The sequence below is a fragment of the Amblyomma americanum genome, chromosome 2 (genome assembly GCF_052857255.1).
Source record: "Amblyomma americanum isolate KBUSLIRL-KWMA chromosome 2, ASM5285725v1, whole genome shotgun sequence".
NCBI lineage: Eukaryota > Metazoa > Arthropoda > Arachnida > Ixodida > Ixodidae > Amblyomma > Amblyomma americanum.
In genome coordinates, this window is record NC_135498.1 from 90,638,251 (window position 1) to 90,710,339 (window position 72,089).

A 72,089-nucleotide genomic window follows, 5' to 3' on the forward strand; every position below is an offset into this window, starting at 1 on the left:
GTTGCAGACAGACCGCTTGAAAAATATTATCTGTGGTAATTAGACAAAATGTCGCACTAATAAATTTCCGCCTTGAAAAATTGATAACAGCCGATATTTCTATTGGTGTTAAGTCAGGGAAGCAAGCCGTAAAGACAACATTGCGCAGTTTCCGCGCGATCACACCAATCAGATATATCCGTTTAAGTGAATGAATAGCGACTAATCAGGAGAGCCGTCGAAGACGTTTTATGCGGCCCCTAAGAGTGCTTCAACGAAGCGCCAATTCGCAACTTCTGCAAAAGTTACGTGTCTGGCAACACTGGGTCACAGCATAAATAGGAATGGTCGTCCTATCCGGGTCCGCGTGGCCCTTTCGCTTGGAGTTTTGCTTTTATTTCTATTTGTGATGTGGAATCACGGTGTTTTGTCGAAGTGAGCGGCTTATACCTACCTGCCCCTTCTTTGAAATCGGATTGGAGAACCACGCTTATGAACATGCCTAAGTCGCCTTCCTTTGCTACCGTTTTGGGCGTACAGACGTCAAGATCGCTGCGTGAGCTCCACCAGTTCGTTCTCCAGAAAAAATGCCTCGTCAGAGAGTCCGGCGTGTTGGAAGGAGCACAAGGCATTGGCTCAATATTGGGAATGTGTTCGCAAACACCGGTCCTACAAAGGACCAGCGTTTTCCAACAAATTTCCAATATGGGGCCGATGCCCTACGCTGCTAGTCCAGACCACATGCAATACCGGCTTTGCTAATAATTATTTGTGCGCCATTAATTAACTGCGACAAGCAAGTCGGTCCACTGTTTTCGCGGAATTGCGCGTGCAGGGTGTTTCCCCTAAGAGTTTACAAAATTTTGAAAATAGGTTTTTGGTGTTAGAAGAGCGCTTTTTTTGGCATAGCATTGTCAGCGGTATAGCACATTTGAGGTGGAAGCCTTTCTCGGTTCAAGAGTGGTGTGGACGGAAGTAGTAGACAGAGGCTGTCGACAGAAGTGTCCGCACTTCTATGGTAAATAAAATAATAAGAAAAAATTGAGGACCTAGCCAAGATACTAACCAGGACTACCGTCGTGGGAGACTGGGACGGTGCAACTCCGCAACGCTACCTCGAAGTTTTCCGCTGAATAAAGGCGCGTATAGTGAATACACAGTTCTTAAAAACGTATCTTTGAGGTCTCTACTCAGGCTTAAATGAGCAATTATGAGTATGTTAATTACAGATGTAATCAAGCGAGTAACAAATTTCCTCCGTCCTTGGCGTGCAGTCATAGCGTCATCATGCGGCACCCACTGAATGCCCCCCCCCCCCCCCCCCCTCGCAATGCACGGCGCTGGCCAGTGTATGGCGCAGGTAATCGGATTGGCACAGCTTTCGCATTTTCGCACGTAAGGAGAGTTAAGTGCACATCATTATTTTCTTAGAGTAAAACTACTTCCATGCGTGTTACGGCAAAATAAAACAAACGGTTGTTTTTCGGGGAAACCATACAGAGAAGTCTTTTTTCCCCCGTGCTGATTTACTAAGAGCAGTCTGCCTCCGCAGACTGATTCGCTGTGCGTGTGAAATCACTGACAGTTCCGTTTTGTGTGTGTGCTGTGAGCTCGAGGAAGACAGGTAGCATCATAGGCACGAATTCAAGGCACCCCGCCCCGAAATCAAAGTTAACCCTCGCCTTCCTTCTTGTTCTTTTGGCAGCGCTCAGCCCAGTTCCAGCAACCCCCCACCCCGCCGACCAGAAGTTACCTTGGGCCCCTCCCAAAAAAATTCCTGACTAGGTGCATGCAGCATCGCATCATATGATGCGTGGGCAGGGTGCAAATTTCTCTCGCAGGTACGAAACAAGAGCGGATTGAAAGGGAAGTTAGCGGAGGAGGGGCACAGTGGACGGTTGGATGTCGAGAAAACAAGAGAAAGATAATTCCTGAAAATGTCCCTTAGGAATGCGCTATTACCTCAACCCTTCTAATCATTTCATGATGAACTTGTTCTCCATTATGTCGGCCCAGTTCTAAGTGCACCATCGCCTTGATAAACGGCCATGTTGAGCGAGAGACTGTCAACATCGTGGATTACTCGTTGAGAGCAAGCATCAATAATAAAAACTTAAAAACAGTTTTAGAAACCGGCGAAAGCTCTAGGACATGTTCAGTGTTTAATGACGGTGAGCGAAACGAAATTGCGGCCACAGAGCGATTGTGGCACATTAAATGAGTGATGAAAAGTTAACTTGACGATAACCGAGAAGTAATAAGTTGTCCCGAGGGAAATGGTTCGAACAGATGAACATGATCGCGGTCACTTTTTTACACTGCTCAGTCTTTTATTCAATAACGTTCGTGGAGAGCGTCACGTGGTTCCCTCGGGAAACTATGAAATGCCACTATGTGGGCTTTCCAGCGAGAAGGCACACAAAATGGAACGCACCGAAACTCTTTCGACGTTCGCTTTTTTAGCCTTTTTGTCTTTTTGTGACATCGCGACGAGTCGACAAAAGAGATGCCGTTTTAGAGCGCACGAGTGATGAAGCCTCTGAACCCCTTTACTGATATGCTGTGCACCTAGATCGCCGGTTTCTCGCTCAGGCCGCTAGGAGGCGACCAAAGATCTGTAGTTGCGATTAGGATTAGCAAAGCAGTGCTCCACAACATTCAACAGCCTTTGCTAAAACACGTGAAAGCAATTCCCTCAGCCACGGGGAAAAACGTATCAACGTTAAAGTTCACTCAATTTTCCGCATTGGCACTAAAGCTAGTACTCAAATCTCGGCGACCAGGCGGAATTCTCTTGCACCAATTCCGCCTGCTTGTGCTGGCCACAAGAAGAAAATTTGCACCGGGCTTTCGGATTTGTTTGTCATTCCTATTTAGTCCACCACGTCTGTAAGAGTTGTAAGAGTCATGGCAATGCATTTCTGCTATAATCAGTATTATTTAACTCGCTGCGTCGCTAACGGTGCCTTCCTCACCCTTTTAGCACTGATTAACAAATTTTCCTTTCTGTGTCTATGGGAAAAACTGCCGCATACGATGTTTTCCCGTTTGTTTTCTTCTAATACTAAAACACTTTCTATTTCATTCACTTATTTCGAGCCACCAAATGGAGGCTGGCAGTATTGAATAAATAAAAAAATAAATAAAAAAAACTTCGACAGGAACGAACGCTTGCTTTCTTTTCCTTGCCTGAATAACAAGGGTCAATATTTTCTCCCCTCATCTTAAGGAAACATAAAGGCCTAACAAATATTTTATTAAGGACTAGAAAGATCAGTGATTTATCTCCTGTCTGCACTCTTTACAGATGAAAGTACAAAGGAAAGAACAAAAGTGCAGAACAAAGGAAAGTTTTTTTCTGCTCTGACATTCAACAGGGAGGAGCTGCTCGCGTTGGCGTGTGAAAGACGTCAATTATAAGGCAAACATTTTGCAGCGAAGCAAAAAAAAATTCAAACTTTTGAGCGAAGCAAGAAATGTGAAACTATATTCAGTGACACTTTTATAAATCATGAACAACAAGGGTTTATAAGGCCCACTGTAGAGTACTTTTATCCGATTCAGACGTTGTTTCCGCCGCTGTGAGTACTTTCATTTTTCTCTTCCTTCGAGCCCTGTAAAAATAGATTATATGCTGGTAGTTAGGGCTATTATTTTTGAAAGTTCCGTAATTTATTGTATACTTCCTGCGGGTTGTACATGCTAAAAAGTTGAAATTTAGCGCTTTCCTGATTTAGAGCTTTGCGCTTTCTAATACTGCTGAATAACGCACAAAATTCGAAACACATATATTACAGGATATTGTGATACTTTCGACGTTCCTGTACATATATATTTACATGCTTGCACACCTGGCTTCTGTACCCTATATACAGCGTGCGGACAATCGTGTTGAAGAATATATTTGTCAGCCAAAACTGAGTTAAGTAAACGATACACCAGTGGCACTTTATTATGGGAGATACGCTATTTGCAGGCGGGCTCTCTATTATAATTTTCTGGAAATCAGTACAGCTTTGTTGTCAGAAGTGATAAAAGCATCTGAACACCTTAATTGCTAAATTTAGAAACTGTAAAACATTAATTTGCTCGAAAAATTTCAACCTTCAGGTGGTTAATTGATGTTTAAATTTGGTAGTTGAAGTGACTGGAATAATTTACTGCTCTGAGATTTAAATAAAAAGATGCTACCGATTCCGGGCGCGCACATATTCATCATAATCACATACTAATAGAATATTAGGCGCGTAATGTTCCTATTCCGCGTAAAAGGTCAACCTTTGATGTATATTTTTTGAATGGCAGCAAATGCTTGGCAGAAATAGAATGTTCTGTATGCGTGAGCGAATCACAAGCATTAGATTACTGTTCTCGTGGATGGCTCGGCGATCGAGACTAATCGACAGCTTCACAGGAACAGAGCGGCTCCCTGCATTGCCCTTAGGACCATGCGATCGATATTAATTGATTTCGTATAGTACGCACTTTTACTGAGCGTTGAGCTGTGTAGTACTTCACCTGCTGCTGCCGTGGTCGACCGGAAACATAGCGCGAAGCGTAAGCGCAGGAAAGAAAGAAACGGAGACTGACGAATCTAAATCGAAAAGAAACCTTCGGAAAGGATCTACTTTAGACGCCTGCATCAACGGTGCAGTCCATGTGTTGGATTGTTATTTGCGAAACCCATGAAATGAAGGAAGAATTGAGGGAGAAATAACAATATGAACACTAATGTTAAGCATGATGTGGAAACGCCGCTGTCCAATGAGGCAGTTCAATAGAACAGCTGACACTCAACTCTGGTGACCTTGCTCCTACTCATTGCGCTATTCAAGTCACTGCTCCTGAATAATATTTACAGCCACCTCAGACTGCAACAGATGATGAGAACGACTTATCCTTTGCACTATAGAACTTACTCTCAGCTGGCTTTTCTCATAGTGGGACTACTAAGGCTTCAGCATTAAAATGGTTGATGCCAACAGTCTTTTGCAACGACAAGGACACCTGCTAGTACCACCAGCGTCTATTTAAATGCGAACAGGGCACATACAAACCGGGCAAAAAAAGTGAGGTATATGAGCCGCTTGAGCGGAAATACAGACGAGTGCCATAAGCAGTTACAAGCAACGGCCTTGCACTTTCGAAGTGAAAATATTCTGCACTAATATTCTGCCTCCATCAACCATGGCCTTTTTATTCTCGCCTCAGAATTCTGGTTCTCGTTTCACTGGGCGCTGATATACATGATATATCCGGGCAGAATGATGACATTGCACGAAGGTCGAAAGAGTCGCCATGGATTAAGTTTTGTGCCTATGTGCTATATGCTGACGTCCGAGAGTACCTCTTTCAAACACTGTGAGAACACATTTATTTTGGGCAGTGATTGCTAACCTAAACATTTCTCGACTCTTCTTCTTTACCCTCTTTTTAAGAATATCCTCCTTACTTTCCTGTAAATACAATATGTAAGAATAGGCTCTAAGGCCTGGAGATTCGCCGTCACCCATGCAGCAAGTGACTTGGCTATCTTTAACGGAGGCAGTAATGCTACACAGTGTTGAGAAACGTCTACCTTCCAATTCTTTGAGGAACCCCAGTATTTAAATATGAATACAGATCTAACAACAATTGTTAAATATATCTTGAAAGGTGATACTTAACTGGCACTGTTCTCCTGCAGGAAGTCACTACACCATGAAAACTTCATTCTGCTTGATTGCAAGTTGCCTCGTGCTCTTTGCGCTTAAAGGTGAGTCCTATATATGGTACAATCCGTGCACTAAGCAACTACATTGGCAGTGTCTCGCGCTTAACCAGTTCATTTAGTTTCCTCTTGAATAAAGGTGCGAAATTATTTTTGGTGCAGAAAAGCATTCTAGGGCATGCAAGCTCTACTTCTGTGGCAACACCTGAGTGTGCACATCACAGAGCTCTCCTATCGTGAATTCCAGTCGCGGATACGGACTGATACACCCGCTCCTCGACACAGTACCCGACTACATCAGGGAGCGTCCACCCTAAATCTGCGTTTGAAACACCTTTGCTTGGGCTGTAGCATGCTGGAGGCGTTCTCGCACTACTAATGAAAAAATTATATATAGCCAGCGTTCTGTGCGCTCTCTCGCGCACGTTCACTACTACAGAACGGGAGCGGGAACAAAACCAAGCAGGCTTCCAGTCGTATCCCCCGATTTCAGCCGCAGTAGTGGATCCGCAGTACGGCTCCGTGAATCCATCTTCGCTCGAAAACTGCTCCTGGTCTGCGCTTGGAAGAAACGGTCCCCAATTCAAATCTGCCAATGCAAATGACCAGTTCCGAAAAGTGCATAAAACAGCCGTCCGGATGTGCTCCGAATCTGCGATTAGAATTAACCACTAGTTCGCTATGCACGTCCGACCTCTCCTGAACAACAATTAAGTCCACACATTACCACGTAGGGAGAAGGATTGGTTATTTATGTTATCCAGGCCTGCTCCGATGGATAGGAATATGAAGAATACAAAGAAAGTGATTGGCTTGGCTTGGTTTAGGGGGGTTTAATGCGCCAAAGCGGCTCAGGCTATGAGGGACGCCGTAGTGAAGGGCTCCGGAAATATCGACCACCTGGAGTTCTTTAACGTGCACTGACATCGCACAGTGGACGAGCCTCTACAATTTTGCCTCCATCGAAACTCGACCGCCACGGCTGGGATCGAACCCGCGTATTTCGGGTCAGCAGCCGAGCGCCATAACCACTGAGCCACCGCGGCGAAGACAACGAAGAAGGAGACAGCCTCGATAGAAGACATATGGTCGTTCGGGAGCGTCTTGAAGAAGGAGAGTAAGGCCAAGGCGCGGTAATAAATCCCAAGTCGGGAGCCCAACCAATGGGAATGCATTTATGCAGCAGAACGCCCCAGTGGTAGGCTGAGCATTTGTTTTTTTAGTATTTTGTCCAGTGCAGTTTAGCAATGAAGCAAAAGCTGCTCATACTTTATTTGTTAGAAACTGATAACCTTGAAATTATAGAACGATCAGAAAACAGAAGGCAGTGTACTGAAGCATTAATTTATAGGTTTTTTTTAATTTTCAGTCTGCTCAGGAAGCTAGCACGCTTCTGCTTTTTTGAGCTGATAAACTTATCCCGTTCATAGCATGTTTTTAATTTCGCTGTTTAGCATGGCACAACGGTGCACTAAGAATTCAAATCGGTAGCAAAAACTGCCAGAGCTAGATCAGCTAGTAGTCGCAACATTTCAGTTCAGTACATTAACCAGCGAAGGTGGTAGTCACTGCACAATAGGAATTTATTATAAGAGAAGAGCACAGGAATGGCGGGATATAGAGAAGACAAGCACTATTTCACTACAATGAATGCATAGAAACTCGCCCAAGTTTCTGCTTTAAAAATAGAAGTCTGCCCTTTGAACGAATCTATCCAGGCAATTGAATTACATGGTACCATGAAAATAATTTAATGCAGTTGGGCGCTACAAGTGGCTGCTGCGATGTCGAATGTTTTCGCGGTGTATAAATTCAGGCAGAAAAGTCCAGATGAGACGCGGCAGTGCTACTCAGAGCAATGGAAAGTACGGTGAAAATGATTGCAAGAAATAAATATAAAAAATAACCAACAAAGTTTCTTTTTGCAACCTGCTATCATTAGATGTTTTTGAAAATAATCAGCAAGAAATAGGGCGTTGTACGTCCTCACACAAACCGAAACTGTAATAATTATTTATTTTTGCATAAAACCAAACCCAAATATTTCAATACACCAAATATTTCGGAATAGCACGATTTGTTCCAGAATCAGTATTATGAAATTATCGGCCAATTTCTAAACTGGAATGCCACAAAAACTCAAACATAACGCGAAGAACATTGAACCCGGTAAAGTGGCATAAATGGCAGAGCCAACGAAAAATTCATGTTTATTGCTGACCTTTCAGTTTTGGAGCCCGGTTTGTTTTGGAATGAACATCCCATCAAAGGCAGCACGCTTTTAAGCAAGCAATTATCAACATAAAATTTACAGATTTTGCAGACGAGTGAAATCAGTGCATGCAGTAGCAATATCAGCTTTTCAGATAGAGTGTAGATTTTCAAATTTAAATGCATACTGCACACGCGAATTTGAAAATATGGAAGCACGAAGTACAACTATTACCGGCACGGGTAGCAACAGTTCGCTTGTTCTTTCTGTCAGGCCAGTAGAAATAGCAGACACCTTTAGCATGCCATGTACTAAGTTACCGTTACCGGAGTTCCGGGAGCCCGCCCATCGTTGGTGAACACGCGCTGATTGGTCCCCATGCTGTAGGCGCGCGCGCAGCTATCCGGTACCTGGCGCCATCTGGCGCCATCAAGGTGATTCGCGCATGCGCACTGGCTACGCACGAGCTTCTGTTACTCCGGTATCGGTAACTATATCACGGTACACGGTGTGCTAAAGGTGTCTAGTATCAGATTTTTACACGTAAATCGCTTCCCCTTTCTTGATGAGGCCGAAAACCTGATTGCAAAATAGTGGCCGCTATTTTATCGCATTCGTGTCTGGGATTCTGATGTGTTGAGATAACGAAAGGTTGACGAGGGAAGCGCAATGATTCTTGTGGTGGTGGAGAGAATTAGTGGTCTTTTTGTTATACGTACATTTATTGCAAAATAGAGCAGTCAGAGCACTTCTGAAGTGTCACATAAAAACTTCGCTTTACTTTTTCTGCCAGTTAGAAGCAGTGGTTTGGCAGTTATATATGCAGTCATGTGGGCGATTTTGCATCTCGGCTTAATGCAACTGTGAAAGCCTTCTAACTGACAATTAAAAATTCTCGCAAGGGGTAAAATTAGCCGTTAGTTTTCTGGCTCTCGATAACCACCTTGGGCGATTGTGGGTTTGCACATTTGACGCACTCACTTTGCCTGACGACGTTTTGATGTCTACACAGAAGGCTGGTGACGACTGGAAATGAAATCGAATGTGTTATGAGTGCTTCAAACAATTGATTCAAACTTAAGCGAAGTTGAGCTTAGAATTTGTTCGAGATGATGGTTGATTTTTATGGCGCAAGTGCATCTGTGGCCAAAGAGCGCCATGACGCAAGGTTTTTAGTCTACTCTAGGTGGGGTCAAAAACATATTTCCCAAGCATTTCACCCGAAATGAACCGAGAAACAGACTAGGGGAAATCTGGTACCCATTGTATCACGGGTGGCTAACCGGCGGCACTGCGGATCTAACCCCGCACCTCCCGTATGTGAAGGATTTGTTGGTAGTGTATTTCAAAGAAATAGCGTATTTGTTGGAAGTGTATTTCTATGCTCATCGCCGAAACGCAGCACAAGGGAAGAAGGAAAGGGCGAGATCTGACAGCTAAAGGTTTTCTTTAAGAAGGTTATTCCACAGGCATACCTGTGGAAAGAAACGCGAAAGAGCAGCCATACACTAAACATAAACGCGGAAAGTTTTGCGTTTCGAAGGTCGGTAAAGAATACCGCAGCATAAAATCACAAATTACATAGAACGTTGAACATGGGTGCTGCCATAATGGTAAAACCATGAAAACTACCTCCTTCCAACATGAATGAATACAACCGGTTTTGCCTAGACTTTTGCTTAGATGGAAAGCAACCGGCGTGTCACTGACCCAGCTGTCCGTTCCCAACTTTTAGATCAGTGAGGCTGATTACTACCCCTAGCCAACTTATCCTCCATGCGCTCTTCCTGCTCTTGTACAGTGGGCGACGTTTATTGTCTTTACCATACAAAGACGTGTACCTACCATCATTAGCATTAAGAAAAGTAGCGCGTTTTCTCAGCTGACCTTTAAAAGGGCTGAGCAACACTATTCAAGAAGTGCGGTACGGGTGGGATTAAAAGGCGGCCGCTTCACGAATATCCTCTTGTAAGAATTATGTTAATTCTTTCTGTAGAAGCCAAGCAATCTGCAGTCAAAATAGACATTTCAGCGTCTTCTAGCTTTTTTTCTTTCCTCCGGTCACTTTTTGCACGCACAAAGGCAGGCGCTGCTCCACTCGCACCACTTAATCCGCTGCACCACTGAGCTGCTGACGCGCGCGGGAATTCCCCGGGAGGCGGAGCTTCATGGCGCGCAGGCGTGACGCAAGCGGCTGGCTGCAGTCAAGGAAGCTGTGTGAAGTCTGAAAGAATGTTACCGACAGCCATTCTTAAGTGTAGACACGTGCACGCGTGACACAGAAGAGGACGCATGTTTATGGCCGCAACAATGCTTCCTATCATTTATCCCTGTCACTCCCCTCTTTCTTTCCCTTTCGCTGTCCTCTCCTCTCATTTTACTCAAGCTAGTCTCGGCTCAGGTGCTTCACGTTCCAATGGCAGATGCCGTGGCTAGCAACACATTTCCCTTCTATTGTTATATTATTAATAAATACCCACTAATAATAATAGTAAAGTTTTCACATTCTCTTTGTGATCCATTTTTATGATATTGAAGCGGGAAGGCGACGACGAGACTGAGCGAGTGAACGGGCGGACGAAGACGAAGACGACAACGAAGTTCTGACTGTGTTCTAAGTGCCACTTGTAGCTGTTCCTTCGCTGGTGTACATAGCCGTAAATATATTCTTTCCCGCAACATATTTGGTGGAGGTGCGGGGTTGCCCATTTTGACCCGTCGTCTCCCACAGAAGTTCGCACCGACGCCTCCGGATATGGGATCAGTGCCGTGCTAGCCCAACGTCAACAGGGACAAGATCGCGTCATCGCTTATGCCAGCCGCCTACTTTTCTCCGCAGAGCAAAATTACCCCATTACTGAGCGCGAGGGTCTCGCCCTTGTCTGCGCTGTAGCTAAGTTCCGCCCGTACCTGTTCGGCTGCTCATTCGCTGTTGTCACTGATCACGCTCTTTGTTGGCTGTCTTCACTAAAATATCCCACCGGTCGCCTTGGTCGTTGGGCTTGGCGCCTCCAAGAATATTCATACTTTGTAGTGTACAAGTCCGGTCGTCGCCGCCAGGACGCTGTTTATCCCGATACCCTGTGGAGCCACCTGACCTAGAAAACGCTGAGACCCTGCCCTGCCTCTTAGCTATCACTGCTCTCACCGATATCGCCAACGAACAGCGCCACTACTCATCTTTACGCCCTATCTTTGATGGCCTACGCTCTGCAAACCGATCTCCGTCTCTGCAACTTTATGTGCTCCAGAATGGCATTTTATATCGCCGCAATCTACGCTCCGATGGTCCTCCATTGCTGCTCGTCATATCGCAACATCTACGCTCTTCTGTCCCTGAAGAATTGCACGATCTGCCGACAGCCGGCCACCTTGGCGTGTCCCGCATGTACGCTCGAGTGCGGCACCGCTTTTTTTGGCCTGGCCTGTATCGTTACGTCAAGCGTTACGTTGCCGCTTGCGACCTGTGTCAACGTCGGAAAAGGCCCTCCACCTTGCCTGCCGGTCTCCTACAACCCATCGACGTCCCTCTGGAACCTTTTCACCGTATTGGCTTCGACCTTCTTGGCCTTTTTCCCACGTCCCTCACCGGCAACAAGTTGATCGCTGTCGCAACTGATTATACGACTCGGTACGCCATCACGAGTGCTTTGCCTACCAGCTGCGCTACCGATGTCGCCGATCTTCTTCTCCAAAACGTCATTCTTCACCATGGCACCCCTCATCAACTGCTCACCGACCGCGGTCGTTATTTTCTGTCCCGAGTGAATTATGACATTCTTCGTTCGTGTGCCACGCAGCACCAGCTCGCCACAGCTTACCATCCACAAGCCAACGGGATTACGGAACGGTTCAACCGCACGCTCACCGGCATGTTAGCAATGTACGTCTCGCCAGACCACCGAGATTGGGACGCTGCCATGCCTTATGTGACTTTTGCGTATAACTCTTCACGGCATGACACAACCGGCTATTCCCCTTTCTACCTTTTGTTTGGTAGGCACCCCATCTTGCCTTTGGACACACTCATGTCGTCTTCTTCAGTCGCCACCACTGCTTACGCTCATGACGCCATCCGTTGCCCAGGCCTCGCTGGCGCGCCAAATAGCCCGTAGTCGGCTCCGTGCCTCACAAGCTTCCCAGAAGTCCGCCTACGACCGCCATCACCGGGCGGTCGAATATGAACCCTGATCACTCGTCCTTCTCTGGACGCCGTCACGCAGCGTCGGTCTCTCCGAGAAGCTTCTTCCTCACTACCGTGGCCCTTGCCGTGTGGTGCGCCGTGTCATCGACGTGAACTATGAAATTGCACCCCTTGCGTGCTCGCCATCGTCCTCCGGCTCCTCCACCGACGTCGTCCATGTCTCCCGCCTAAGACCTTATCACGACGTTCATACGTCGCCACTCTAACGCCGAGACGGCGTCTCGTCAGCCGGGGGTCCTGAAGCGGGAAGACGACGACGAGACTGAGCGAGTTAACGGGTGAACGAAGACGAATACAACAACGAAGTTCTGACTGTGTTCTGAGTGCCGCTCGTAGCTGTTTCTTCGCTGGTGTACATAGCTGTAAATATATTCTTTCCCGCAACAATATGCTTAATTCATGTAGCAATAAGAAAGCTTTCTGTACACACATAGACATACATGTGCATGCACATACATGCATGCACATATTCTTCGCCTTGTGTTTTGCAGTTATATTGCACTTCTGTTTCTCCTTTGGAAAGAAAAGGCGTCTAGGGTTAAAAGACTTCTTTTTATGCAGTTTACCTAAATACCTTCCGCGCATTACTTTTTTACAGGATCAGCGCAACATACTGAAACAGAAGGTGATGAGTGCAACACTCTCAGTACAGAGTATATTTCTCTTGTAGCCTGTCATGCAGCTAAGCCGCAGAATCGTCTACGATCCCTTAAAAGAATACGTCGGCTGTACTAGTTAAGGCCTGAGATTTTGCTAATTTAAAATGATGGATTAGAGAGAAGGAAGCAAATTGCTTTATTTAAATAGAAACCTACTTTAACGTCCCCGAATCAGACTCCCGGGAAACTTCATTATGCTTGAGCGCAAGGCTATTTTTTCAGTCAAACATTTATTGAAGCAAGAGAAAAACCTTTCGCATAATACAAAAGAATGGTGTTAAAAAGGAGCAAGCCACTTAAATTTATCAAAATTTAACTCCATTCGCCACGCACTGCAGCACTTAAATATGCAGTAAAATTGGACAGATATGGATACCGCAGCTTATTTGTTGAAAAAATTAACAGTCGCGTGCGAAACATGAATGTCAGATGAATAGAAGGCTAGCAGAAGGACGGTGAATATTATATGAATTAGGAGCAAGAGTTGTACAAGCACGAATCATTGTGCAACCCCTGGATTAGCACGGCATGAGTTAGTGTAAGCAGCAGAAACGAAATGAGAGCGGTTAAGAAGATAATGAGTCCAGTTGAAGGCAAAGGTACTGGCATTGGGATTAATCACTGAATTCACAATGCATTGCCTGCTTTATGAGATGCTTTCAAGGAGTGTAAAAGTGATGCCTACGTAAGATAACTTCTCAGATATGTACTGTAACTTACGAGCGAGAGAAAATACATGAGTTTCACATGTGTGTGTTTAACAAGAACAGTGTTACTCCAACGAGAGAAACTAATACATTTTGTTTCAGAAAGGTAAGAATGCTCTAAATTATTATACGTCGAAAAAAATTCCAACATATGTTAGTGAGCAAAATATCATACAGATGTAGAGGTTACTGCTTGGTAAGAGACCTGTGACGTGGAGCCACTTTCCTTCCAGTAATTTAATTACGCTAGATGCGTCGAAAAAGGGTCGAGAAGCGTTTTCTTGGCATAAGCTAACTATGAGAGAAAGTATTTTTTTAAGAAATTAGTCATAGTCTAGCAATATTCTAGGGTCAACCTTTCTTGAAATACTGGTAATAAAGCGTTTCCAGGTGTCGATTGTGACAGCTACTGAGGAATCCTCGTGCGGTGTATCAGAATGATGAGTCGAGCTCATCGAAAATTTTGTAGCGAACGTATTTTTCAAGCCAACTGGACAAAATCGATTGAATATATGGGTATGAGGTTACCGGTGCGCTCAGCGGCAACAACGCTACAATCAAATCCACGCAATAAAGCTGTATGAGTGAAGAGATAGGAAGAATCGACTAGGTGGGGGCGGAAAATTTATTTTACGAAGGAGCAGCCAACGCCTTATCGGCACGCGCAGTGAGCTGCAGATGGTATATGTAGCACACACGGCAGCAACGGGCGCAGTTGTCACATATATGACCCCACTTTGATGGTGTTTGTACTATTGGGAAGAAGTTGAGAGAAAAAACTGACACCAACCAATATTTTGACTTTACCCACCGTTTCTGGACCAACTCGGTCCCTTCTGGGTGACTAAAGTGGGCCAGTAGAAGCGGCATGCTGCCTTCGGTCTCCCTTTGTTAGCACGTGGCGCCGTTCACTAACGTACGCGGAGGCGAGCGTTCCTGGAGTCCTATTCATCGCCGCCTTTGCACACTTAACACAAATCAACCCAGATGGTTGTTTTTGGCTTGTCCTCTTGCGCCTCTTTAATCGGGGTTCGAAATACTCCGTTAGATTTCGTGTAGATTTCCTCACCAAAAAATATGGAGCGCTTGCGACTGCCAAAGGGAGCAGAGTTGGTGTAGATTTTTACACCAAAAAATACGAAGCACTTGCGGTTGAGAATAGGAGCAGAATTGGTGTCGATTTTTACACCAAAAAATAGGAAGCACTTCCGGTTAGCAATGGGAGGTTTCAACCGCGGCGATACGCTGAGCGGTGGCTTCGGCGTCGTGTGTATGCAGGCGCAAGATTTCGCAAAGCCGGCATCCAGGAGGAGGAGGTGATGACAGTGGTCCGTTTTTCTATATTGCATTTTTGCTCTTTCTTACAGCGCTATTAGAACTGCTAACGATTTAAGCGGAACGGTGCTAGTTGGCTAATCACACTAATCAGGTTCGAATGCGCTTTGAAATAAAGGACAAAGCCCAATCGAGCCTCAATGCAGAGATATACCAACTAGCCCCGTTCCGTCCATGCCTTTACGAAGTAGTACTGTAAGGAACAGAGTAAACACGCTGGATAGAAAGTTCATCGGACCGCGGTGTTCACCTCCTTCTCCTATATGCCTGCTTTGCACGATCGTGGCTCCATGCATACACACGACGTCACAGTCAAGTCGCAGCGTATTGCCGTACATCGCGGAAACAAATCTAGAGTAGCGGCGGCGGAAAGGAAACGTCTTTAATCTGACTCCGCTGTGTATACGGCAGCTCTGTAAAAAATACAGAAAGCATGGCTCCGGCGCAAGCCGAAAGAATCTTGACGGGGTGGTTCGCAATGGCAAGAAAAGCAGAGTTGGGGAGACGGCAGGCAATGAAAACGAAGACAAGACCGTCGTAACGGATCTACGTACCAAATTCCTGCAACACATTCTTTTTTCTTCTCGCAAAAGTCTACCGTCTCGTCACTGTGTTCCAAAAACCGAATCATTGAACTTAAAGATCCTGAATGGTGCACAAGGAAGCCACTTGCGGGCAGCTCCACGTTATACACATATTGTTTGCTATCTATCTGCCCTTAGAAGTTGTTTAAAAGAACGCTATTGTATATTGTATGCTTAAAATCCGTTCATTACTGTAACTTAATTTCGCAGTTTTTAATGGACTTCTTTAAAGAAAATTTTGAATGCTGTGCTCTCCTAACGCATTGAAAATATTTTTTGAGTACCATTTTCATCTTATCTATGAGTCCTCAAAGTTGCATTTTAAAAGCAGAAGGATTCCATGTAAGGATCACACAGAAACATGGCAAATAGCTTGTGCTCCGCGGTTTTATTTTTGAACAAAAATATAGTTCTTGTATTTTACCTGCATAGTGCAAAGTAGCTGTGTAAGTTTGTTAACCATTTTTTCTCCGAGACTGCAGTTTTAAGCACTTTACAAAAACATTGGTATTAGGACGTCCTAAAAACACTGTTCACCAGTTCACTTGTGCATGTGACATACATTCATTCCATTGAATGCTCGAAAACACTGAATTACACAGACCACTGTTACAAATAGCACTGGATTGCCGCAAATGTCAGTTACTAATCGACACACATAACTGAAATATTAACACCAGTAGCATTAAAAGGCTGATTAACTATGACATGTAAATGTTATGCTATTGAAAGGAAATTTTCACTCCGTCTCATCATTTTCGTCACGATATTCTTACGCGTCTTTTGAAACCTTCATGGCTGACCACAATTCAAGTTCGCACCACTGCACTCAAATAAGTTGTTCTCCGTGTAACCGCTTTCTTAGTGCATACCTGCATGTAAAGCCTAACTCTTATGAGGCCCTAGTAAGACCCATTCTTGAGAACAGCGCCAGAGTCTTGACCCCCCCCGTATTACCTGAGCAAGAAACGTGTACGGATTCACAATCTAGCCGTCCATTTTGTATATTCTCGGTACTCACATTGCGATAGAGTGACGCTTCTGCGTAAAAGGGCGAGCATCTCGACGTTAGAATGAAATTGCTTTTCTGCTGTATTAAATATGACAAACTAAATTCCTCACATCCGAGGCCCAACACGAAATTTAATTATATCCGGGATTAAGCAACGAAAGTCCATTACATTATAGGCGGCAAACTTAGCTTCGCTATATCTGTTGGTTAACGTGCAAATGTATATCCGAGGTGGCATATTAAGGTTCATTACATCTGAAGCATTACACTGAGCTCAAGCATGTAAGATCGTTCGTAGTCTGGTGGACAGGTTGCTCACTTTGACTGGTGGGCCGCCTGCCAGTGTCTACTGACAGACGGCGGTTGCCATTTCCGCCTGCGCAGACCATTCTGAAGCTGACGCATTAAAATTAAACAAAAGTCAAACAAAACACGGAATAATACTACATAAACAATATCAGATAAGCGTAGTCAACTTAGAATGGTCATTATAATGACGGTATTGAAAACCTTAATACCTTGTAAAAATAATGATAACAATATTTTGCAGCGTAACAGAAGTCTGTATCCGTAGCTAAATATCTGGGCAGGATGATGGTCATGACATTACATAGACGTTTGATGGGTCGCAACAGGCTAGCATTTGTGCTGTACGCGATGTGCTCTCTTCTAAACACACAACTCTTTTTCCTCCGTTCGCATAGATTTTCTTTTTCGCAGTCATTACTAGCCTTCAGATTGATGACTATCATTCTTTACACACGGTGCTTCAGGGAAGACTAAGCAATTTTTGAAACCTAAGTTTTTAAAGTAAAAATATAGATTTTGCTCATTGTATTAGAAGCGTTGGTGGACATCGGAAGGCCGGTGAATTGTCTTAAGAAGTAAGCTTATTAACATATTTGCGATAATTACCTTTCTAGCTATAACTATCACAGATACTAAGCCTGTTTCAATTAGAGATTTGTAGCAGGTCGTTCGTAATAGCAATATCAGTATTTAGAATTTCGAAAAACGATTATTCTCGGCAGTGTGGCTCGACCAAATTTAGCTACATCTTGCCAAAATACGTGCACTTTCGAAAACGATGCAGGCGAAACAGCCTTTTAAGTGTGCGTACCTAACGGAAAAAGCTAAATTTTGTTCAGCCACAGCAGGAAGAGTATTCACGTTTTGTAATTTATAAAACTGATGTCATTATTATTAACGACCAGCTAAAAATCTTTCTTTACAATTAGGCACCAAACACTAACAGTAAGAGCTGTAATTATTAAATATTAGTTATCGAGCTTACTATTTAGACGATTCACGGGTTTCCTGTTGTCCGCCAGCACTATCCTAAATAATCATATCTTTACCAGAAAAAAAAATAACTATTTTTGAGAAACCTCTAAAGCCGTCTCAGAAACACCGAGTAGAGTTCTTACTATAAAAAGTAGCGAATGGTCTAATTTCTTTGCCTTCATAATGCGACGAAGAAGATGAAGCTGGCATTGGCGCGGGACAGAACGCTCTCGCTAGGCCAGCGCCCATGAAATAATCTCTTTGCCATCGTTCATCGCGTCCCATGCTTAAGCTGGCCGCCACATAACAGAATACGTGCCATCGAGGACAGAACTGCCCAAGACGCGCCGGAAGTGGCTCAAATGCATCGCCGCGTCAGCATAGTCACCTAGTAATGCGTGAATGGCACGTCCGTTTCGCGCGCCAATGAATGCTCGTCTGGAAGCGTCTGCTTTTGGGCTTGGTGCGAGAATGCGAGAAGCAAGAGGCGTGCGCCGGCGCTGTGATGGGGCGCCTGCAAACTGCTATTTTTGGGGGGTTTTACTAACAGCTCGTTGGCGCGCTCTGCCAAGAGAAGCTTGTTTGATTCGCGTACAGAGCGGTTAGAACAATTAATGTTCCGGTGACATTCTCGGATAACCCTTCTAACAGGAATGAACAAATTAAAAAATATATACACCGCCACCAGTGATAGGTCTCTTGAGAACGCTCATAAGCCCTGGGCGCTTCTGTCCGCGATAACAAATTAGCCAGCAGTTAACTGCAGAGGCTTACGATTCGCTGTGAGCTACGCAGTGACTTTGATACCTTTAAGAAACACCTGTTTCTGTATATCATTGTGGAACGCGTATCATGTAGCACATTAAAAATAGCACGAACTGTGAAATAAGGCCACAAAATTCTGCAATTGGTCAACATATAGGGGAGCATGGGGCTTCAATGAGTGGAGAATAATATTCGCGTGCTGTTTTCTTCCTGGGAGCCGTTATTACATGATGAGAACACTGCTTTGTGTGACAGCGAGTTTCCTAGTGCTCTTTGCACTTAACAGTGAATCCGAGATGGCATGGGAAAAAATATTTGCGCAATAGGTGCCACTTCCATATCATCTTTACCTATATGTCATTGATTGGGTGCTGCGAGCATGATTTTTGATGCAGAAATGCATTCCACGGGTTTTTTTCTGTCGTCAGATTCTGTGTTCCTTGTCGCCGTGTGTCCGCACTGCCAAAGGTCACCTGGACAACAGTTCAGGTCCCAACTGACCTGAAAAATAGCCCAAACAAACACGAGTGATAGAGCGGGAACGATACATACAAGCTCTAACTCGCAACTGGGGTTTATTGCTGAAACACGCAATTTATACAAGTCACTTTGGAAAAACATAAAACAAGCAGCCCCGTCTCCTCGGAAAACCAAGTCAGAAACCCCAGTTGCGAGTTAGCGCTTGTCTGCGTCGTTCCCGTTCAGTCACTCGTATTCGTTTTGCGCTGTTTCTTTTTTTATGATGAACGCTATCCACCTCGCCCAACTTTTAGCTTTACTTTATGGCGCAAGGGAAGTTTAGAGCGCCATTGCACAGGGTAGTTTTCGTTACACAAGGTGGGTTCAAAGAACGACTTCCGAGACATTTCAATCTAAAGAAGCCGAGAACCAGGCCAGGGGAAAGCTTCTACCTATTGTGTCACCGGTGGGTATCCAGCGGCACTGGGGATCGAACCCCGCTCCTGCCGCAAGCGAGGCGGATGATAAAAATAAGGCCTTCACAATGGTACGTGAATGTACTTACATGGCCACGTACTACCGCATACGCTGTACATAAGGGCACGAAGGCAGGATGGTGGTTTTCCATCTCATCCAGGTTAGCTTAGAAAATGAGGGAGGTGAATAAGAGGCAGAGGTAGTAGACGAAGAAGAAGAAAGCCTGAAAGAGTGCATGTGCTTATGTATAAGGTTCCGGTTCTGAAAGACGCAGAAAAGCAGAGCGAAGGTGCGGTACGTATATGGGAAACTGCCAACGGATCGTGGGCCTTGTGCTTCGTAGGAGGTCTGGTGCGCTATTATTCACGGGCGAAGGGGAGGGTATGAGGGGGAGGGGGTCGTTTGGCGCCGCCCGCATGTTTTCTACGGCTACTATTATGCTCTATATTATTGATTGAAATGCACACAAGCGCCCAATCACAGCTACGCTCAAATATCGAAGCTTGTAAAGAGCTGCGAACAAAGAGCTATGAAAGAGTGTACGGATATTCGATCTAAAAATTTTTAAAATAAATAAAAGCTATTTCTCCTAATTAAAATCAGGTGATTGTTGTTGAATAAACTTAAAGTGCTAGTTAATATTTTTTCGTCTTCCCTACTTTAATAAACCTAGAACAAATTTTATTTTTAAATGTAGCTTACAAACGCTCCAGCGACTGTTGACAGCGCATAGCCCTTGGCGCTCTGGGAACTCGCTCCGAAGCGAAGCTCTGTCGTGGACAAAGCAGAACGCGCGAAGCTGATGTTTACCAAATCGCGGACAAGAGCACGGCAACGGCTGCGCATTCAAACGTATTTGGATTGCAAAACATTTATTTCGTCCAAAATAAAAAAAAATGCAGATGAAGCACGCTGTCACGCGGTATTCTTTTGTTCTGCGGTCTTTCATTTTCGCGAAGTAAATGGGATACTCCAAAAATTACCTCGTCGCATGCACCTCAGCCCTATTATCTCGGTGGCGCTCGAGATTTTCCTATTAACACCTGACCAGTTAAGTCCGTGTTTTAAATGTTACTTATTTATGTCGACTAAATATTGGGGAACAAACAGTACCAGCCGTCACTTTACGTAGATACTTCATTTTCGTAGTGGTGAATACCTTTATTGTTGTTTAAAAACGTGGTTGCAATGTTAATTATTGCTAAAAAATTGATAAATGTGTCGGAGGAAGGAACTGCTACTTGACACACTGCTAGCAACTCATAACCCCATTTCAATTCTGACGGACGTTTTTGTTTTTATAGATATTGATTCGGTATAGCTCTGACAAATTACAAGAATACGCGATGTAGCTAACGCTCTTGGTTGTATTTGTTGCGCTCATGGTTTCATTTGGTGCAACAGAAGTGGCGTGCTTTTTTAGCACGACGAAAACTTATGTTGTGCTACAGAGCATTCTATAGCGTGTCTTCACTCTTCTGTCGTAGCTACAGAGCTTATGTAGTCGCAAAACAACGGTCTGTTGTCGAAACAAAACGTTCAGTCGTCGCAACAGATTACTCTGCAGTCACTACAGACCGTTCTGTCGTCGCATCAAAATGTTATGTTACGACGACAAAAATATCTGTGGCGCAACAATTTTTTCTCCCGCAGCAGAAATTTTTATTGTGCAACAAAAATTTCTGTAGTCTTCTTCGGCTTGGCCCCGTTTGCATGAGAAATCGGTGTGAATGTCCGTCTGCAGGAGTAGCACGCGTCGTTTCGAGGGAGTGTCTGCAATTTTTTGTGTGATCTGTTCAGTCAATATATTTTTTAAGTAGTTTTTATATGAGATGCAAGAATGCGGAATGAACTCTGGCCGACGAAACTCTTTTTGCTACGATAAAGCAGGCTGCAAATTAACCTGCGGGTGACAAACATAAATGCGTTGTAGTGTCAGTTCAAAGCTAATGCTTTCAATACTTATTCCGCTTAGGCGGGAAATACTTTTCTGCTTTCTTTTTCTCTGTAATGATTAACATTAGACTTCTTGCCGGAGTGAGAGCAAAGGTAAAGTTTCGCACATCAGCGATGCACTTCAAATTTTGGTGCGTGGGAAAAGAAACTGTCAGAGTTAGTGTAGTTAAATGGCGCAATCTTTAGGTTTAAGAACGAAGTGCATCAAAATGTCAGATTGCCTAAATGCCGCTGTGAGCATGAAGCTCAAAACAAAGAATTACATTGCTTCATCAAGTGGATTCGATTCCGCATGCAGACTGCATCCTTTGCAATGCACTACTGGGGACAAAAGTTTCCGGGACGCGATTTCTAGGCAAAACGTTTATTGTAGCTTCCCTCGCTACCCAGTCGCCTGAGATTGCATGAAGGCAATAAAGGCCTGAATTCTCCTTCTTCTCTTCACAATATCATGTGACTGGGTTAAGGAGGTGGAGCTGCAATAAGCGTTTTTCCTGGAACTCGCATCCCGGAAACTGTTGTTCCTCAGTAGTGCATCTTTAGCAGCACCACGACTTTGCTTTTGCCTTTGGTGCCCAAGGCAACAGAAAACTTGTGGCCTTGTCCTGTACAAAGTAAAAAGTGTTACCCGTATTATTTTCATGCAGGATCAGCGTATCCAACCGAAAACGAAGATGGTAAGTCCTGGCATCCATCGTGGACAATACTTTTCTTTCCTTGCCTATACAGGAGGTGAGCCACAACACTCCAATGTTTACCTCTATGTATATGTCCCCTATACGTGTTCTACGAACAGCTGTGGTCAAGGAAAGGAAAAAAGAAATGTGTTTAATTTTAGTAGAGAGCGTGACTAAACTGCACGAAAGCGGATAGTTAGATGCATTTTACCGCATGTGCTTCTGGGATTATTAAGTAGGGAAGCGAAAATAACGAAAACGCAAAAAAAAACAAAGAGTCAGTGCTACGAGTGAATGCCAAACCTGTCTAGCTGTACTGAACGAACACTTTGTTGGCATTGTGTAAATAACTTTTTTTTTATTTCTGCATTGCGCTCGAAAGCCTATTATTAAAATTGTTCGTCCTGAGGAAAACTGCGTAATGAAAAAAATTGCCATAGTTTTCGTAGTTTTCCATGGACGACCAGTGGCATCCAGATTTATCAAGGCTGTTTCACGTAACTTGATTTAAGGATTAAAAAAGCGGTGAACTCAAGCATGGTGAAACCAATGAAATTTTTTTCGTGATGTAGTGCTCCTCAAACAATCTTTTTATACTTCGCTTAATTAGCTATCTAAAAACGACAAAATATGCGAACTTTTCGTGGTCAGTTTGGGGGAAGTGCGTTTATTTAAAGTTTAAAGGACTTAAGAAACAACTGATCCATTTTTTGAGCATTTAAAGCAGGGCGGCGAAATACGAAAAAAAATCACATGATTGCGCTCTTGCGCTAACGCATTGCAGCGCTGCCATACGTGCCTTGAATAAACGAGGCGCGTGAGCTAACGGTCTCGAAGTGATCGGCCGTCGGTATATTCTCTTAAGTGCGTCATCACATTCTGCGGGAACTTGGAAAGCGCGCAATGTGATTGGCGATAAGTGATGGGCGCAGTCCGCCGACAACCATGTCAGACGCAAGTTTCTGAACTATTACAGAAGCAAAAAAAAAGGGAAGGCAGAGCACTGACGTCACGTGGTTCAAGTTCAAATCAAATCTTTATTCAGAATTCTTCCGCGTGTAACAAAGGAATGCTGGGACAAGAGCAAAAAAGCTGCCACAAGCAGCTTGACAAGGCCCTTGCCCCTGTTTGATTGGCAGCGTGAAGGTTTTTCAGTCATGTTAAATGCAAGTTTTTACACATATATATATATATATATATATATATATATATATATATATATATATATATATATATATATATATATATATGTGTGTGTGTGTGTGTGTGTGTGTGTGTGTGTGTGTGTGTGTGTGTGTGTGTGTGTGTGTGTGTGTGTGTGTGTGTGTGTGTGTGTGTGTGTGTGTGTGTGTGTGTGTGTGTGTGTGTGTGTGTGTGTGTGTGTGTGTGTGTGTGTGTGTGTGTGTGTGTGTGTGTGTGTGTGTGTGTGTGTGTGTTGCATCTCACAGATAACAGCAATAGAAATGTATTCGCGTACAACAGCATCCCACGTGCAGGCCAACATATTTGGATACATATGCAGCAAAAGGGAAAGGAAAAAAAAACGAGTTTCTGGTCTAAGTTAGACCATTTACACTCAGGACGTACAGACAAATAAAAGAATCGTACGAACCTAATACAAAAACAAGCATGCTCGAAAATAAGAGAAAACGTTTACATTACAACATTTTTCTTCTGTACTTTTTTTCTTAAATTTGGATACCGTCGTTCGTCATTAAAAATTTTTTCCATTGTTTTCTAGTCATGGTGTTCGGGTCTATATGTAACTTTTCAAGGCTATTTAGCAGGAATGGTACACGATATTGCAACCTGTTAAAACCGTTATTGGTTCGGGAAAATGGCAAATCCCATGTATCTCTTTGCCTTACACTGTATGGTAGCTGCAAGGATTTTTTAAGGCGGCTCATTCGAAGAAAATGCTCATTTGTGTGTTTTAAGCTGCTCTTGTATTTTAAGAACAGGTTAAATATGTATGCATGCGTGACAGTCAAGACATTAAATGATTGAAATAAATCCCGCGTATGGGAATCGTATGGAGCATTTGCAATATGGCGGATAGGTTTTTTCTGTATTAAAAGTAATTTGTGGATGTGTGTAGCAGATGTTGTCCCCCAAACAAGGTTACAGTAGTTTATATGCGGGAGAAATAAGGCATTATATACAAGAAGCTTGAGTTTCGGTGGAATCACCTGTCGCAATCTACAAATCATTCCGCATGCCCTCACCAACTTTTTAGCTACAAGGCCAACATGAGCGTCCCAAGTTAAATTTTCGCAAAAAATGACTCCTAGTGTTTTAACCTGTTTCGCGAGCTCTATTTTAGAATTGTCAAAACAGATATCCAAGCTACGATTTATTTGCTTTTGCACCAGCGCAAATAAAATACATTTGGTTTTCGCTGCGTTTATTTTTAAGGAATTTACTGTGCTCCATTGAGACAACCTATCGAGGGTGGTATTGGCTAAACTTGCGAGTTCCTTAATCTCCTTGGACTGAAAGAAAATGCTAGTGTCGTCTGCATAGATAACAAAATATGCTTGATCACTAATGCTTATTAAATCATTAATATAAAGATTGAATAAGATCGGTCCCAGTATACTGCCCTGCGGAACCCCGGCTTTCACAGTAAGCAAAGATGAATATTCACCGGTAAGAGCGACGCACTGTTTTCTTTGTTCTAGATATGATTTTAGTAATTTTAGAGTTATTCCCCGAAATCCATAACGTGCTAATTTACATAGTAAAGTAGCATGATTAATCCTGCTGAACGCCTTCGAAAAATCTACAAATATACCAAGGGTTACCTTCCTTTCTTCAAATCCATCAAGTATGTACTCCTTTTGCGTCAGTAGAGCCAGTTCGGTTGACACCTGCTTTCGAAAACCATACTGCTGAGGCGTTATAATAGAAAACTTATTACAAGACGTTGTCACTCTATTACAAATAACTTTTTCCAAACCTTTCGATATTACAGGTAATATTGCTACTGGTCGGTAATTGGATAAGTCATTTCTGTCTCCAGACCTGTACAACACCGAAACCTTTGCTAGCTTTATTTTGTCTGGAAAAACACCTGTAGACAAACAAATATTAAACAGATGGGTGAAAACTGGTACCAGGAGTTCGAGTACAAACTTGATAGGTCCTATCTGAAGTCCATCTATATCACGTGCTTTACTATTTTTCAGTGACAAAATTACTGAGAATATTTCCTCAGGAGATGCCGGCTCAAATAAAGCACTGTTTGTAATCTGCTTGTTCAGGAAGCCTCCGTTTCCTTTACTTGCATCATTGAGCAAATTGCCGAACTGAGCGGCTGCTCATTACTCCTTGGCACGGTCCGGTTGAACGTTTCTTTCGTTCAAAACTCGGTTCGGAGCGCTGCAGTATGCCAGCGCATGAGCGTAACCATGTGAACTTTTTTTTTTCAAATTCGGCTGGCTAAGTTTCAATGCCGGAATAAGTTGCCAAGCAGGAGGCACGTTGTTACGAAAAATGGTATCGGTTTTTTCTGAGCAACCAATAAAAATGTCCGACACGCGTGTCACCCTAAAGTGAATATTAAAATATTGCACAATTTTTCTTACCAAATTAGCTGCATTGGAAAAATACCTTGAGGAGCACCACATGACGTCAGGGATGGTCAAAGAAAGGGAGCATCTACTTTCGTTCTGGGCATCAACCAATTTCATTTTGGGTATAAGACAGGCCGCTGGTCTTGATCGAATCTCGTTTACTAACCTCTTAAAAATCTTTCCAGTCTATAACTACAGATTTTACCGCTTTCAGATTACACTGATTATAGCCCCTTTGGGTGCCCTTTCCCAGTCCTTGCGAACATGACTCACGATGTGGTAAGTAAATAATTTAATAAAAAGCTCAAAAGCAGGCAGTGAGCGTCGCGCATAACCTTCAGTTTCTTTATTATATTTAGCATGTATGATTTTGTGCGTTACTTCTTTAAGTATTCTTCGCGAGACGTAACCCATATACGACTCTCCTATATACGGGACATTGGCAAACCTGAGTGAGGGGCCACAGGTCGAAGCGAGCAAAGGCCTTCTCCGTCTGGAATGGCAAGTGAAATGACAGAACGAGCAGAGAGCATCAACAAAGAAAATCTGTTTTGAAGGTCTTGTCCCCCTTTCAAAGAATAGTTAGATTGTTCTTTTGTAACGAACCACGTTATTTATTGCGACCAAGGTTTCCTGCCATCTAAGCACCTGCTGCACACTGACAACGAACTAAATCAGTTCGACACCTCTCCAATCGAGCCAGCCTAAGTTTTAGTTAGTAAACAGAGCTTAATTTGTTTTTAATCTTTGGCGGCTCGCTCTCCCGGACTTAGCCCGGGCGCCCATTGGCCGCACATCCTGTGGTGCATGAACGCAGTGCGAGGTCTTGCGGGTTCCACGCTTTCTTTTCCGGTGTTGGACACGTCGTGCTGGTTGTTAAGGACCAGGCTCTGTTCTTTGCGGCGGCGGCCGCCAGTCGCTGAGCGAAGCGCGTAAAACCGGCACAGCACTGGCGAAGAGACAGTCGAAAAGGCTCGCGCGTGCCACCGCTTGGTGCCGACCAATGAGCGGAGCTTTGCCTTCCCCTTTCTCCCCACTTACTTCCTCTCGCCACGTGCGTCATCCCTTGGGCTCTCCCGTTCTCCTCAAATGCTGCCAACGACGGGACCACGATCACAGGAGGTGAGGCACTAACAAGAGCCACCATTAAATGGAGAATTTCAAGCAATCTGTGGACGCAGCTTCCTAAGAATTGTGCACCTTTTACGGAATTGCAGCTGAGACACTAGGCGTCAGTCTTTAGCCCACACAGCTTTTCAAAAGGCCCCTTGAGGATATTCCGTGAAGCGGAAACCGTCGTTCTTTCTCTCCGATTCAAATCATAAATGCCAAAGTGTGTTAGTTCTCCAGGAAACCTAAGAGCCAGATCTAGAAAGACTCCGATGCCCGCAGAATATCACTACTAGTAATATCTGCAGATTTAATATTGTTCCATCATAGTAGCACACTGTGATATTCTCATTTTCCTTCACGGGAGAAAAACATCACCTCTACAAAGGTCGCTTTGTTAGTCTGTAGTTGCCATCATATCATTTTAGGGTGTTTGCCCCGCTATTAAAACTTCATAAAAGGATGCTAAAAGTATAGCAAGACGATAACAAGCAACTGAGCGTTACTATGGTCAAGCTTAACCACTGCCAGAAGCAGTACCTTCCAAAAAAACACTTTGAGGCGACGCAGTCGGTTCTTTTTGTTTTTGCGCTCTGCCGGCGGAGTATGACATCTTCTCTACCTATAAAAGTGCTAAAGCCGAGAGAGAGAAGCAGAGATTTTAGCCGGAGTGAGAAAATCGCTGTCCTGTTGCTGAACATGGGGGAGGGAACTGAGAAGAGAGAGACGGAAGGAGAGAGGTGCAGAAAGCGGTAAAGTAAAAGAAATCGAATCACTTACGGTCGAAATCAACGCTGAAGGCATAGCGGCAAAGGCGGCAATACGTGTCATTACTGTCTCAGGTTCCATGTTTTTCGTTACGCACAATCGATTTGACCTCTCACCGGGTAGCCCGAACAACACTTCTGGTCCAGTGTTTTGTGCTCATTGTTCAGCTTAACGCCGTACAGTGAACAGTGTTGATTACCTTGAGGTATCGAGGCATTTCTACTGTTGTGCCGCGCAATAGATTGTTCGTGAAGCAAAAAAAAAATGTGCGTAATTACCTTCCCTCGGGTATACGTCGAAAGAGAAAAGGTGTTTGTTGTGCGTCGAAGACACATTGCTGGCTTTCAGACAGTACAGTATACTTTGCCTGGCAACATTTATTACCGTTGCACGCTGCTAGAGTTAAGACTCAGAACACACAGAAAGCTTAAACAACTTTAATTCTTTCAATATTTTGTGCGAATGCTGAAAAAAAAAATAATGTGCTGCTTTGACTTCGGTATTCCTGATCTCTGGACGGAAATTTAACAGGGCCTTTGGCGTTTTGTGTTGCAATCATTTTTTTTTTTCACAGAAACCTGTTGGATGCAGCATACCATGCAACAACGGTACAGAAAAACTAGATGACAACACACCTTGCTACGTACGTATTCATTTTTGGTGCTACGTTTATTCCTGTCACCGAATCACGTGAGTTTAGAAATAAATATGGAATATGCCGTCCCGCATATAATTCTTTGCTTGAGCACACTGAGAGTGATAATGAAGGCTTGAAATATTTCTTTTTTGACAGATTTTACAACCGAATCACTTCCATCTTATCCTATGTAGTCTAACTTATAAAGATCTTTTCACAGCGAGGTTGCAACCGCTTCATGACGCCTTGCACTTCTTTTTTTGATACGCAGCTTTTAGGGTTGCTCTTAAATTCCCTCCGCACATTTCATCCCGGCCTTATTACTCCTATTTTGTTTTATGGATCGAGCGCGATGTAGCTGACTGAGTATTGGGCAAAAGAGAATGGTTGCCGTATATTCGTGCGGTGGTGACAAAGGAGGACGAAGCGTTGGAGGTATAGGAGGAACTTTATAGAATGAGAGCATGCGGATGGTAGAGGAAAAGTTTAAAATCGAGTTTGTTTAGATCTGTTTACATTGGATGTTCTTGAACAAAGCGAGCAGGCGCAGACATTTCAAACTTCGCAAGTTTCTCTGTACATGAGCTCGTTTCCATCGATTAAATCAAATAAATTGAAAACCGTTCAATATTGTGTTTGTGACTGTCACTTCAGGTTGTCTATACTCGTCAAGAAAATGAGAAATTTAATAGTATGTTTCTTACGTTTTGTGTAATGGGACACACACAAAAACCATTATCCAGTAGAAAGCCTGTAAATAATTATTTTGTGTAAATAGCCGTTTTGCGTATTGTACCTCTCCTCCTATCCTTTCTGCATATCTTCTCACCTCTTTCATTTCATTGTTCCATTCTACCTGCTACCCTTTTCTTCCGCTGCGCCAGCTCAGGTGCTTCAGTCCTGGTAGCAAATGCCTGGGCTAGCAAAATCTTTTCCTTACTTTTTATTATTATTTTATTAAACCATCTGCTACTACTAATAGGACTCTGTGTACAACTGAGTCTAATTACTGTTCATAGTAAAATTCTTCTCTGGGTCTTTCTGGCTATGCTGACGTTTGTCCGGCAGCATAAAACGGATTTACTGCCGTGAAAAAGATGTATTAAAACAATTCACAGGATGATCATTACTGTCGGTAGCGAGATTCAGCAAAAGCTAGCTGTTGAAGTATTACTCTCCGTTCCTCCTTCGACGGTAAACCCTCTCTCTGTTCTCGCGGCAATCACCCTCCGGATGCACACGCTGCACTGTCCCGTACCCCCCTCCTTCCACGGTAACCACCCTGCGGATGGTTCCAGCAGTAACGATGTTCCAGTTACACTCTTCATCCTTCCCATACTGGTCTGCCGCTGTAACCACCCTCCGGGTGGTTTTTGCGGCAAGCTCTCTCCGGCTGCGCCTTATTCATCGTTTTGTCAGATGGTGGATATTTGTGCCTTTCCAATGTGTAACGGCATGTGATATCGTGGAAAGATGCCAGCCTCTCCTTTGAGTAATACATGGGTACGGATGACCCACCGACTCGGCGGAAGAATCTCGAGCCATTCTGAGGAGCGCCTCGTTTCACGGATTCCCCGGTACGAGCCAGCAACGCCTGGGGGAGACTCCAAACGAGGTCCTTTCTTAGCTCCTACCTATTGGCAAGAAGGTACACGGATGAATTCAACCCCGAGTGCAGGTTTTGTGGCGAAACAGCCACGTATGATCACATATTATGGCAATGTAAAGAAGAACCTCCATCGGAGGATCTAGTACAAATTCCTTCTCTTGAGCAATAGGAGGGCGTTCTGGTATGCTCAGAACCTGGCATTCAAACCGTGGCGATCGAGTTGATTGGTAAGGTCGCGTCTAGCCATGGTGTAGAGGCCATCTAGCGCGGACCATTGGCATCTGCATTTTGAAGAAATAAACGTTTTTCAATACAAATTACTGCGGTTACGCGATCTTGTGCTCCCGCAATGTACTTCTCCTTGAACCGGAGTCCTTCACTACGGCGTCCCTCGTAGCGTGAGTTGCTTTGGGGGTTTAAACTCCAATAAACTAAAATTCTGCTTCTACTGCTATTACTATACTAGTACTGCTACTACTACCATTAGAAGGATGCGCTTAAAAGCTGCCTTCTTCACGCCAGTCGATGCAAACTTGGGTTGTCATTTCCAAAAAGAACAAGTTGGCACTGTTTAGAAGTAAATTACGGTGCAGTGTAGCGTAGTGTAGCACAGCATCTGGGATCCATGTCGAAAATCTCTCAGGCGCACACGCTGCATATGCTGAATCAGCCGCTGCTGATGAGACCATTAAAAGATGCATTTTAGGCGAGAGTGGCCTCTCGGCGAATAAAACGCGGTACCGTATACCAGGTGCTACAGAAGGCTTTAGTAATTTTCAAAAATAGGCTTTTCGTGGTACCAATGTGCCGTTTGCGGCATACTGCTACCACGGTTCGTGGACACCGGAACGTTATCGGATTATTTAAGTAGTGAGCTGTTTGACTAATTTCTTCCAACTTTTTACCTATTAGAGTTAGGCACTTAGCTGCAAATAGAGATTTGTAGCTAACTGTTAGTTATAGCCATAGCTGCTTTTAGAGTTTCTAAACCGCGACTATCACTGGTGCTGTGGCTCGGCAAAATTTGGCTACATCGTGCCAAATTACATGCGCCTTCGTAAGCATGCAGGCGAAGCAACCGCTCCAGTGCACGTAATGTCAAAAAAGCCAAATTTTGCCGAGTGACAGCGCCAAGGGTAATCGCGTTTTCTAAGTTCTGAAAACAGATATGGCTATTACTAACGACCGGCTACAAATCTCAAATTGCAACTAGGTGGTTAACTGTAATAGCTAAAAATTTATTCATTAAAAATATTTAAACAGCTTACTGCTTAAGAAAGATTCATCGGTTTTCTGGTGTCCGCCAACACTGGTAATACTATGCTAAGAAGTCATATTGTTACCCCAAAAAGCCTAGTTTTGAAAATTGCTTAGTCTTCCTCGTAACAGCTGGCAGATCAGTGCTACTTCTATTAGTCATCGATGTCTCTTTAATTTTGCAATAAGGAAACTAGTGATTTTTGAATTATGGTGGTCAAGGCTAGAAATCAGTCTCATCAACTGTACAAAAGCATCTATTGAGGTACCGGTCTAGTTCAAACAATTGCAATTTGCCCTTTTTTCTGTTTTTGGCTGCAGCGCTTTGGTGCTTTAGCGTTGTCGTTTACAGGAATGGCATTCATGATGCATTCGCACCTTTTGTGTCTTCTATAAAAAAACAAGCATTGCGCTCAGCTTGAAAAGTGATTCTGAAAGTAGTTTCAGATCGACAAGCTTCACTAACTGATGTACACAACCCTTACTCCAGCTACCTCTATTATTGTATTATACTGGTATTATGTCTACCGGCTAATAAATCGCGTTAGAGATGGACTGGTATTTTCTGATGAAGCATTCCTTCATTCCTCCAGGTGATAGAACAGGAGGTCCACCATCGAATGAGGGCTCTGGTAAAATACGGCAATTGTCCGCTAGGAGTCTGCACGGAAGGTATCTGCAAGCCCCAAAACAAAACTGAAGACTGCTACAAGGGCAAAGAAGAGGAGTAATAAACAGTTCCTGTGCTGTTCTCTTTTTTTCTTGACACTGGTGCCGACAACTGCTGCTCCATGTCTTGTGCGGTGAGGTATGGAGCAACGGCTCCAAGTCAGACTTGTAGGCTCTGCCGACTTGTCCAACTGCAGTGACCTACTTCTTGGGCATTATTTGACGAGCACGGCATCCATGGCGATTAGCCAGTTTTGTCGACATTAGTGTGATGCTAATACGGTTCATGGCTGCAGGTCCTGTTGTCGTGCTCTAGGTAAATACGATGTCGTCGTTTTCCTCTGCTTGAATCGCACATACCCACGATGGGTATGTGCGCTATAAATAAGCATTTGCCGCATAAGCAGAAAAGAACCTATTCGATAAACGTAACTCGCAGCTAACTATTACCGCGCGGAAGCGAATTACATAGACAAACGAAAATCTGCTCGGCAGGACTGGGGTTATGCACATACCTCGTCGCAACAGTTGTCCTAAATTTCCAATGCAAGATGTTGCGCGGCTGCAAGATTTTTGACGCCTGTGATAAAAAAAATACAAAATAAGAAGTGGTGCCTACAGCACCACTCTGCAGTCCCACACCCGCTTCGCTCAAGCTTTGTTAAAATTTGCACGATATGTTTTTTTTTTCATCTCACCTCTGTGGAGAGCAAGGTGGTGGATATTTTCACGTTGTGGCTACAACGCGGAGCCACCTAGCGAGCAGACGAACGTGGCATGGAAAGAAATCTTTATTAGGACGTCTTGCTTTGTAAGAGCTGAACAGCTAGGCGACGGCGGCAGTACAAGCGAGGTCGGTGATCGTCGAAAAGAAACATCGCCTTTCTTTTGCGCTGTCAATTCAAAGCGGATAAAAACTTCGAGATAAGGTGCGACAAGCAACCACGCCAGTCTCGAAAAACACAGAAGAAATTGCGCCAGTCTGCGATCATTCGCGATAAATCTGGCCTGACTTCAAGTCGCGGACAGAGGATGATGCCAGTGCCAGCTTCGTTGATCATAAACAAATAAAACACAGAAAGAATTTCGGCATCGCCTCCTCTGCAAGAAGCATAACCCTGATTCTTTACAGTGAACAGAAAGGTGGCCAACAGTAAACAATGGGAATACACGCACCAAGCGTGCACATAATAGGACAATAAGTGCACAGAACACAAAATTTATTGGATCTCGCGACGCTATTAAGACGCTGTCACTCCATCCGTAATGACTTGAAAGCAGAGTTTTCCTATTCGAAGAAGGATTTGGTACAGGCCGAAGTAGCGGCGCGAAAGCCTGTCGCTTAGTCCGCAGCGGAGAATGCGCGTCCACGCCCGCACGCAGTCACGCGGCTTCTATTCCGTGCGGGGTCGACGTAGATCGTAGCGCCTGGTGTCGGTGCGGGGTTGGTCTTTACGGGTAACCGATAAAATCGTCGGGACTATGCGCGGTGCGTGTAGGTGCCGACATCAGATTGTCATCTGTGACTTTAGGGGCATCATAAACCACCCTGGAACCATCCGCCGAGTGGTTATCGTGGAAGGATGGGGTATGGGAGTGTGGAGGGTGCGCATCCGGAGGGTGATTGCCGCGAGAATAGAGAGAGGGTCTGCCGTGGCAGGAGGAGAGGGAGTAATACCTCAATTGCTGTCGCTGAGTCTCGCTACCGAGTGTAGTGATCATCCTGGGGGTTATTTTATTACTAATTTTTCTCGGAAGTAAATCTGTCTTAAGCTACCGGACAAACGTCAAATAGCCAGAAAGTGCGAGAGAAGAATTTTACTATGAACAGTATGTAAGACTGGCCTTCGGCTTTGGAATATTCGGAGGCTGGCGCTTAACGAAGACGACGATGAGAAGCGCCGAATGCTTTTCCCGACAAAAATTTCCTGTATCCAGTAATTAACTGCCTGTGTCTTGGCCACTCCCCCGTAGTGGGTATGTGCCAGCAACGTCTGAGGCCTTCCTTTCTTCCTTCCTCCGAAGCTCGAGCGGCGAACGCTCCGTCCCTCGCGCGTGCTCTGGACTGACGGCTGCCTCTGGTCTGGGCCTGGACTGTACCGCTGGTTGTTCGCGACGCTGTGCTTTGCAAGACTTTCCTTATTACAACTGGTGGAGGCGCTAACGATCCCCTCTCCCTGGAGCTCCACACCCGCGCATTGCCTAACGCCTCAGCAATGCCTGAGACAGTCACCCAAACCGCTTCACCGGTTCCGTCGGCTGTCTTCTGTTCCAGCGCCGCGCGGCAGCGTGACCCGACCATCTTCAGCGGCACAGATGACACGGATGTGGAGGATTTGTTGGCGTCCTATGAACGCGTAAGCGCATACAATGAGTGGGACGGTAGCGCCATGCTCAACACGTTATCTTTTATTTGAGCGACGTAGCCAATCTCTGGTTTCGAAACCACGAGGCTCGCATCTCAAGCTGGGCAGCTCTAAAAACCAGTCTGATAGAAGACTTTGGCCGTCCCGCAGTGCGAAAGCTTCGCGCCGAGCAACGCTTGCGAAGTCGGGCCCAGCAAACCGGTGAAAATTTCACCAGTTATATAGAAGATGTTGTCGACCTCTGCAAGCGTGTCAACCCTTCTGTGAGTGAGGCCGACAAGATCAGGCACATTATGAAAGGCATTCAGGATGTTGCCTTCGAGATGCTCGTCCCCTAAGATCCCCAGACGGTCTCCGGTGTCATCGGCTACTGCCAAAGCTTCGATGATGCGCAAACAGGGCCTTTCCACCCGGCGTGCAGGCTTTCAGGAGGCCGCACTTTGCAGCTTGGCTCTCACAGGGGACTGTGCTCTGGACCAACAGTCGCTCCTCCAGAACATCCAGCAGTTTGTACGTGAGGCAGTCGCACGCCAGCAATCTTTGTCTACCTACCTGCCTACGCCTGCGCCGTCGCTCACTCCCAACCTACAGCGTGTTATCGAAGAGCAGGTAGCTGAATTCCTGCCACCTTCTCTGCCACCCCTGATCGCGGCTCCTCTGATGGACGCGATGCCGTGGTGCGGTCGCGGCCCTCACCTGCTGCCCCTGTCTACAGGCCACTTACCCAGCAGTTAGAACCCCAGCGACCTGCAACCCCACCTTACCGTCCGGTTGCCCGCCCCCGATCACAGCCGCAGTCCTGGCGCACACAAGACAACCGCCGCATTTGCTACGCCTGTGGCGTCGCTGGTCACGTGGCTCGTTTGTGTCGCAGTCGTGACCATCGCCCCTGCGATTATAGGCATGAGCCGACGTACTACCTTCAGCCGTCGTCTTCGCCTGCGTCACACGAGCCGCTTCCGGATTCTTCTTCTCCTGGTTGCCATCCCCGCTCCCACCGCTCGCCGTCTCCTGGCCGTCGTTCCCGTTCTCCAATGCTCCGTCGCCAACCCGCCGTCCACGCGGAAAACTAACCACCGCAGTTCCGGAGGCAAGAACTGCGTCCGCAGCGACTCAATCAAGACCTCTTACTGCGCCTGCCAATATTATTACCGTTTTCGTTGAGGGAGTTGCCGTTGAAGCACTTGTTGACACTGGCGCAGCCGTTTCCGTTCTTAGTCACACCCTCTGTCGCAGACTCAAAAAAGTGACGACGCCCCTTCCGCCCGTTTGTCTCCGGAGGCCAGCGCTCAGGACATTCGACCGTTAGCCGCCTGCACCGCCCGCCTGCTCATCGGGAACGTTCCCTACACAATCGAGTTCATCGTCCTCGCCCGCTCCTCTCACGACGTTATCCTTGGTTGGGACTTCCTGTCCTCACATCACGCCGTTATTGATTGCGCCCGTGCTCAGCTTGACTTGTCGCCCTACAGTGACGCCCCCTTGCACGTAACCGGTGCTGCTGCCGTTACTGTGGTCGTCTCAGAGGACACAGACGTTCCACCTTTCTCTTCAGTGCTGGTGCATCTTTCATGTGCTGCGCTCTCAGATGCAACAGTGACTTATACCCCCTCTTTACGATGCGCTGACCAGAAGTCTGTTTTGCTGCCTCATGCCGTGCTGACAATTGTTCGCGGCTCCAGCGCAATTTATGTGGCCAACCTGTTCTCCTGCGCTACCACTTTACTCCGTGGCCAATCGCTTGGTAGTGTTGCCTTTCTGAGCGCCGCCTCATTGACGAGCAGATGACCGCCATGCTCAAGCGACACGTGATACAGCCGTCGCACAGCCCGTGGGCATCGCCAGTGGTCCTGGTCATCAAAGAAGACAGTTCCATCCGGTTCTGCGTAGACTACCGTCGTCTGAACAAGATTACTCGCAAGGACGTTTATCCTCTACACCGTATCGACGATGCCCTCGACTGCCTGCAGGGCGCCGAGTTCTTTTCTTCATTGAACTTGCGCTCCAGTTACTGGCAGGTGCCGATGGCGGAGGCCGATCGCCCAAAAACTGCATTCGTCACACCCGACGGGCTCTATGAATTTAATGTCATGCCCTTCGGCCTCTGCAATGCACCCGCCACATTCGAGCGCATGATGAACAACATACTCCGAGGGCTCAAATGGCACACATGCCTTTGTTACCTTCACGACGTTGTGATCCTTTCCCCGGACTTTTAGTCCCACCTCCAGCGCCTTGAGATTGTTCTTCGCTCCCTGGCCAGTACGGACCTCGGCAGCTCACTATTCTCGGACATGTCGTGTCGAATTATGGCGTTCTCCCGGACCCTGCCAAGTTACGAGCTGTGGCCGAATTTCCGAAGCCCACTCCTGTAAAAGACCTCCACAGCTTCGTCGGCCTCTGCTCTTCCTTCCGCCGCTTCGTCCGCAATTTCGCCACTATCATCGACCCCCTGACCAAGCTCCTCTGAAGCTATGACCTTTCGGCCTGGTCGCCAGCCTGTGATGAAGCGTTTGCGACACTCCGTCGCCTGCTGACCACTTCACCAAGCCTGCGTCACTTCGAGCCTCGTTCTCCGATGGAACTCCACATCGATGCCAGCGGTGTCGGCCTCGGTGCAATACTCGCTAAGCACAAGCCAGGCTTTGACGAATACGTTGTGACTTACGCTAGACGGACACTCACAAAAGCTGAAGCCAACTATTCTGTCAGCGAGGAAGAGTGTTTAGCCATCCTTTGGGCGATCACTAACTTTCGCCCCTACCTCTACGGACACCCCTTTTTACGTTGTCACCAATCACCACGCCCTCTGCTAGTTGTCCTCTTTGAAAGATCCCTGTCGACTGGCGCGCTGGGCTCTGCGACTCCAAGAGTACGACATTCGCGTTATCTATCGTTCCAACCGCAAACATGTCAATCAATCAATCAATCATTCTTTATTTTTCCCAGAAAGAACTGGAATGGTCTCCTGGGCTAAAAGCTGGGTGAGAAGCTTGACGAGGCCCAGGAGACCGTTACATGGCAGAACAGTGAAGTTGAGAAAAAAAATAATGTGAATATAAAGCAATGTACACCATACGCAAAAAAAAAACTTGTTGCGGCAACATAATACAGTATGTAATGCACCATATTCGCCAAAATGAGCTAAAAATAGTTAAAAATAGTACAAGTTGACATAAATAACAGTACGAAATTGTAAACAAAGGAAGCACAGTAGAAAAAAACTAAGTATAACATCAAAATGTGGTTCACAATGTTATGAAGTACGTGCGCAATTTCTTGGGATTCAGACGAGTTGTGTTTTGGTACATATTAAGCATTGATGGCAGGTTATGTGCTAATGATTGATGTTTATAATAAGTGCGGAAGTGGGGGATTTCCCAGACATCTTTACTTCTTGTGTGTATATCTGTGCTACGTAGTGTTAAAAATGCCAGAGATGAGAGTAGGTTCTTGACTTCAGTAGAGGAAAAAAAGAATGTTTGGAGTAATCGATATTTGTATAAGTTATCAACCCTTATGATGTTAAAGGAAACAAACGCATCTTTAGTACTGGCTGTTGGATCGATATTTCCAATGTAGCGGATAACCTTCTTTTGTAACAAATGGAGTTTGTCTAAGTTTGTCTTTGTTGTTGTGGCCCATACCAACGAACAGTAATTTAAATAGGAATTGAATAAAGCATTATAGACTTGAAGTTTAGCTTTTACTGGAAGCAGTCTCCGACAACGCGATATCATGCCTGCAACTGAGGATAGTTTTTTCCTAAGATAGTGAGTGTGTGCATCCCAGCTTAAGTTCTGAGAAAAATGTACACTGAGGATTTTATGAACGTCCACAATTTCGATGTTATGGCACTGAAAATTAATAGACTGATGTATTTCAACAGGTTTATTTCGGGCACGGAATATCATTGCTTTTGTTTTCATTGTATTTATATTAATTACGTTGAGCTGAGACCATATGGATAACTTCTGGAGGACTTCATTGCATTTTATTATTAGTCGGTCCACATTGTACTCGGGAATAAGTATGGTACTGTCGTCAGCAAATATTATAAATTGAACTGTGGCATCTATGTTTACAAGATCATTTATATAAGTATTGAATAATAACGGTCCTAATATGCTACCTTGTGGAACGCCGTGAGTAATTGGTAGGAGGGAGGACATATAACCGTTCACATATACACACTGACCTGTGGCTGAGGTAGGACTCCAGCAGGGCCAAACAATTACCGCGAATGCCATATGACTGCAGCTTACTAAGGAGCACTTTATGATGTAAGCAATCAAATGCCTTGCTGAAATCTACAAAAAGGGCAGCAGTTAACAAATTATTTTCAATAGTCCGCATGATATTTTCTTTAAGTGCTAACAAAGCTGATTCCGTTGATCTGCCTTTCCTAAATCCGTATTGTGTACCTGTGATAACGTTTTCTTTACCGAAAAATTGTGTTATCCGAGTGAAAATGATTTTTTCAATTCCCTTGGAGAAGATAGGCAGCACAGATATCGGGCGGTAGTTAGTGGACAAGTTACGTTCGCCACCTTTAAAAATAACAGATACTCTGGCTGTTTTCATTTGCTCAGGAAAGGTTCCAGACTCTAGAATTAAATTAAAGATATGTGCAAGTACAGGACTAATTATCGGTAAAACGTACTTAACCGGTCTTATCTGCAGGTCATGAATGTCTAATGCTTTACTGTTCCGCAGGCACATAAAAGTACTGTATATCTCAGATTCATCAGTTGGCTGGAGGAATATGGTTTCAGTGACAACACTATGGTGCGAATTTGTGGAGGGGGTGCCATTACATGCGGCAGCAGCATTTACAAACTGATGATTGAAGTGTTCTACTAGAGCTTTGTCCCGTAATTCATTACCATCTACCATTACACTATCTGGCATATAATTTTTGCTCTCACGACCGAGGACGTCGTTCATAGCCTTTCAAGCAATGTCTGGGCTCTGCCGGGCAACATGTGCAAACAGATGCTCGTAATATGCACACTCTGCCCGTCTAAGTTCACTGTTCACTTCGTTTCTGACTTTCTTAAATTATTTTAAGGTTGTTTCTAAGCGTGTCTTCAAGAAAGAATGATAGAGGCGGTTTTTGTTTGTAATTTTCTTTAAATGGTCACGAGTTACCCATGGTTTCCTGGCTTTTTTTTGAAGGTTTGTGCATCTTCAATGGAAAATGCCTAGCGTACACACACACAAAACGTGTAATGAATTCATTATAGGCATCGTTAACATCCATTTTATTGGTCACAGGTGACCAGTCTTGTGAAAGAATGTCCTGCTGAAATGCCTGTAAACCATTCTGGGTGATGTGCTGAGCAATAAAGGACTGTTTTTGTTTGATAGATTTGGGTGAGTGGGTAGAATATGCCATGAAAACTGGACAATGATCACTTATGTCGGACGCAATAGTGCCAGAATTGTAAACAATGGTATCGATATTAGTTACAAGGAGGTCAAGTACTGATGATGTAGTTCTTGTGATACGAGTTGGCGTGATTATTAAATTTTTGAAACCAGATGAAACCAAAATGTCATTAAACTCGAAAACAGAATTGCATTCTTCAAGCATGTTAATATTAAAATCTCCAGCGCAGATCAGGCGAAGGTTATTATCACAAACATAGTCCAAAAAAGATTCATAAAATTCTATAAAGCGTGCAATATTACCACTCGGAGGGCGATATAGCACAGAGATGACATCGCTCCTATTTTTGACGGTCACGATTTCATAGTCATCCGTTACAGTGCTGAAATCCGACACCAGGCAACAATTCTTTGTTTTCTTGACAAGAACTGCCACGCCACCACCTCGTCTTTCTGGACGATTAAGAAAAAAATTATCGTAGCCATATATATTTACCATTTTACAATCAGTTGAATACCATGTCTCAGAAATCATAAGAATGTCAACTTTGAAGCGAAACTGATCCAAAAGCAGAGCAATATCATCCTCCTTGTTACCAACTGAGCGGGCGTTTATATGAATAACAGATTCTCACAAGGGGAAATCACATTTGACTTCGGTAGGTAAAGCGAGCTCTTGATAATTCATTGTGCAACTTATGTTCTGGCTTTGTGGAGTCATCATTCCTGCCCACTCTCGTTACGAGCCGATGTGTTGCCTATCTGCCTGGAAACAATCTTCTCGACATCACACTCCCTCGCTATCTGAATGATAGGCGTATTATCTGCTTGCTTCGCGAAAATCCTTCCGTTGTTCGTCCAAACTGATTTCCAGCTGTGTTCGTATTTCCTTTTCACGGTCATTCCAAGAAGCTTTTTTAGCGCTGGGCAAAGATGTTCATTTACATAAAGTGGGGTTGTATCTTCGAAACCAAGGTCAGTGTTTGTGAAACGTTCCTTCCTAGCCTTTCTCAAAACAGCATCACGCTTCGCTCGTGATCTAAACTGGACGACGATGTTGGTCTTGTTGACGTTTGTCTTTGTCGGGACGCGATGGCAGATTTCAATGTCGCTTTCCTCAATAGGCTCACTTATCAAGCTGCCAATGTGGGACAGTATTTCGGGGAGTGATTCAGTTTCCTTCTTGATTACGCCTTGAATTTCGAGGTTGCTTTTTCTGGAATATTGCTCAGACTGAACAAGCCTGTATTCGAGATCGTCTATTTTTATTTCCAGGGATGAACACTTTGCGTGGAGAGCTTCATTTGCAACTCTTAGCTGCGTATTTTTTGCTGCCTCATCGTCCAGCTTTTTTTCCAGGTCCTCAATTGTTTGATGTGCGAATTCCAAACTCTGGGTTATATTTCTCTTCTCATTTTTCAGTTCTCGGATTTCACTTCGCAAGTCTCGTTCAAGGGACTCACGAAAAGCTTTGACTTCTTGTTTCAGTTCCTCCTTTAATTTAGCCAATTCAGTTCTCATGTCTTCCTTTAGTTTGCCTATTTCTTTACTCATGACCAAGGTGGCTAGTTTTTTTGCACAAAACCAAAAACACGAAACACAGAAACACGAAAACACAGAAATACGAAATGGAAACAATGCACTGTACACCCGCAACTTGACTCGTTATGAGCGGTTTCTAGACTGGCAGCAGCGACGAAGCGTAGAACAGAAGTAGTCCAGTGGAAGTGTAAAAATTTTTTTTTAGCACTAACCTGCAATGAAACAGAATACTTAGCGAAGTGCACACACGCTTCACCGCTACTGCCAAGTGAAGGCTGTGGGGATGAAGGGGCTCCTTTTGTAGGGTCCAGTCGAAAGACGACTATGCAGGCGTAGACGAAGCAGCAAGTAGCAGGCGTACGTAGCCAGGGATTACGCCTCCTGGTATCTGGAAAGCCGATGATCGCACGGGCGTTGGGCCGGATGGCTTTTAAAACAACTTTGCAGTATGTGCCCTGCAATGAAACAGAAGACTTAGCGAAGTGCACACACGCTTCACCGCTACTGCCAAGTGAAGGCTGTGGGGATGAAGGGGCTCCTTTTGTAGGGTCCAGTCGAAAGACGACTACGCAGGCGTAGACGAAGCAGCAAGTAGCAGGCGTACGTAGCCAGCGATTACGCCTCCTGGTATCTGGAAAGCCGATGATCACACGGGCGTTGGGCCGGATGGCTTTTAAAACAACTTTGCAGTATGTGCCCTGCAATGAAACAGAAGACTTAGCGAAGTGCACACACGCTTCACCGCTACTGCCAAGTCTGATGACCTGTCACGTTCCCCTGTACCGTCCGAGGCAGTGCCTTGTATATCCGCCCTGCCTTCTATGGCGTTTGAGTCCGCTGATATGGCTTCCGATCAACGCAAAGACCTATGGATTACTTGCCTCTTAGATCTCTTATCTTGCCAATCGTCTCGACCTCTTTTCCGTGCTCTCCGTCGTCAGTCCCACCATTTCGCCATCCGAGATGAGCTTCTTTACCTCCGCAGTTATCTCTCGGATAGTCGCAAGTGGCTTCTCGTCATTCCGACACATCTGCGTTCCTTCATTTTCTCTTCCTACCACGATGATCCGCAGAGTGCCCATGCACGATTCTTGAAGACCTTCCGCCGTCTACGACAGCGGTACTACTGGCGTGGGATGGACGGTATGTCCGCCAATTCGTTCAGTCCTGCACTGCATGCCAGCGACGAAAACATCCACCTCGCCGACCCGCCGCTCCTATGCAGTCGCTGCCTTGCCCAGCGCAGGCCTTCGAGGGTGTTTCCACCGACCTCTACGGCCCTCTTCCCAGCACATCAACCGGGAACCGCTGGATCACCTTGCCATCGACCACCTTACACGCTACGCTGAAACGTCGCCTTTACCATCTGCTACAGCCCACGACATTGCATCCTTCATTCGCCATTGCATCATTCTTCGTCATGATGCGCCCAAATAGCTGCTCAGTGATAGAGGTCCGGCCTTCCTCTCCGAAGTTGTAGAAGCTTTCCTTCATTAATGCAACGTCATTCACCGCAACAGCTCCGCCTACCATCCCCAGACAAATGACATGGTCGAGCGTTTTTACCGCACTCTCGGCGATATGCTGGCCATGTATGTTGCTTCCGACCATTGTAACTGGGACCGCGTTTTCCCTTTTGTCATATACGCTTATAACTCCGCTGCTCAAGCCACCACCGGATTCTCTCCTTACTTTCTCCTGTACGGCCTTCTTGCACAATGGACACCATTCTACCTTACCGCCCAGACGCTTCCGAATTTACACATCTTTCTCAAGTCGCAATTTATGCCGAAGAATGCCCACATCTTGCCCGGTCTTTCAGTTTTCACTCCCAGCAGCAGCAGAAAAGCACTCGTGATCCCCCTGCAGTTCCTCCCGCTTACCTTCCTGACTCTTTGGTCTGGCTATGGGTACCTTCCTCCGGTCCCAGCCTTTTCTCTAAACTTGTTAGCAAGTACCAGGGACCCTACCGTATTCTTCAGCAGACAACCCCCGTCAATTAATTACCTCATCGAACCCCTTACGCCATCCCCTGATCATCGTCGCTGAGGCCGCGCCATTGTCCACACGACCCGCCTCAAACCATTACGACCCCGCCGTCGTCACATCGCCCTAGGCCGCCAGAATGGCGCCCTTCAGCCCGGGGGGAATTATAAGACTGGTCTTCGGCTTTGGAATCTTCAGAGGCTAGCGCTTAACGAAGACGACGACGAGAAGCGCCGAAGGCTCCGAAGCTCGAGAGCCGAACGCTCGGTCCCTCGTGCGTGCTCTGGACTGACCGCTGCCTCTGGTCTGTGCTTGTACTGTGCCGCTGGTTGTTTGCGACGCTGTGCTTTGCAGGACGTTCCTTATTACAAGTACTTAGACTTAGTTGTACACAGAGTTCCATTAGTAGTAGTAACTGGTTTATTAAAATAATAATAAAAAGGAAGGAAAACAGTTTTGCTAGCCCCGGCATTTGCTATCAGTACTGATGCACCTGAGCTTGGGAAGCGGAAGTAAAGGATAGCAGGCAGAAGGGAGCAATGAAATGAAAAAGGTGAGAAGATATACAGAAAGGATGGGGGGAGAGGTACAATACGCAAATAAGCTATTCACACAAAATAAATATGTACAGGCTTTATACTGGAGAATAGTTTTTTGTGTGGGTGCCATTGCACAAAACATAACAAACATAGAGTCCTATTTTTCTCATTTTTGTGACGGGTTTACACAACCTGAAGTGACAGTCACATTATTGAACGGTTTTCAATTTATTTAATATAATCGATCCAAACGAGCACATACACAGAGAAACTTGCGAAACTTGAAATGTCTGCGCCTGCTCGCTTTGTTCAAGAACATCCCTTGTGCACATTTCTAAACAAACTCGATTTTAAACTTTTCCTCTACCACCCGCATACTCTCATTCTATAGAGTTCTCCTATACCTCCAACGCTCCGTCCTCCTTTGTCACCACCGCACGAATATACGGCAACCATTCTCTATTGCCCATTACTCTGTCAGCTACGTCCCGCTCGATCCATAAAATAAAATAAGAGCAATAAGGCCGGGATGAAATGTGCGGAGGGAATTTAAGAGCAACCCTAAGAGCTGCGTATCAAAAAATAAGAAGCGCAAGGCTTCATGAAACAGTTGCAACCTCGCTGTAAAAAGATCTTTATAAGTTAGACTACATAGGCTCAGATGGAAATGGTTCGCTTGTAAAATCTGTCAAAAGAGAATTATTTCAAGCCTTCATTAATACTCTCAGTGAGCTCAAGCAAAGAGTTATATGCACGACGGCATATTCCATATTTATTTTTAAACTCACGTGATCCGGTCACTTGATTAAACGTGGCACCAACAGTGAATACACACGTAGCAAGGTGTGTTGTCATCTAGTTTTTCTGTGCCCCTGTTGCATGGCGTACTGCACCCAACAGGTTTCTGGTAAAAAAAGAATAAAATGATTGCAACACAAAACGCCAAAGGCCCTGTTAAATTTCCGTCCAGAGATCAGGATTACCGAAGTCAAAGCAGCACATTATTTTTTTCAGCATTCGCACAAAATATTGAAAGAATTAAAATTGTTTTAAACTTCCTGTGTGTTCTGAGTCTTAACTCCAGCAACGTGCAACGGTAATAAATGTTGCCAGGCAAATTACACTAAAGTGTCTGAAAGCCAGCAATGTATTTTTTTTTCAAGCGATGTTTATTCCCTCAGCGCATAAAAGCTATGAAATGAGAGATGAGTAAGATGCTTAAATAAAAGAAAAAAGCTGGGCTGATCTAATCAAATCAAGTAGTGAACAATGATATGGACCCTTCGTCTAGGCAATATAGGAATCCGGATTGTCCGGTGAGAGGCCCGCCGCCGCCAGGTGCCGAATTCTCGTCGGCTTCAGCGCCGGGCAAACCCACAATAAATAGTGGATATACGCCTCACAGTCTCTGATCTTGCAGACTGGACACCCGGGGCGGGTTACAAATCTTTTAAATCTGGCCACTTGCGTGTCACAGCTGGAGTTAGGGCAATCCCGACCCGTATCATCCGAAGCGCAACCTCCTCTGCACGGGTAAGACCACGGGGGAGGGTTACCACACACGGAGGGATTAGAGCACGTGTGCGGCGCCGGAGGTGCTCCTTTCTTGTTAAAGGGAGGGTGGGGTCATCCAGAGTGAGTACTCGAGGCAAAGACGAAGTTTGGGTCGAAAGGCGGGTCGCAGAAGATGCGCGGTTTTGTGCGCTCAGGAGGTCACGCGGGCCTCACTCAATACGGATTTGCTTCGGGATGCATTCCGCTAAACGATGGATGTATTGGCTGATTTCTGGGGTGCGACTGACGCGTCGTAGTAGACGTGTGACATGAAGGGCGTCGGTGCGAATGACAATGCGGGCCGTAGGTAGCATGGAAACGGCGGCCACAGAGTAAAGTGCCTCTTGAACCGCAAGCATCTCCGCACAGGAGGAGGAAGGAGGTTCTGAGAGGCGAAATCTTGACATTTTGTTCAGGGCAGGCTTGCAAGAACAAAAAACTGCCATTGTTGTTTCGCAAGCCTGGATGATTGCGTCAAAGTACATAACGATTGAGCCATGCGGCAGATTGGCGTCTTGCTCTGTAATTCGGTCGCGAAACGACGATGGCGCGCGGGTAGATGATGGCCGACGTAGATCAGATGGTTTGTTGTAGCTTAGCTGCACAAAACGCCAGGGAGAAAGAACTGGCGGGGGCGGCTGTAGAATGGAGTGTGATGAAGCATATGCCCTGAGTTGCACACGTTATGTGTGTAAGGTTTGAGTTTAGGCGGCTAGCATCGCGTCGTTGCAGCACCAGCTCATCTAGTGTATTCAGCTGCGGATGTTATTGGAGCGCTACGATTGAGGTAATGCGGGGAAGGCAAGTGATGACCCTCATTGCCTCTCGATTAACAGCTTCTAAGCGATCCCATTGAGCCCTCGTCAAATGCTGGAATTGAGCTTGGTCACTGAGGCGCGGTTGCACAACCGCCCGCACCAACGGTTGTGCAACATGAGAGCGGGCTGCTCGTCCTGTTTTAGGAGCAATGCGTCTAATCAGACCCAGCGCCTGAATTGCTTGCTTTTTAGCCCGAGAAAGTCAAGCAGTACCTTTTGCTGACTCGTGTATTGTCAAGCCTAAGATTTGTACTGTCGAACTTTCTTGAATTGGAGTTCCGGATAGATGTAGACGAATTGGTGTTGCAGCGAGTTTACGGCGCCCCCAGCGGTTGGCGACTAATACGAACGTGGTTTTGCTCACTGAAAGCTGCAGATCAATTGAAGAAGCAAAAGTCGAAGTAATATCTACGGCCAATTTTAGGGCTGCTGCATGAGTCATCAGGTCGTTGTGAGTGCTCCACACCGTTATGTCATCAGCATACGATAAGAACTTAATCTCAGAGACATCATGTAAGCGCAAAGCAAGGGGAATAAAAGCAATATTAAATAATGTTGGCGATAACACCGATCCCTGGGGAACGCCGCGAAGAGGCACAAATGATCCGACGGCCTCACCACTGAGGCGTATGGCAAAGTGTCGGCCTTCAAGGAAGGATTTAACAAAATTGCGCACTCTAACGGCGAAATGCAGCATGTAAAGCGATTCCAGGATGGCAGCATGACTGATATTATCGTACGCCTTTTCATCGTCCATGGCCAGTACAGTACGTACATTGTGGCTGCGAGTTGAGGCCACAATTGCTGACGCCAAGACAGCCAGTCCATCTTCTGTATCTATGGACGTAAGAAAGCCAATTTGGGCGGGATGAAAGAAACCATGGTGCTCAAGCCACCGCGACATTCGTGTGGCAAGCATTTTTTCGGTAAGCTTGCATAATGTTGGCGTAAGCGATATAGGTCGGAAATTTCTGAGGCTTGTCGGCGGTTTCCCCGGCTTTGGTATGGGGATCACAACAGCTGATTTCCAGGTTTCTCGTACGACTCCTTCCATCCATACCTTGTTAATGGTGGCGAGGAGCTGAGGCAGTACAGCGGAACTTAAGTTCTTGTAAACCTCGTACGGAATGAAGTCCGGACCTGGCGCATTCTTCCGACGGGCCTCGTCTATTGCTGCAAGCAACTCGGGCATTGAAAATGGGCTTGCAATTCCCTCGGCCTCGGCTGTAGATGGGACCTTATCGAAATATCCTGGAATGGCAGCCAAAGGGGCTCCTATGACCCTTGGAGGCAACACATCATACTTGGGGAAAAACTTCCGCGCTGCCTCACTGGCGAAATCATCCGGAGCTAAGTTAGCTGCGAAGCATGCTGTGTCAGCTGCATCAGGACGATGGGAACCATGTTCCATTGCACGAAACGTCCGCCAGAGCGCAGCATTTGATGACATTGTCGAGAACTGCTCACACCACGCATGCCACTGCCGTCGCGAGAGATCGCGTTCATATCTGCGAGCCTTGGCAGTAAGGTAATTCAGCATTGTCCGCGCTCGCGCAGAAGTCGGGTCTCGGGAAGCTGCCATCTCCGCTTGTCGGCGAGCAGCCCACAGGTTAAGCAGGCCCACATCCGGCGCTGGGCGATTCACGTCCGTCCAGGTGACAGCAGTAGCCTTATTCAGCGCAGTATGTATGCAGTCCACAAGTAGTGTAAATGATTGCAGGGAGAGATCTTCGACGGTGGTGCGAAACGTGTCTCAATTGCCCACAGAACAACTACGGCGTAATCGGCGGGCCCTTGATGGATGGAGACCGATGATGATAGGATAAGGGTCACTACCCCAGCAGTCTGGCTCCAGGTGCCACGATGGAGTCCCGAGTCCTGACCACCACGTAGGGTCCGGAGCATATGTTGGACTGCGAGCATGGCGCACAGTCCGCGTTGCTGAATCTGGATGGTTGAGTAAAACAAACAGCGCATTCGCGAATGCGTCCCGCACACGCCTACCACGGGGGCTTAAAGTGGGTACTCCAGTCCGGATGAGGGGCCTTAAAGTCACCACCAACTAAAACAGGCCACCCTGGGTGCTCTCGTCGTAGAGTTAATAACCACCCCACATCAATGCGGGAAGGAGCTCCACCGGCGGGAGAGAGGCGAACTTGAAGAAAACGGCATCAACGTACACCGTCGCCTTTTCCGGAGGGGCAACAGTGTGCACACGACGGTCGTTCATTGAATGAAACATGTATCCATTAAAGCACGGAATGGATGGCAAGGCACTGGTCTCCTGCAGTAGCAGGGCCCAAACCTGGAGCTTGTTCATGCGAAGGCGAGATTTGAGCTCTCCCATCTTTGTGGAGAGTCCTCTGCAGTTTCATTGGAGCACACCACAACAACGTGTACTCGCCATTTTCGATTAGGCTTCCAACCGTTGTAATATAACTGATGTCAGGTTAGATATATGTGTTTACATACGTGTTACATATGTGTTACATACGAGCTATACGTGTCACAGATGTGTCTCGTATGAGCTCATATGGGCACCTTATGAGTTACAAGAGTCAAGGTATTGTTACGTTGTGGTGACGGCAGTCAAAGGAGCGATGAAGACGGACAGAAGTTTTTCTAAAAGAAGACTGTTTATTCGACTGACTTGCGCCAACAATGGACTGAATCACTCGGCGGCGGCAAAACGACAAGCGTGCTCGGCGGTCGTCGAACAAAATGCCCGCTGCTGTCGGCTGTGCTCAATTTAACGCTGATGGCGAATTTTCTATACAAAGCGTGCAAAGTTACTAGAACATTCTGGAACAACGCAGAATCAGCTCTGCCTGGCTGCGATCAATGGAGATAAATTTAGTCGCGTCTTACGTCGCAAACTGAGATAAAGCGGCGTAGCGGCAGATTTGAAGAATGAACAAACACTGCAAAGATTCGCGTCATTGCTCCCCTCTCAAAGAATTAAGCATCGACCCGATGCATTAGAACAAATAATGCGCCAAGCAACAAATAAAGCAGAACATGCGAAAAAAAACACAGACTATGGAAATGCAGCGTCCTTTAGCGCGCATAATAGGGCTTCAGACGGATGATATGGACAACTTCTGGTCGTACGTGGCATCGCTGGGATGCAGTCATTGTGTTAGGGTGACTGCATAATCTACTTCACCTAGTCGACGAAGAACGTTGTAAGGGCCGGATTAGAGGAGCAAAAGCTTTTCACTCAATCCACGGCGGCGAGTGGGCGTCCAAACCCAGGCTTGGTCTCATGGCTTGTATTCCGCGTTGCGCCTTCGCAGGTTGTAGCGTCTGGCGTAGGTCCGCTGCGGGTCTTTGATCCGTAATCGGGGAAGCCTTCGAGCTTCTCCTGCGCATTGAAGGTAGGCGGCGACGTTCTCTTCTTCGGTAACGTTGGGCAGCATGGCGTCTAGCGGGGTCGTTGCCTCTCTGCCATGGACGAGCCTAAAATGATTTATCTGGGTGGTCCCCTGCACTGCGGTGTTGTAGGCAAAGACGACGTAGGGCAGGATGACGTCCCAGATCATGTGTTCGGTGTCGACATACATGGCGAGCATATCGGTGATGGTTTTGTTCAGGCTCTCGGTCAGCCCGTTGGTCGGCGGATGATAAGCAGTTGTCTTCCGGTGGCTGGTATTGCTGTAGCGCAGGATGACTTGCGTTAGTTCCGTCGTGAATGCTGTTCCTCTGTCCGTGATGAGCACATCGAGGGCTTCGTGGCGCAGAAGAATGTGCACCACGAAACATTTGCAAACTTCTGCTGCTGTTCCGTTCGGTAGGGCTTTTGCCTCGGCGTAGCGGGTCAGGTAGTCGGTCGCTATGATGATTCACTTATTTCCAGACGTTGACTTTGGGAAAGCACCAAGCAAGTCCATGCCGATCTGCTGAAAGGGCCTTGAGAGAGGTTCAATGGGGTTCCAAAATCCTGCTGGTCGGGTGGGAGGGGTCTTTCGTCGCTGAAAATCTCGGCAGGTTTTTACATAATGTGCGACATCGGCAGATAGTCGGGACCAGTAATACTTGTCTTGAATGCGGCGGAAGGTGCGAGTAAACCCGAGATGCCCAGCTGTCGGCTCATCGTGTGAAGCCTGCAGAGCTTCTTTGGGGAGACAAGCCGGTACAACAAGGAAGTAGGCTGTTTTGTTTGCTACGAAGTTCTTCATGAGGACATCATTCTGTACACAGAGGGAAGGATGTCCTTGCTTGAATGAGGCGGGGGGTGGTACTCGATGAAGCTTTTTAGGTCGGGGTTCGAGCGTTATGAGCAAAAGAGCTGGGGCTGGTGGGTCTCAGGAAGGCGTCCTCATCGTCGTCCGACGGCGGTGTACCTACAGGGGCTTGTGAGAAGCAATCGGCGTCAGAGTGCTTGCGTCCGGACTTGTAAATGACGGTGACGTCAAACTCCTGGAGACGCAGACTCCATCGAGCGAGGCGGCCAGAGGGGTCCTTCAAATTGGCAAGCCAGCACAGCGCATGGTGATCGCCGACTACCTTAAACGGTCGTCCGTAAAAGTAGGGACAGAATTCCGACGTATCCCAGATGATGGCAAGGCACTACTTTTCTGTCGTGGAATAGTTAGCCTCGGCCTTGGAAAAAGAACGGCTAGCGTATGCGATGACTTTCTCCAGCACGTCGCTTCTTTGAAAGAGGACGGCGCCTAGGCCCACGCTGCTTGCGCCGGTATGAACTTCAGTTTCGGCGGCTTCATCAAAATGCGCGAGGATCTGTGTGGACTGTAAACGACGCTGAAGTTCTTTGAAGGCTTCTGCTTACGGAGCTTCCCATTTAAATGGCACGTCTGCCTTCGTCAGTTTTGTCAGAGGCTCGGCGATGAGCGAAAAGTTTTTCAAAAATCGTTGGTAATATGCGCACAGTCCGAGGAATCTGTGCATTGCTTTCTTATCGGCTGGCGCTAGAAAATGTTCAATAGCAGCTGTTTTCTGCGGGTCTGGACGTACTCCACCCTTGCTAACGATGTCGCCGAGAAACAGCATCTCTTCATAGGCAAAGTGGCACTTCTCTGCTTTCAAGGTTAGGCCAGACGACTTGATTGCGTCCGGTACTGTTCGAAGTCTTTTTAGGTGGTCTTCGAAGTTCGAGGCGAATACAACGACGTCATCTAAATATTCCAGACAAATGTGCCATTTCAGGCGTGCCGGTACTGTATCTATAACTCACTGAAACATCGCTGGTGCGTAACCGAGACCAAATGGCATCACCTTGAACTTGGAGAGCCCATCCGGAGCGATGAATGCCGTCTTCTCGCAATCTCTTTCATCGACCTCAATTTGCCAGTAGCCGCTCTTGAGGTCCATCGATGAGAAATACTTGGCGTTGCAGACCCGGTCCAATGTGTCGTCGATGCGGGTGATGTGGAAGACGTCCTTCTTTGTTATGTTGTTCAGGCGGTGGTAATCAACGCAGAATCGAAGTGTGCCGTCTTTCTCACTAGAGCAACCGGTGCCGCCCATGGGCTGTTTGATGGATGGATGACGTCGTCGCGAAGCATATCTTCCACTTGGTCCAGGATGGTTTGTCGTTCTCGCGGTGAAACATGGGAGGTACTTTGACGGAGAAATTTGGCGGGCTGATCGGTTACAATGTGATGCTTGGATATCGGCGTGTGTCTGACCTTCGGCGATGACAAAAAACACTCGCTGTAGCTTCGAAGCAGATTGCGGATCTGGTCTTGTCTGTTCCGAGGCAGCCCTGGGTTGATGTCGAAAGTGGGCGAGTTCTCTTGGTCAGGTTAGTCTTCAGCGGAGGGGTCGGAGAGGGCGAAGGAGGCTCGTACGTCGGATATTTCGTCGAAGGAAGCAATCGTCGTTCCTCTGTTAATGCGCCGGTATTCTTCGCTGAAGTTAGCAGTACTTTTGCCTGGCCATTGCGGAAATGTGCGATGCTTCTTGCGATGCTGATTCCTCGGTCTAGAAGCAACTGCATGTTCCCCTCAATGATTGCTTCAGCGTTAATGGCTCTCATGGCGCCTACGGTCACGATAACGCTAGAACAGGGTTGGACGCTCACTTCTTCCTCCAAAAACTCAGGGTAACGTGATTTTCTAGAGATTTCATCGAAGGTATAGCCTCGTCTGTCAAAAGCCTCATCAGTTTGGATCGCAGGTCGATGATCGACTGATGCTCATTAATGAAATTCATGCCCAAGATCACTTCGCGCGAGCATTGCGGTAGCGCAACAAAGGACGCAGGATAGGCATGTCTCTTGACAGTCACTCGCGCTCTGCATCGCCCTGATGGGGTAATAAGGTGGCCCCTGCGGTGCGAATTTTTGGGCCGTCCCAAACGGCTATGACTTTACTCAGCTGCGCAACGAATTTTCCATTCACCAGCGAGTAATTGGCTCCTGTGTCGACAAAAGTGGTGACTTTCCGGCCGTCGATAGTAACTTCTAAGTCGCATGTCCTGGCTCTTGCATTGCAATTCGGCCTCGGCTTCGGGTCACGGCTTCGTCGCGTATGCGAATCGCTGGTGGCGCGTGTCGTCGAATCTTTTCTGTGTGGCGGCGTCGTTTTGAATGTAGTTCGCATCGTGGTCGCGACTGTCATTTTGTACGGTGTCGGTGCAGCGAGTGTTGCCTCTTCATGCGGCGTAGCGTGTGCAGCGTATCCATCGGGCGTGGTCGGTGGAGTATCTTCGGCTTTTCGCCCGTGAGCAACCTCACTTCCAGAGGTTGCTATCTTTAGTTTCTCCTACGGGGGCTGGGAGACCTTCCTCGTACCGCGGCTGCGTAGCTGCGGCGTGGCGACGCAAAGCGCGAGGTTGACGGCGATAGCTCGAAAGGCGGTTCGGCGTGTACTCCTCTCGACGCAGGTACTCGTCCATTTCCTGCGGACGTTAGCCTGAGCGTGGTCGTGGGGCGTCAACGGCAAATCCTCGAAAACCGATACGTCGGTATGGGCAGTGACGAAGAATATGGCCGGCCTCACCGCAATGGAAGCACAACGGCCGGTTGCCGGAAGTCCTCCAGGTGTCGTATTTCCTGGGGCTTGAGCGTCGCTCATAGGCTGGGCGGGCAGGGTTTGGAAGTCGGCTTTCGGGAACAAGTGGTTCATGTCGGAAAGGACAGAGGGGTTGTTCTTGGGGAATAGCAGTGCGTACTGCAGCAGCGTAGGTCATGGCCTGGTGTCCTGTGGCCGTAGGGGTGCCAAGTGCCTGTTGCAATTCTTCCCGTACCACGTCTATTAGATTGGCTGCTTGCGGCTGTGAGGAGGTTGGCAGTAATAAGCGTATCTCCTCGCGAACGATTTCGCGGATCACTTCCCGCAAGTTGTCGTTCGTGGTGGTCGTCCTGTCCGCACACATTGCACAGACAGAGGAAGGGCGGTTGTACTGCCGTGCCCGGAAGTAGAGGGTCTTTTCGATCGTGCAGGCTTCTTGCATGAATACGTCGACTGTTTTTGGCGGCTGCCAGACGAGACTGCCAAAGAGTTGTTCGTTTACGCCGCGCATTAAAAACTGAACTTTCTTTTCCTCGGTAATCCCGGGGTCGGTGCGGCAAAAGAGGCGCTTCATCTCCTCGACGTAGCCGCGGACGGGCTCACTCAGAAGCTGGATCCTGGACTTGAGGACGCGTTCTGCTGTTTATTTCCTCACGAAACTGGTGAATACCTTGAAAAGTTCCTTCTTGAATAGTTCCAATGTCGCTTGGGAAGACTCGTGGTTTTCATGCCACGTGAATGCTTGGCCCTCCAGTGCGAAAAAACGAGCCGGAGTTTCGCCGCATCATCACAATTGTTGAATGATGCCACGCGTCATATTGGTCCAACTATTCTTCGGGGTCTTCGCCTAAGTATCCATTGAAAGTTGGCTGCACCCGCATCTGCTGCAGTGTGATCGGGGTCGACATCTTTGGCGAAGTAGTGGTACTTCTAGCGGCATCATTTCGCTGCCTGGTGTGGTGCGGCAGGGTCCCGAACTCAGGCTCCTCTCCCTGGAGACGTCGGCTGGCTCGCTGAGCTGCTGGTTCGTCCTCAGGTGCGAAGCGCAGAAGGCTGGCATCACGACTTGAAGGGGGCGTCCGGAACATGGAAGGCTACCCCACGCCTCCAGAAGATGTCACGTTGTGGTGACCGCAGTCGAAGGAGCGATGAAGACCGGCAAAAGTTCTTCTAAAAAAACTGTTTATTGGGCTGTCATGCGCCGACAATTGACTGAATCACTAGGCGGCGGAGAAGGGACAAGCGCGCTCAGCGATAGTCGAACAGAATGCCCGCCGCTGTCGGCCGTGCTCAATTTAAAGCTGATAGTGAACTTTCGAAATAAAGCGTGCAAAGTTACTAGAACATTCCGGAGAAACGTCGAATCAGCTCTGGCTGCGGTCAATCGAGATAAATCTAGTCGCGTCTTGCGGCCCAAACAATAGAGTGGCGTGGCGGCAGATTTGAAGAATGAACAAACACTGCAGAGATTCTGATCAATATGTGCCTCGTATGGACACATATTAGCATCATACGAGGTCATTTGTGTCCCACCAAAATATGTCTCGTATGAACTCAGTGGGCACCATATGAGTTAATTGTGTGAAGATAACTGCCTCGTATGAACACATACATGGTTTATATGAGGTCATATCTGTCAGAAATGTCTCTCGTATGAACTCATTAGGCTCAATACGAGTTCATACAGGTTGCGAATGTCTCGGGTGAACACATATGTCTCGAGTGAATATGTCTTGGGTGAACACACGTACGTGGCACTCGTGCGCAGACACGAGCTCCGATGTGCATCATATCAGCCTACATCTTCCTCCTGGAAGCATTGTCGTTCAAGAGTGCCTCGTAAACATTCACGCGTGCTTCCTGAAACGCGCGGAAGTGTAGCGACCAAAAAGCAAATAACCAACACTAACGAGAGCATGAAACAGAACAAAAAGCTTGGTATATTTTGCGCAATTTTATCCTTCTCTCTCTGTTTGCGTCCTCTATCCTGCTTTGAACGCCGGTTACCCAAGCTGTCTGGCGTTCGGCGTTTTCTATGGGCTTGGATACGCGTTCAGTTGGCATGTAGAAATGACATTCCTTTTTTTGTTGAGCCGCTTTAAAGCTACGCAACGAATAAGTGGGGTATTTCCTTGGCAGAGCTCCGGTTCTAGCAAAAATGCTTGCGCAGTGAGAAAAAACATGTTTCAGTGCTTATCGCAGTACAAATCGAGATTCAGTTTCATTGCAAGACAAGTTCTATTATTCCACTCTTAAAACATGCAAATAGGCACTTCACCTCACGTCTAACACTCCAGTTGCAAAGTAATGGAAAGGACAGCGTGAGTTCTATCATACAGAAATAACGCAACAGTTCCATCGGGCAGTCGCGGTGTAGTATAAGGAGCTGTGTTTCGGAGATGAGGCTATCGAGTTGATCGGAGTTGTGTTCTTTGAAACAGCTTTGATTTTCTCACGTGAGTGAAACGCATGTCCACTCTTGATGTTTGAGAATGTAGCGCAGAACATGTTTGTGATCTGTTGTAAACTGTCGAAACAGGCAATCAGGAAAAAAAAAGGCAGTCGTGGATTAGTGGTTAGTGTTCTGCGCTGCGGTTCTAGAGTATGGTGGTTGAATTCTGTTGGGCATGTTGTTTTTCTTCTCGCCCAGTACTTTCTTTAGTTTCCTAAATCGTATGGCAGCTATTTTATCGCTCCCAGTTTTTCAGTTCCCGCCCAGCGTTTCGCTGTCCCAATAGGTTTACAACTAGACACATACACGTATGACATATAGGCACGTATCGCTTATGAGGGCACGTATGACGCATATTCCAAAATCTCGTATGCCCTAGACACATATGATACATATATACGAGATTTTTCTATAGGGACGCACCGCGCCTCTGCTATGCTCTTCCACGCCTTCCAGAACCGGAACCTTCTATATAAGCACGAGCACTTCTTCCTCTTCAAGGCTTAAAACACGGCACGTACCCACATGGGAATTGGCCAAGGTGTAGTGGCATAAACAAGGAAATTTCAACAAAATATTACGGCTGACTATCTCTCCAGGCTTTCTTCTTCTTTACTGCTGCCTCTTCCTTTTTTTCATATCCTTCATCTTCCAAGCTAATCTGGACAACATGACAAACCACCATCCTCCCTGCGCGCCCGTATACAGAGCCTATGCTGTAGCACGTGGCCATGCACGTACAGTCTTTGCTGAAAGTAACCAGGTTGGAGCCCCTACGGCTTCCTTAAAAACCAAAGGGTATTGGAAGGTGAGGAAAAGGCTTCTCTTAATCTCACAGTGATTTATAGTTTGATGGGTGCCACCCTAGCCAAAGGATTGGACGCGATGAACGATGGCAAATAAATGATTAAAAGGCCGCTGGCCTAGCGTGAGAGCTCTGTCCCGCTTCTTCTTCTTCTTCTTCTTCTTCTTCTTCTTCTTCTTCTTCTTCTTCTTCTTCTTCTTCTTCTTCTTCTTCACCCCAGGTATATGGCACATACCCACGCGGGGGGATTGGCCAAGGTGTAGTTGAATAAACGAAGTTTCCATGGAAGATGATGACAAAAATGTAGCACCAATCGTGAAATTTGAAAAATCAATGAATAAAAACAAGAGAACAATATTGACAGTTAAATAACAGACAGCATTTTGGTGAAAAAAGAAGAGCTAGTAGAACTTTGTAAGAATTAGCACATCAACCTACCAGTTGCAATTATGTAATCGTGGAGAAACCCACAAATAGAACCAAATGCAAATCCCTTGGCGTTCGCACCAAACGATAATAATACTGGCAAAGATAAAGGAAGCCCTAACCTGGAGAGAGGGACCTCCAGGTAAATCTTTCTCTGAAGTGCGAACTTTGGGCAGTAGAGGAGAAAATGGTCTAAAGATTCAACTTTCTCACAAAGATTCAACTGTCCCGCTCAAATGCCAGCTTCATCTTCTTCGTCACATTATGAAGACTAAGAAATTAGACCCTTCCCTACTTTTTAAAGTAAGAACTCTACTGGGTGTTTCTGGGACAACTTTAGAGAATTCTCAAAATTAGTTATTTTTCTCAGGTAAAAATATGTCTTTTTTAGCATAGTGCTGGGGAACACCAGGAAACCTGTGAATCGTCGTAAGTAGTAAGCTGGATAAATAATATTAAACAATTAACTTTTTGCTGTTAGAGTTGGGCGCTTAATTGCAAAGGAAGATTTGTAGCTGGTCGTTAAAAATAGCCACAAAAGTTTTTATATTATACAAAACGTGATTACTCTTCCCGCTGTGGCTGAACAAAATTTCGCTTTTTCGACTAGTTACGTGCACTGAAAATATTGTTTCGCCTGCATCGTTTTCGATAGTGCATGTAATTTGGCAAGATGCAGCCAAATTTGGTCGAGCCACTGCGCCGAGAATAATCGTTTTTTCGCAATTCTAAAAACTGATATTGCTATTACCAGTTGCTACAAATTTCTAATTGCAACTAGCTGAGTATCTGTGATAGTTATAGTTAGAAATGTAATTATCAAAAAAATGTTAATTAGATTACTTCTTAAGACAATTCATCGGCCTTCCAGTGTCTGCCGTCGCTTCTAATACTATACCAAAAAAACATTTTTTACTTTAAAACATAGGTTTCAAAAATTGCTTAGTCTTACGTGAAGCACCTTGTGTAAAGAATGATAGTGATCAATCTGAAGGCCAGCAACGACTAAGAAGAAGAAAATCTGTGCGGATGGGGGGAAAAGAGTTGTGTGTTTAGAAGTGAGCACATCGCGTATAGCATAAATGCTAGCCTGTTGCGACTCTTCAAACGTCTTTGTAATGTCACGACCATCGTCCTGCCCAGATATTTCGCTACGGATACAAACTTCTGTTACTCTGTAAAATTTGGTTATCATTATTTTTACAGGGTATTAGATATTGCCATTTAATGACCGTTATAAGGTGACTACGCCGTAACTGATATTGTTTCTATAGTATTATTCCGTGTTTTGTTTTACCTTTCGTTCATTTTAATGTGTCAGCTTCAGAAGGGTCTGCGCAGGCGGAAATGGCGACCGCCGTCTGTCAGTAGACACTGGCAGTAGACACTGGCAGGTGGCCCACCTGTCAAAGTGAGCAACCTGTCTGCCAGACTACGAACGATCTTACCTGTTCAAACTCAGTGTAATGCTTGAGTTGTAACGATACTTAATATGCCACGTCGGATATACTTTTGCGTGTTAACCAACACATATAGCGAAGCTAAGTGTGCCGCCTCGGATGTAATGAACTTTCGTTGGTTAACCTCGGATATAATTAACTTTCGTGTTGGACCTCGGATATGACGACTTTAGTGTGTTGACCCCGGATATAATGAACTTGACTGTCCCACCTCGGATAAACCGAACTCTCACGTGTCACCTTGGATATAACAAACCTAAGGATGCCAGCCCATATATAACGAACGTTCGAGTCTGCACCTCAGATACCACCTCAGATATAAGGAAAGTTTGTCTGCTAACGCATTACGACTACATCACTGAGGATCGCCTAATATTTTTTAAGCAGGCTGACGTTTAGTCCCATTACGTTAGTAAGAAACGCTCATGTTTTTTTACTGCATTAGCGAGTCCCCTTTCCGCGAAACAGCTGTTGTCTCCGAGTTTGTGTGTGTGCGTGTGTGCGTGGGTGGACGGACGGACGGACGTATGTATGTATGTATGTATGTATGTATGTATGTATGTATGTATGTATGTATGTATGTATGTATGTATGTATGTATGTATGTATGTATGTATGTATGTATGTATGTATGTATGTATGTATGTATGTATGTATGTGTGTGTGTGTGTGTGTGTATGTATGTATGTATGTATGTATGTATGTATGTATGTATGTATGTATGTATGTATGTATGTATGTATGTATGTATGTATGTATGTATGTATGTATGTATGTATGTATGTATGTATGTATGTATGTATGTATGTATGTATGTATGTATGTATTTTAGAAACCTGCCCTTCGAAACACTGGGGTTGCTGGAGTGCCAGCATACTCGATATTTCTCAGCGCCCCTAACGCTTTTGCACTTTCCAGACGTCCTTCAGTGGTTGCACATTCGAGCGCTCGCCGGGAAAGATGCATTTCCCGCCTGTGCACCTCCACCTACTCACCAACCGCTCATCCACTCCACATTGCTAGGCCCTTTAGAGATTATCTGCGCCCTTAGAATCCTCCATGAACCAGTAGACCACGCAGCAGCGTAGCGAAAAAGCGAAGGCGATATGAAATTCAAAGACGCCACGAGAAGACGAGCAAAAGCTGAAGGAAATTTGTGACATCGAGCAAGATAGCTTGTGCATCTTTTTCCCGCCGTTTCCTGCACTGCATTTTTTCATCCTTTGTAATTTTTGGGTTTCTGTGTTTTATGGAAGTACTCATGGCTCTGCTTATTATGCGATATATTATTTGGTGGATTTTTCTTCCTCGTGTCTAATTCAGGTGGCGCTTGGCATAAGGATTCTGGTTAGAAAACTTATAGAAGCATTGCTAAACAAATTGCTAAAGCATTGCTCAAACCTGGAGGTCCCGCAGAGTTATTATCTTTAATGCTAAATTTTATACAATAAATCTGCTCCTTCATACACGTTTAGAACGAAGTTTTCGTTTTTTTTATCACACTGAGAACTGTACTACCTTTGTGTAAGCCATTTAGGGGGTACAACTGCAACCGTAACGCGTTATACTTTAGGCTTAATGAGGTAGTACGCATAACGCTATTGAAGTCGAGGTGTCCACCGTGAAGCGAGACAGCTACTGCGCCATTCCTTTCCTCAAAACCAACCGGCGGCTCTCGCTCCCGTGGTCAATCTCTCCTGTCGACTAGAAATACCGAAAGCACATGGGCGCATTTTGCCTCCATCGACACGCGACCGCCGTGCACAAGTTGGTTTATGGACCCCTGGAATATAAACGCTTGAATGCAGTGGGACCGTGCGGTGACTGACTTGGTAAATAAAATTTTTGGCAACGATGATGATGAACCAAGGTACTCCAGTTCAGCAGCTGAGTGCCCCCACCACTGAGTCACCACGGCGGACGGAGCGCAATGGTACTATGTTGACAAACTAGAAAACACTAACATTTGCTGGCAACTTCCATAGTTCGGCGGGCTTCCAAAGCATGTGGGTGTTTCTCTAGGGCCCGCTATATGCGCGAGATGTTGCCTAAACGAGATTAAAAATGTATTGTTTGCCGTTTATTCTTAGTGTCCGTTCACGTTATCTCCACAGTCAGCTTTTCCAATTACGTATGAGTTTAATGTCACTTATTTTTATTGATTTCACAATATTGTGAGCTTTTTCCAGGCCCTGACAGGAGTGGATAGATGTAACAGCAAAGAGGCATGGTGTTAAGAAACATTAATCACGCAAACACAAAACATAAATCATCGCATCAGTAGAGTGCACAGCTGTAAACCCCAGAAGTAAATCGCACTCGCTAACAACAAAAAAGACAGCATTGGCCAGCGATAACTTTCACAAAAGTGACCTTTCTTCAAAGAAATATTCAACATTCCTAACAAAAGCATCCAGTGACAGATCATTCTCGGATTGGTGGGGAAGGCTGTTCCTTTGGGAAAAAGCTGGCAGAAGTTGGAAAGTTGGAATAAAGGTGGCAGGGAGAAAGTTCCACCTTAATGTCAATCGTCTTATGCACATGTCGCAGCTGATTGAGAGCGGTGACAAGGTTGTTCCAGGTAGGCATCTTTATCTACACCGATGCAACCTAATACAGCAGAAAAAGGAATTTTATTCTAAAGTCGAGATGCTCGCCCTTTTACGCGGAAGTGTCACGCTATCGCAATGTGAGTGCCGAGAATATACAAAACGCACGGCTAGGTTTTGAATGCTTCCAAGTTTTCGCTCAAGTACTACTGATGGGGGTTCCAGACTATGACGCTGTACTCAAGCATGGGTCTTACTAGGGCCTCATAAGCGTTAAGCTTTACATGCGAGGACGCACTGAGAAACCGGGTACACGAAGAACAAGTTATTTTCAGTGGTGCAAGCTTGAATTGGGGTCAGCCATGAAGCTTTAAAAAGACGCAGAACAATATCATGAGGAAGATGATAAAAGAGGGAGTGACAGAAAAGAGAAAGAGTGGTCGTAGTGGAGCGCTCCGCGGGAAGCTCGGCAAGCCGTGGCACTTTAATCTCTCTTTCACTCCCACTTTGAATCCTCCACCACCCCTCCCACCTCCGCTTCACGCCACCTGTGGCGGCGGTTATTGTATCCACGGATATATAAGGCAGTTTGCGCCATTTCCTTTCCTCAGAAGCAGCTTCGGAGTTCAGTGCCGCTTTGGCTGTGTCTGAAAAATTGTCCACGATTTATTCTGTAGCCGCCGCGGTGGCTCAGTGGTTAGGGCGCCCGGTTCCTGATCCGTAGTTCCCGTTTTCGAACCCGACCGCGGCGGCTGCGCTTCGATGGAGGCGAACCGCTAAGGCGCCCGTGTGCTGTGCGATGTTAGTGAGCGTTAAAGACCCCCAGGCGGTCGAGATTATTTCGGAGCCCTCCACTACGGTACCTCATTCTTCCTTTCTTCTTTCAGTCCCTCCTTTATTATTTCCCCTACGGCGGGGGTTCAGGTGTCCGCAGCTATGTGAGACAGATACTGCGCCATTGCCTTTCCATAAAAAGTCAATTTTCTATTGTCACCGACAAACGTAGAGCGACAAAAAAGGGGCTTTTAATCGGATGGCCAAGAAGACCAGCAGTGCGCGTTCGAGCGGGAACGTTGCCTTCCTTGCTCCCACACGAGCCCAGTCATGCCGCTCGGCTACATGGTGGTGCTCGCAGAATGTGAGCAATATGGCATTGCCCCCCTCCTTTCAACAGGCACCGCCTGGATGCCTTCGGCAGGAGAAAAAACAGTATGGAGGCACCGAAAATGTGAAGACGCGTGTAGCGTCGGCACTGATTGTGAACCGGGCCAATGGCTAACGGGCGTAATACGATTTAATGCGGGACACGTGGACGACTTCAGACTTGGGCGGTCGAGAAGAGCGGACAACTCCTTGCGGGAACAATTCATAGTTCACATAGCTGAGCTGACGTAGCACCTCGTAGGGGCCGAAGTAGCGGCGCAGAAGCTTTTCTGAGCGCTCGCGCAAACGTTTATGGCTCCCTACCCAGACATGATGCCGGGTTTGTAAATCACCTCCCTGTGGCGGAGGTTGTAACGCAGGGCGTCAGTTGTCTGCTTGGGGCGAATCCGCTGTCTAGCAAGATGGAGAGCGGCTTCTGCATCACGAACAAATTGGTCAGCGCCTGTGACAGACGGGGGGGGGGGGGGCGAAATCCAGGAGCAGCATGACGTCGAGCATGGTCACGGCGTCCCGGCCATACACCAAACGAAAGTGAGTGAAGTGCGTAGTTTCTGGAGGGCGGTGCTGTAGGCAAACGGGATGTGATGGAGTATTTCGTCCCAGTTACGATGGTCAGCGTCGACATATATAGACATCATATCTACAATGGCCTTGTGCAGCCTCTCAGTCAGGCGATTCGTTTGAGGATGGTAAGCAGTCGTTTTTCTATGACTGATGCACCTGAGACGCAGGACCTCATGTGTAAGAGCCGACGTAAACGCGGTTCTACGGTCAGTTAATACAACCGCTGGGGCGCCGTGGCGAAGCACGATGTGGTGAACAAACAACTGTGCAATGTCAGCCGCGGTGCCACGGAGAAGAGCCTTGGTTTCACAGTAGCGGGTGAGGTAGTCTGTGGCAACAACAATATACCGGTTACCCGTGAAGGAGACATGGAATGGGCCCAGTAAGTCCATGCCGACTTGCTGAAATGGGATTCGCGGTGTATCAGTTGGCTTCAAAAGGCCGGCCGATTTTGTCGGTGGTATCTTCCGTCGTTGACACTCACGACAGGTTCTAATGTAGCGTTGGACGACCGCAGCAAGACGAGGACAGTAGTACTTGTGGCGGAGGCGTCCCAATATCCTGAAAACCCGAGGTGGCCAGAAGAAAGGTCGTCGTGGCATGCAGCGAGAACTTCCTGACGAAGCGCGGTTGGGACAACGAGGAGATATACAGTTTTGGAAGGGCCGTAGTTTTTCTTGCAGAGGACTCCATCTATTGAGCAAAACGATGAAAGTCCGTGCGAGAAGAGTCTGGGCGGAGACGGAGCGGTTCCTTCGAGGTACTCGATTAGAGGCAGCAGTTCGCCGTCGGCCCTCTGGTGTTGGGCAAGCTCGGACGAGCTGACAGCGCCGAGGAAAGCAGAAACGTCGTCGGACTCATCTGGTGGGCACAGAAGAGCAGCTTGGAAGAGACAGTCTGCATCGCTATTGTGAGAAAAAAATTGAATAAAAAGATCCAAAGAAACCAGTACACTGCACTATGCAGAAAGTTTAAAAATTTATGTCAAGGAATACAAAAAACATACGTAAAAATAAACCCCATGATTTCAGCGCGAAGAATAAAGCACACTAAAAGCAGTACGAGTAAAAACAAATAAAGCGCGAAATAGTGAAGAAAAAATATTTGATGAACAAATGCTTCTGAAGATCTAAAACTGAGTAAGTGGACAGCTTTTTTTTCAGCAGGGTGATTTACCCTTGTTATAGTGCCATCGAATTGTAATGTTTTGCAGAATCGGGCAGGAGATCACAAGAGGAGCCTAGCATGGTTCTGATCGAAACTCGAGAAGCCGTACCGGATTTTAGTTGCAGCCCGTTGTAGCCAGGTTAAGCCCCCCCCCCCCCCCCCCTCACTCAGCACCCAATCTCTGGACCCTTGTGCGCGCCTGTTTGGTTAGTCACAGTCAAGGGCGGACTGAACTATAGCTGTCTACAACTTCAGGAAGCAGCCGTTTTTCCCCGTCAAAGGACCCGCTTCCAGGCAGTGGCGTGAGCCGATTCTCATGACCCTGCTAGTGTGACAAAGCGGAGAGCGGTGGATGAAAGGGCATAATTCCTTCCTTCTGTGGTCAGGGATAGACCCCTCACTCCATTGTGGCGCCCCTACATGTATTTTCTGTCTATGAGGGTCGTGTGAATCAGCCAACACCATTCGGTGCAAGGGTTTCCTATTATGGGGAAAGCATCTGTGCTCTGGAGTTGTATCCTGCAGGCATGAGCCTGGCATTTATCACAACAGCACATGCAGGTGCATTTGCAAATCTTTCGGTTCGCTAATCTACTGCTTCCTGCTTCACCTCATGTCTAAAACTCCATTTGGCATAAAACCTGCTCTTGCAAGAAAAAAGATTACGTCATAATGTATTTGTGTAAGGAGTGTCGGGGGAGCATTGGTTGGCACAAGGTGCTAAAGCAACTTATGAATTAGGTCTGTTCGAAAGCTAAGTGCAAAATGCATATCCTGCAAAGCATGAATTGCACCCATCTGCGGTGAACGTTGCTATTTAATCAATTTGCACCAGTAATGAAATGAAGGCAAAAAACTTTTTACAACTTGTCGGAATGGAGCTACTCGAGTGATTGTGGGAGAAAATTGTTATGCGTTTGAGAACGAGAAGAAATCACCGTCAACAGCCTTCCAATTGTTCGGTAGTAATCGCAGTAAAACTAATGTTTTTCCACGTGGTTTAGAGGAAGAGAGAAAGTCGTCGGCACATGTTTACATGGTGTGTGTAGTTATGGGAGAGGAGCCGTTAAATAGTAGGTGGTTTCACAACCAGGACATCAGAAAAAGACGCGGTCCAGCCTTCAGCATGGTCGGACATATTTATTTCTAAGATAGATTAATCCAGACACCGATAAAGAAAATGTGGTGAGCTAACATTTCGGTCACGTCGACACGGGAGATGGAAAGTTGAGAGAATGAGGTTGTGGTATAATTTTTGTCTATCAATATCCTCGAAAAAAACTCAAGAACGACAAGGTGAATGTTCCTCAAAATATTTGGGTGCCATTGTACACATGATTATGAAACCGATGGAAGCTTTAAACTTATGTTTCTTTGACTCTGGTCAGCAATACTAGAAAAAAAGAAAGAGAACAGGATAAGACGACAAAAACATGCTTGATCTCCCATTTCTGGCACAGAGAAAAGTGAAATTGGAAGGATTAGATGGAAACTGCACTTTATTTGGGGAGAGGAAAAAAAGGCCTACTTCTGGGAAGTTACAGAAGACCGAAAACAGGAATGCAAAGACCGGAAATGACTGGCTTGAAGGTGTTCAGCTGCTAGTAGCCTAATCTGGACACCTATCAACAAAAGGTGTCGATAACGCTTTTGTATGAGCGGAGGAGGGGAAGGGAAATCTGATGGAAGGAGGTTGCCGGGCTGGGGTGTGGACTTCCGGGAGAGAGGTTTTTGGCGAGTGAGTGAGGGTTGCGAACCACTGCGCGCTAACCAGACGACTCTCAGCTGTCACATCAGCCAGACGTGTTTCCGAGGTCATATTCCTTCTGCCCAGCCGTGGTCATGAAGCCCACCGTGGATGCTAGCCAGCCTCGCCCCGTAGATATCGCCACGACAAGGAGACGCCGCCGCGTTCGCTTTACGCTCCCGAATGGGAACATCGTCTGCCCGCGCAGAGTCGAGGTGGCCCTGCGTGAACCCCAACTACGCCTATGTGGAGCAGCCGTGGAAGAAAAGCATACAGCTGAAGAAGGCGATATTGCTCTGTTTGAACCGAAAGATCTACAGAAGGTTGTCATCAGAGGGGGTGAGTTTTTCGTTTATTTTCGTGCAGCGCTTCTTCTTGCCCAATCATGTTTCCAAGGATTCAGTGGAAGCTTGGAGTACTGACCGAGAGTTTCCCGCCGTGTTTTTCTCGCAGGCATTCCGCTGAGACGTTTCAAGAGGTTTCACTCTATCGACGTAGCAAGCCTTATCTTCGACTCCGCAAGCCACACGGCGTTGGTGTCTGGGGATTCCAGTTCAGGTGCAGCTCTCCGGTCGCCCTCTGGCCCCGACGCCCCGAGCACGGACAGCGGCGCCGAACCGTGTCCTGATGGCTTCATGGACGAACTGCTAAACGCTATGGAAGACGAGTTTTGACCTCTGAGGAGTCCCCACTGAGCTCACCTGACGCCTTCCTCGACGAAATTTTCAACATTACGGACAACGACTGGTTGTGAAACCATGCTAAGCAAGGACCTTGGTCCACGAAGTTAGTTTTGCGACCGGATAGAAAGTTTCTGCTCTCATTGTCGTGCGTACAAGCGCGGCAACATTTTTTGTAGCACTTCTTTCCTTTTCTACAAACTAATTAATGTCCTTGTCGTGTACACTTCTCTTCGCGAATGTCATCTTTTGAGTTTTGTGTGTATAGTTTGGCATGTGTACCGTATCGACACATGTTTCGCGAATCCCTGGCGTGTGCCTCACGTCGGTCTGCAATACGCAGTGTTCGCATTCCACAAATCCATCAATTGTGTTACCTTTTTCGGTTCATAGAATTATTGAATGCCTTGTATTGTATACTTCTCGTTGTGGATGCTGGCATTGGCGTTTGCGAATGTCTAGTTGACGATGCTTGCCGATTCTGTCTCAAGCAAGTCGATCTGACATACCAAGTGATCGTGTGTTACACATTCTGTTCAGCAGAGACTGGACTTGACACGAAACGTTTTCCATAGATCATTGTTGTCCACGGATGTCCTTAACTACAACATTTACACTGCTGATACTTTGAGTGGTTACGAGAGGCCTTCGTTTAAGAGAGGTTCCTGCGAGAGTTTAATCACTGCGGCAATTCGATGAGATGTACAAGACGTTTTGCGCCGTGTACAGGCAGGGCTCCATTATTCATATTTACACTTTTTTGTACAATATAATGTCTGTCATTTTAGTGTACAGTTATCTCTGTGGATGTCGGCTTTTGTGTATGGGCACTTTGGCATGTTTACAGCAGTAATAAGTGTGTTTTGCGGTTCTCTTGGTGGGGCCTCACGTCCGTTTGACAGGCGCAGTGTTTGCGTGCTATAGATTCCTTCCAGCCGTGACTGGGCCCCACTCACCGTGTTTTATAATGTTTAACGATGGCCATCGACGTCCTAAATTCCAGAAATTGCTCCACTGTCTAATGCGGCATTGGTATTTAGAGCCGACAGCTGAACTTTTATGAATAAAACTTTACATACACTCAGCGGGGGCTGTAACTCGAACGGTCTAGTTTGTCAGTTTTTGCCATTACGGCTACCAATTAGCTAAAATGTACTGAGGTCGGAGACCGCTTGCCGCCACAATCGCAAAATGATTAATGCTGAGCTCTAGGGAATCGCTTATTTTTTCCCATCATTTTTGATAGTAGGAGGAGGGGTGCCGTTGGGGGGAGGGGGCTTATTAACACGAGAAGCGGTGGTTTGATGTGCACTGACATTCTCCGAACAACAATGCCTGATTGGTAATAACGAGTTCTGGTGAACTGACCTTATTGAGTACATGCACCGATGCACCTTTATTAGTTTTAAAAATCTGTTCGATGAGGGCAACCGTTCTTAGCCATAAAATTTATTTTTTAATAAACGGCCTAAAGAGTTTGCAGTAGAGTTAATGAATCTCCATTTGATATAAATACAGTCATTCATTTAGGAGCGGGTATATGAACTGCTGCTCTATGTGGTCGCGTGACGTGTCAGATTGGTAATAGCAAATGCAAACCCACCTCCTCACTATCGGCACCAGTAATGCTGCGTATTCGTCCATGCTGACCTTCGTATTCACAGTTGAATCTGGCTGTTCTGCAAATGTGCTACGCTCGCTGAGAGTAGTTGTAGGATTCACATGGAATTTGGAATGAGTACAGAACTCTCAGACACCGGCAGAGACAAGGATTTGTGGCACGTGGTAAGTGTCAGGTGGGCCTTTTATTCGAGGTATTAGCTGCTTGGCTTGTCCGCTCATTGACCCACGAAAATCTTTCTATCGGGGCTCGTTCACGTTTTACATCAATCTGAATCGTTTACAACCGCTGATGCTCCAAATAAATATTATGTCTCAGAAGCTGTTAGCCAATCAGGATGACGAGCAATAATAATTATTTACGTACGCGTCTGTCGCCCCCGTGAAATTGACAGCGGTATTTATCTATGTGAAAGAAGGTGCACTAGTTTTACTGTTTCTATTTTGGTAGCGGGTGGTTCTTGGTTTCTTGTATTTATAATTTTTTTGTTTGTGGTTTTTGGGGGTTTAAAGCCCAAAAGCAACTAACATCGCACAGCACACAAGCCCCTAGCATATCGCTGCCATCGGAATGGTACCGCCGAGGCCAGGATCAGAAATTCTTTTTTGCTTGTTTTTGGGCACGCGAACGCCATTTCCAGAGGGCATGGTTGTAAGTTATCAAAATTCGCCTGAAAAGTCCTAATCTTCCAACAGCTCTCTGATTTACTTCTATTCTCGACTGAACTTAAGCACAAAAATGCATTCCCGAATGTAAGGCCCGGCACCATTATTCCTTTCCAAATAGCTCTCAGTACTTAAAACCTGTTGTACCCCACAATACCTTATGGTTCATTATCCCGGCATCTCTTCACCCTATTGCTATAAGAGACTCTTCATGCTTTTCCATGTACATCTGCCCTTAGTTTACCCATACCCCGAGATGTTTGAATTCGGCCGCTCGGGGAATTTCATAGCCTAGTATTGTATGCATCTGATCAGTTGTATATGGTTGAAAATCGTCACACCTGGCTTAGTTGTGCTAAAACTGAAATCTGGAGTGTCTTCTTCGTTTCCACAGCAATTAACCAGAGGTTGTAAATCTTCCTGGCTACCTGCTAACTGTACAATGTCGTCTGCTTACAGTAAATCTGGCAGTCGTTTCTCAACTACCTTTCCGCCTATCTGTACGACAGATCATAACCTATATTGCTTTCTTGTACCGTTCTTTCTGTATTTATCATATAAAGTATGAACAGCTGCGGTGATAGAGGACACAGCCTTGCCGTAATCCTGTGTGTACCTCGACAGATGTACTCTTAATCCCTTCCTATGTTATTTCAACTTTATTTGCTCGATATATTAACTCATGACCGATACCTTCATCTTTTAATATGCTCTACAGGAGTTCCCTGTTCACGTTCCCACATGCGCCGGTTATCTCCAGGCCATTTCACGCCTTAGCTATTTCTATGCATTGGGTAAGCACGAACAGGCTATCATCTAAGCGTCTACCCCTTCTGAACCCGTTCTGATGTTCTCCGTGTATCCTATTACCTTCTACCCATGACTGCATTTTTAATTTCACCGCCTGCATCGCCAGCCTGTATATTTCTGATGTTATCGTAATCGGTCGTAAGGATTTTTTGTTCATCTATCGCCTTTCTCTTTTTAAACCAAATTCAGTTCGCTCTGTTCCTAGCTGTGCGGAATTTGCTTATTTGTTATGCCTGTCTCCAATTCTTTTATCGGCGTTTCCTTGACTTTTGACAGAGCTCATTAATCAGTTTGATTCGAATTACTTCTATTTTGCGGATGTGCATTTTAGAATATTCGATTCCGCCTTTTCTGGTTAAGATTGGTCAGTTCTAAGCTGTTTTCTATTGGGCTGTCCTGTGTTGCTCCATCATTAAGGCAGACTACCCAATTGTCGTTCCTAAATGACTTAGCTATAACTGATGCAATGTAGTTCACAGCTTCGTCTCCCTGTAAACATTTTCCATCGGTATCGTGAATCTCTTCCTGCATTCTTTGATTCGTATTACCAAGCCAGCTTATATGGCTCAAGAATTTTATTGCCGCCGTTGCATCAAGAGCTACAGCCCCGTTGAATCACGAAGTTGCCTCACGAACTGCAGCTAGCCAGCGATCAGAGGACTGCGCTTTATTTTAGCCTGGGCGAGGATCTGCACTTGCTATTTATTTTTTCGATAAGATTCCCAATTTTCGCCTATTTCCTTTCATTCTCTGCGTTCTCTTGAAGCCAACCGCCGTTGTTCGATGGCCTCCCTAATTTCCTTATTCCACCAACTTCGTGGCTTCCTCTTTCCTCTCCAGCGGTTTACTTCATTTTGTTTGTTTTATTTTTGTGCTAATGAGTAGATCTAACTGATTAAAATCCCACTTTCCCATGGGGCGCTTTTTTAGTGCTTCCTCTATGCCGGCAGCTGTTAGCGCTATTAGTTTGTCTTTTATTTTCAATACTCTTTTGACTTCTCTGCCTTTCTCTCTTGATCAGGGCTCCTAACTGTAAACTAGTGCGCTTATGATCAGCTCCCGGGCGGTACTTTCTTTCTTCGTCTTTTTCTATTATTAATAGCTTGCTATAGATCCCCTGCGACATTAGGCAGTAGTCAATTGTTGTCTGCCTGTTACAGAATTCCCACGTGATTTGTCCCCAACATTTAGTTTCTCAATTTACAACAGCTAGGTTGTGTCGCTCACAAAAGTCTAGTATTAACTTTCCGTTACAATCTGTGTATCCATCCAGATCCTCGATGTGGCCATTCATCATCACCCAGAAGATTAATATCGGCACCGTCCGCAAACTGCTTTATATCGTCATTGAGACCCTTAACTAGACCCTTGTTTTCTTGCCTGCATCTTTTCCCTGTCCCTCAATAAACTACCCCTTCTCATGTCCTTTTATCGGCAATTGTACCTGATACCCAGGCATGTTCTTTGCAAGTTTACTTTATCCTTAGCCAATTTGTTCCTCGATGTATCAGCATATATATCTCTCCTCCTTTGCTATCCGTTGTTCTCTTGTTCCCTTCCCAGGCGTAGCCATTAATAAACGGAGGGTCATCTAGATCCCTAAGATTGGTCTCGCATAGCGCGTATACACCTACTTCTTCGTCCTTTTAATACTGTTTAATTTCTATATATTTCGCTCTCTTCCTACCGCCTTGCATGTTTATGTACCTGATACTGGTGTGAATTTTTTTTTAGTAGTTTTCTTCCTAGACCTCCTTATTGTTGGACTCAGCCGCAACTGTTACACTTTCTACTTCGCTTCTACCTACCACTGTGCCCTGAGCCACCGTGGACCCTCTAAGAAAGCTACTTTCCGGCCTGCCAGCGCCAGACGCCCTATGCTCCTAGCCTCCCTGTAAAATGGATGCCACCTCATGTAAAGCCTCCGCCAATGCTTGCTATCTGCACTTTCTTATTTATGTCTGCCACTTCAAAACCTTTCTTCTGGCTTAACACACTTATCTCTCGATTAGCAGCCCCAATGTGCTTGGTAACCTCCCTGTCCCTCATTGCACTTCCGGCACTGTGCACATCACGATCTGCACTTGTTCCCCTATCGCCCTTATATCGTCAACTCCCTCCGCTAATCTTTTCACTACTGGTGCGGCGTCACCATTCAGGACATCATTTAGCCCCGCCGCTACCACTTCCAAAATTGCTCTCTGCAACATTCTCAGTAAGTTCACTTTTTGTCACTCGCAGTACTGCGTCCATTGTCCTGTCTGGAAATGCCCCGAGTTCAACGTGCTTATCACCTGTTACACACTCCATTATAATTCTTTTGCACTTCCTCCTACCTAACTTCAGGCCTTTGTTGCCTCTTATCAGTGACAGTGGCCTCATTCCTTGTGGTTAGCATGTTCCCCTTCTCTTCATCTCCTCCAGCTGCCGCCTCTGTGTAGCTCTTTCTGTCTGAACCTGTCTGACCTACTTTCCTATTGCTTTTCATGCCAGTGCAGGCCCCATCCACGTGGGATGGAGCCTGAATGTCTGCCAATTTGGCTTCGCATGGCGGTGTCAGCCATTTTTGCGTCCAACAATTGACTAAGCTGTTCTGTCCTCTCTACCTATATAGCTCTCTTTCTAGAACATCCATACATAACGCTAGGTTGGTGTTCGCTTAGTCAGCCCTGCCAGGTGCGCACTTAATACGCAGCATTTGCACATAGAATCCATGCCTTCGGCCTCCTCGGCAGATTCGAGTCGCGTTCCCTTCAAATTCACCAACTCCTCACACTCCCTGTTTTTAACCTTCAGTTGCTTGACCGTCTGAGCAGCACTCCATTATTGCTACCACAAAATGCTTGAATATCCACAGGCTAAAAACAAAAAAACACTTTCTGGAATAACTACCTGTTAAACTTGTTAACTAACAAATGAGCGCTGACCAACAGCTGCCGACCAGAATAGACATCGCCGTTACGTCACTGACCTGCTGTTTCGCGAAATTTGTCCCAAATTCATCTAGCGCGACGGGGCTCCATCTGGCGTCAGACAGTTTTGTGGCTACTACATTTTACCACCAGCCTCTTGCTACTCTGTGTTCATGCATGCAGATCTTTCTCAGAACTTGGTCTTCTTTCCTTCCTGCTTGGGCTGTATTTCTAAAGGATTTCTGTTTTTAT

General features: G+C 46.0%; 1 protein-coding gene across 1 annotated transcript; it reads left to right on the top strand.

Moving 5' to 3' along the window:
- The first annotated feature begins 3,478 nt into the window (after positions 1 to 3,478).
- Positions 3,479 to 31,742, top strand: LOC144118797 (evasin P983-like). Its single transcript, XM_077651617.1, has 6 exons — positions 3,479 to 3,560; positions 5,666 to 5,734; positions 21,991 to 22,020; positions 25,810 to 25,874; positions 28,048 to 28,116; positions 31,570 to 31,742. The coding sequence occupies exons 2-6, from the start codon at positions 5,680 to 5,682 to the stop codon at positions 31,705 to 31,707; spliced, it is 357 nt and encodes a 118-aa protein (XP_077507743.1). The 5' UTR covers positions 3,479 to 3,560; positions 5,666 to 5,679; the 3' UTR covers positions 31,708 to 31,742.
- Positions 31,743 to 72,089: the final 40,347 nt, after the last annotated feature.

Coding starts and splice junctions, on each gene's coding strand:
- LOC144118797 (XM_077651617.1), top strand. CDS start 5,680: ATGAAAACTTCATTCTGCTTGATTGCAAGTTGCCTCGTGCTCTTTGCG. Junction 22,021..25,809: donor TCCAACCGAAAACGAAGATG/GTAAGTCCTGGC, acceptor TACCGCTTTCAG/ATTACACTGATTATAGCCCC. Junction 25,875..28,047: donor CGAACATGACTCACGATGTG/GTAAGTAAATAA, acceptor TTTTTTTCACAG/AAACCTGTTGGATGCAGCAT.